Source organism: Dipodomys merriami, unplaced genomic scaffold, assembly GCF_024711535.1.
Source record: "Dipodomys merriami isolate MVZ:Mamm:240054 unplaced genomic scaffold, mDipMer1.0.p SCAF_471, whole genome shotgun sequence".
In the NCBI taxonomy this organism is placed as follows: domain Eukaryota; kingdom Metazoa; phylum Chordata; class Mammalia; order Rodentia; family Heteromyidae; genus Dipodomys; species Dipodomys merriami.
Genome location: NW_027206037.1, coordinates 404,897 through 476,985, shown reverse-complemented (window position 1 = coordinate 476,985; position 72,089 = coordinate 404,897). Strand labels below are relative to the sequence as shown.

The window sequence follows — 72,089 nt, the reverse complement described above, 5'->3', positions numbered from 1 at the left end:
ATAATGTGGAGGTGGGATGACTTTTTCTGTTCTGGTCTATTTGGTTTTCTAAAAGCTTCTTGTATGTGGACAGGCATGTCCTTTTTATATTTTGGAAGTTCTCTGCTAGGATTCTGCTGAATGCATTTCCTAATCCATTGGCCTCTCCAAGCCCTCTTGTAATCCTATTATTCTCATATTAGGCTTTCTGAATGTATCCTGTATTTCCTTCAGTGATCTGTCATGATTCTTAATTTTGTTATGAATAATTGTGTGCTCTTTCTCTATGGATTCCAAATTGTCTTCAGCTACTGATATTCTTTCTTTGTCCTCTTCCATTCTAGGTTGAAGACATTTTACTTTGGTGTTTAACTCCTTTCCTTCTTGCTGGTCTTTCTTAATGGTGCCCAGCTTCTAATTAAGATTTTCTTTCAAGCCTTGAATAGATTACCTTACCTCCTGGAGTTGATTATCTGACTTCTTTTTCCACTCTTTGATCTGAGTTTCTATCTTTTAATTAGATTCTTTCTCCCTCTGCTGGAGTTCCTCTATCTTTTTATTTGTGGGGGCCATGAAGTCATCTACTAACTTCTGGTTGGCCTCTGATAACCCCATGTAGGGTGTCCAATTTTTTATTTAGCAGGTTTACCAGCCATGCATTTAATCTATTTTGATCATCATCTTCTAAGTCATTATGGGACTGCTATGTAGCTTGTTTATGTGGAGATGGTGGTGGGATTTGTTTATTGGCTATTTTTCTTGTGTTTCTGCAGTTAGTTCTACCCATTTGGAGACAAGAACCACACTAGTACAACAGGACACTCTTTTAGGACCAGAGCCAACCTGGTGTCGTGTACATTTGTAGATCTTAGGGTTTCAGAGGTAAGGTTAGGTGTTTTCCTGTTTAGCTCTCTTTTTCCTTGCTTGCAGAGATATTTTAGCTTCCGGGTCGAGATTGCATATAGTTGTAACTTTTCAGACAATATAGGTTTGACTAATAAGTAGTTTGCTCCTTAAAGTTAACAAAATGGGCCCCTTGTATTCAAAGTTGGCAAATGGAACCAATTTTGTAGTCAAATATAGAACCAACTGTAAGTTTGCTCAGATATAAATCATTAGGGATCAATGAGCTGGATCAGATGGAGAAGTGAAGGATTAGGACTGGAGAGATACAAATTTAAGTTCAGGAGAGGACTTGGGTATAATGATAGTAGAGGGGTAAGAACAGCTTTGGGAAGGGTATATTTACTAGGAGTAGAATAAATACTTGTTACTGAGTGTAAAAGGTTTAAATAATTCCAAGAAAGCTTATGTAGCAAGTAGCTTAGAGATCAAGATGAAGATAAGAAAAATAATTTATATATATATATATATAGGGGAGACTTGCTGAGATTAGAAAAAGATCATCCAGATATTATTGGAAAGTTGCTTAATCTAAGTTAACTCCTGTAATTATTTTTTACTCTCATAGAAGGAGGCCTTATTTGTGTATAGAACTAGACAGGGTAGCCTTGATGGAGTAGTAGTATAAGGTAGAGAAAGAGAGGTGAAGGGGGAGTGAGAAGAAAAGAAAGAGGAAAAAACTTACAAATTAGCAAATTGGAAAGTAAAAGAAGAAACCAAATAATAATGAAAAATAGAAACTTTAAGTGGAATAGCAAATCCTAAATCACAATACACATAAGTAACACATAGAAGTACAAATGAACAACAAATGATCAGGCATAACAACTAACAAAGCAAAACCAAAGCAAGAAGAAAATACTAAAGATTGGATTTTTCAGGTTCTTTGGGGAGTTTTAATCTCCCTGTAGTCCTCAGAGCAGATTCCTGATGGAACCTCATATGCCTTGCTGTAGTCCACTTTCCTTGTGGCTTAGTTGGGAGCAGATGTCTTTTTGATTGGGGAAGGTGCCTGCTATCTAGATTTCCATTCTCAGGCCTGGTGGCAGGGAGTTTGGAGGGTTTCAGGCTTGTAGACTGCTATCATAAGCCTGGAGTTGGGTTCCCAGGCTTTGCCAGGTAGCCACAGGAGCCTTAGGAACAGAGCTTATGTCTGTGCTCAGTTTTGATGTGATCCATCCCTTTTGGAAGTGGGCTTGTGTCAGGGGGCTTTGGGATCCCTCAGAAAATTACCACTCACAGAGCGTGGATCCAGTTGTGTTACTCACAAGATCTATAGCTGATGGTGTGCTGCACCACAGAGCCTGTCGTATGGTGGATAAGATGGTTCTCAATCAGAGAGTCTGGGTGTTAGCAGATCCAGGTGGGGGATGGCTTTGCTGATGCTGAAGGTTCTCTCTCCTATTTGGTGGTGTGGGGAGCCCTGGCACAGGGAGGACTGGGTAGAGGTTGGTGTGGCAGGCTGATGTGGACTGCGGGGGGTAGCCATGCTGGACTGCGGCAGATGTAGTGGAAGGTGGCAGACACTGGAGGGCAGTCTTGGTAATTTCTGCTAGGTTTGTTGGCAGAGATGCATGCAGAAGCTTGGTGGTGAAGCAGCTGAGAGCCTGGGGTCTGTGCAGGGTGACAGCAGGGAGGGAGCAGGTCTCAGCAGAAAGCCCAATAGCCAGAGCAATTGGCCATTAGAGCATACAACGTTGGATTGACTACAGCTCTGGTTTCCTGGAGGCCTTGTGCAGGGTTGCAGGGGGCCCACAGGGATCCTGCCAGTGCTGCAGGTTGGGCTGATTTGGGGGTCTTACCCGATGGTGCCAATTTCTGGCAATTGTAATAGTGGCGGTATTACTAAGTTAACTCCTTCCCCATAGCCCTTCTAGGTGGGGGACAGGTTAGAGGAGGCATTCACCAACAGGGAGATCTTCACCAGATTCCCTCCTAACATTCCATGGGTATAGTATTGAGCACTTTCTTCAGCTTTTGGGTGCTCCTCTGCTTAAAGTCTGCACTCCTCTGCTTAAAGTCTGCAGAAAGTCCCAAAACATCATGGCATGTGGTGCAGGTGTGCCACAGTGGTCCCGTTCACTCTTTCTCTTTTGCCTTTTCATATTTGCCTGCTAGGATAGTCCTCTTGTAGTAGAAAAAGCCTTTAGGGGTTTAGAGTTTTATTGGAGTGGATTTCTTGAGGTAAAGTGTGGCTGTGGCACTAGACCTTCTTTAGGTCAGAGACACTTAATGGGGTTACCTGTGAGAGCAACACCATCTTCCTACAACCGGCTGAATTTTTAAATTATATTTCATCTAGTTCTTTGTTGGAGCATTGCAGTTTTTCTGGAATTTAAGGTTTTCTGTATAACTTTGTCTTCAAGTAATCCAAAGCATTAAATATTACATTTAAAAGCTATTCTGTAGCACATAGATTTTGGAATTATAATATTAAGATGAAATTCTTATTGTTTGTACAAAATACCCCTTTTAAGTCCAAATGGGAAATAGGCTCATTTCAGCAGCTTTGGGTCTCCTTCTTCTTTTTGTTTCTCCAGTATCTTTCTTGTTTTGGAACAAGTGTCATGGGTTATCTGTCCATTCCAAAGTAAGACTACTCCATTAATTTAATAGCAAAGGAATCTAACCTCCCTGTCTCTCAAGACAACTTTGAGTATAATGATAATCTGACCATTCACATTATTGAATTTTCAGTCATATTGATAATTTTTTGTAAACCAATCATTAAAAAGTTTCCAAAAAGCAAAATAAAGATGATGTTCTTCTTTCTAAGGTTAAAAACTGGTATTTCAACAAAACACATTCTATTCTTCCCAGATTACATGGTGAAGAATTTCTCTTTCATCATAACCCTTAACACTGAACCCTCCCTTCAAACATGTAGCTTTATTCAATTTTCCTGTTCTAGCTTTCATTTTGGTACTAGCATCAGTAATCTCCTTCTAGTATTTGACAATGAAATTCCATTTATTGATAGAGAGCTCAATTCATATTGACAAAGGCAGATTGGTGAGCATATCATATAGCATAAAATATTGAATATTATTAACGTGATCTTATGTAACTATTCCATAAATTAATATAAGTACCACATCAATGTGCAATTTCATGTAATTTTTAAAATGCAAAACAATTGCATATCTACGTTATAAAATAATGCAGATAACTAGTAGAAGAGAATAAGCTAAATCCATTGCATCATTCCCAAAATTCTTTTAAAAATTTTATTTTCCCATTAATATTCACCTCGGGCCCTTCTTTTTCTAACAACCAGTGACATGTTGATGTCTCTAGATTTTAGTCACCTCTGATTAACCTCTTTCATTTCCACCTCCAGTTTGTCCTTCATGAGGAATAACTTGTCCCAATGTGCCTACAAGAAGACAGTAGTACCCAAGTCGACTGGCTGTCCCCATTCTTCCCTTGCTTTGTTAGGGAAGGGGGTATCAGCAACAAGGTTGCCAGGGACCAGGTGGCTGGAACCATGGTGTTGTGAATTATGAGTAACAGAGTAGAGTAGCAGAGAATAGGATACCAGGGAAAGGGGAATTGTGACTGTAATTGCTGAGTGACAGTGGCACCAACAGCTTTGCAAGGATTGGGATATCCAGACAGTTTAGCAGGGACAAGGAGGAAAAGAGAACGTGAAAGTGTGAAAGTTGTGAAGGATTAGGGTGGCACAATCAGGTTAAAAAGGTTGAGAGTGTGCAAACTGGGTAGCCAGTACTAGGATAAAGCAATTGGCATGGTAGACTGATGTGGTGCAGAGATCAGAGTTTCCCTCTCCAGTTTGGCTGTTAGATCTTTAGGGAATTACCATTAGCAGCTCATTATCAGCATGTTGGGTTCAGGCATGTTCCATCCATAAATGTCTACTCCAAATAGATTGCAATCTTTGACACTGGCTTTCGCATCTTTTCCCTTAGCATCCTGAGAGACCACACTCCACAATGCTGCAGAACAGGCTCCACATTGTGAGCTGAAATCACCTTTTTTGTTTGTTTGTTTTTGTTTTTTGTTGGCCGTGGGCTTGAACTCTGGGCCTGGGCACTGTCCCTCAGCTCTTCAGCTCAAGGCAAGCGCTCTACCACTTGAGCTACAGCGCCACTTCTGGTTTTCTGGTGGTTTATTGGAGATAGAAGTCTCACGGTCTCTCCTGCCCGGGCTGGCTTTGAACCGCGATCTTCAGATCTCAGCCTCCTGAGTAGCTAGGATTACAGGCGCGAGCCACGAGCGCCAGGCTGAAATCACCTTTTACAGATCTCACTGCTCATCTCCAACATCAATTATCATGGTAGCAAGGGATCTGTGTAGTGCTCAGCAGCAGTGCTCTGGGAAGCTACCAGTTCTTACCCTAGCATTCTGGGAGCTCCCTTGAAATTGGCAAGAACGCTTGCTTCTGCTCTTCTAACTTCTGTGGCTCTGGAAATCCAGACTGTTTTACCTCAGATGTGTTACTTTGATCTACAGGTCCAAATGTTGCTTCCAACTTTCTTTGTCTCCTCTAGGTAATCATCACCTTTTACTATCTCTCCTTTTCCTACCATGTTGCTTACTTCATCTCCACATCCTTTCATTTCTGCTTTGTATCAACCTGTGGCTTTCACACCAAACCCTTCCAATTTCTCATCTGCCTATCTAGGTGTGAATCCGGCACAGCAAGCTACATGTAACTTCTGTACCTGTTTATCAACATTGACTCTGGAATCCAAGGTGGTACTAGGCAACTAAGAACATGGGTAGAATCTTAAATACTCCCCAGCCAATCACTGCTCATTGAGAAACATGCAAATGTGCTGTGGTCAGTCTCTCCATCTCCATTACTAGTTCAGTAGAATAAAGTGAAATCAAAATGGAGCCACCAGACAGCTGCTATGGCAGCAACCGAACCAATCATAGATAATTTAGTGAGAGGATATGAATCAAATGTAGTAAGGTAAATGCACATATTTATAGGACAGTACACAGGATTTCCATCAAACAAGTTAGTTTATGTCCAAAATGCCAGACCAATCTTGGGTTCTGTCCTAGATCTTCCTTTTCTGAAGGTACTGAGGACTCCTAGATACAACTCAGACCTAATGACATGGATGAATAGAAATGTAGGTGAGTATTGCTTAGTGTTCTGAAGTTGTGCTAAGGTGTTGTCTTGTCATGGCTAACATCTAATCAATGTCCTTTCTTGATCTCCACCACATCTCTTTATTTGGCATAAGTGGCATGTGGGAAGATCTAACAATGTCATCTAGAGTTTGGGCCTGGGGTTAAAAACTCCATTTTGTGATCATAAATATTCCACCACTTCCTGAAACAAAATGTAAGGATCAGCAAGGAAGTTGGGTTAGCAATTCAAAAACTTATAATTACTTTATAGTGCAATATCTGAAATCTTTCCTTCCCACCCCTCAGAATCTGATTCCCCAACTGTGTAGACACTCATACACTCTGTTCTCCTGGAGCATTTGTGTGGGGGGCATCATCAGCTTCTTATGTGTACTGCTATACAAAGGGAGATTTTTCTCCTAGGATCAAAATGACTTCAGTGATTGGGGTACTCTGCAACACCGTAAGGGCATGGTCATTTGTTCATACCCCTAAGTAGAACTGTCAAGGACTAAGGACTAGTCAGGGCTCACTTTCTGTCAGTGGTATTGCTCTGAGGAATTGCTGTCAATGTTGCCCACAGTGGCTAGGCTAAGGTCTCTCAGAAAAGCTCCAAACTCAACCTGCCTGAGTCTCTGAGTTGATCATCATTGAGCAACTATGCTCCACAGTATGTGAGTCACTCACTTCTATGGATCTAGGCATATGAAGGCTCAAGAAGAGAGTTCCCTGGAAGGAAGGTCCTGGAATGCAAAACATCTACTAGGACAATGGAAACCCATGGTTGGGTGTGCTTAATATGCAATGAAGTAACAAGAAAGAAAGAGACACTGTCAAACCCTAAACAAAGGGTCAGAAGGACTGAGGGGAAGGGAGCCCCATGATCAGGAATATAAATGGAGCTTACAAGCCCTTTCAGGCTCTGACTTTCTAGGTTGAAAGTAAGATAACAGATAGCCTGAGTTCCTAAGAGCTCAATGTTTAGGCTATATTACTTTTTCAGAACTTCTTTTCCCTCCTTCTGTGTTCTGAGAGGAACAGTTAGTACAGTGCTTCTGTCTCCTAGAGGCAATCTTTCTCATCACACAATGCTTAAAGTAGACAATATATGGAAGCTTCTCTTAAATAAAAAATATGAAGTAGAAAACAGTGCTTCTCCTGAATTCCTGGCCCTAAGAAGTTCCCAATTCTGAGCACAGAGTCATCATGGGTGAGTGCTAATTATCTGAATGGTGAACTTTGAACACTCCCCAAGGCAGATACCGTCCAGTACAGTAGTTGCCACCTATGATCCTGGTTATTAAGACTGAAAATTCTAAGATATTGAGTCCCAAAAGAGGAAACTGGGCCAAGGAGAGACAATTTATCATTGCTGGAAAAGGAGGAAGACAAATTGGAGAATATTTCTCTGAGCATGGACATGGTAGTCATTTCAACAGTTTTCAAATTGTGGCTCATCAGTAGAGACAACCAAGTCAAATCTCACTAAAGCAATACTAAAACATATAAAAAAAAACTATTTGGATTTCGTTACTAACATCTTTTTTCTTTTTTTTCTTTTTTTTTCTTTTTTTTCTTTTTTTATTTTTTGGGTCCGGTCGTGGGGCCTGAACTCTGGGCCTGGGCGCTGTCCCTCAGCTCTTCAGCTCAAGGCTAGCGCTCTACCACTTGAGCCACAGCGCCACTTCCGGCTTTTTTCTTTTTGCTTATGTGGTGCTGGGGAATCGAACCCAGGGCCTCATGAATGCAAGGCAATCACTCTACCACTGAGCCACCTTCCCAGCCCACTAACTTCTTTTTTCAAGTGTGTGTGTGTGTGTGTGTGTGTGTGTGTGTGTGTGTGTGTGTGTGTGTGTGGTGTCAGATTTTGTATGGAACCACATTGGTTCTTAAAAAACAACATATTGGCACTATCCTTTAGGTTTCCCAATCAAGACTCGTGGCATTCTAACTCTACCACTTGAAACACACAATACTGCTGGTTATCTGGAGATCAACATGTAATGGATATGTCAATCTAGGTTGGTTACAAAGTATGATTTTCAGATCTCACTCTCTGAAGTATATAAGGTATAAGAGTGAGCTTCAATGCTCAGCCCAGTATTTCCAGTAAGTTACTTAATCTTTCTGAATCTCAGAAAGTGAAAAGAACTACTTTGTAGAACTTAGAATCTGGTGGGAGTTATGACTGGTTGCATGAAGTATAAGTGTTTGGGATGTGTGGACAGAGACTGACACTCTCATAAAACTACTGATGTTTATATTGAAATGAATTCCAGCAATTGGAAACAAGAGGGATTTTTCTGCTCTTATTTATCCATTTATGGGTAGTGAGGGGCCACAGAAACTCAAGGAGGACAGGGGAGCAAATGCAGCAGTGGTTCTCTGTAGATATTATGTTGACAATGAACTATACCACTTGTGGACAGGGACAGGGGGGAAAAACAGAGAGAGAGTGCAAAGGAAGTGATGAGACTGTCCAATAAGAAATGAACTCATTACCTGACTTACAAAATGGTGACCCATGTGTACACTTCCTTAACAATAACAATTTTTAAAATCCAGGTTGATAATTTTCTTCTCCAGTTTTCGCTAGAGGCCCTTAAGACTCAGATCCACCTATGGAGCTTTTAAAGGTTACTTTATATGATAATTAATATACAGCCAGAATCTCTTAAGAAATATTATAAAAAGTATTCCATTCTTAGTAACTTTCTGTTTGAGTGCAGATTATCTATGTTGTTGGCAGAGCTATTTTTTACTTTTTGTTTTCAGTACTTGTCAGGTGTTGAAATCCTTCTTAAAGCTTTGTGACAGAGGTCCAATATGTCTTGGCACCCTGCCACTAGGTATCATGATAATGAACCTTTGAAATTAATGTCCTTGATTATGAGTTTTATTTATTTATTTTTTGTTTTTGTTGGTGAACTCTGGGCCTAGTCACTGTCTCTCAGCATTTCAGCTGTAGGCTAGTGCTCTACTATTTGAGTCACAGCACAACTTCTGGCTTTTTCTGCTTACATGGTGCTGAGGAATCCAACCCAGGGCCTCATGCATGCAAAGTAAGCAGTCTACCACTGAGTCACCTTCTCAGCCCCTGTGAGTGGTACTTTTGTGCATTGATTTATTAAGCAAATCTATTGAGCAAGTACATTCATTTTGCCACTAGATATAATCAAAATTATGAATTATCTGATATTTTAATGAATAAAACTGTTGGAATTGTTTGTCTCCTCATGCCAAAATCACAAAGGAGGGTATTGTGTACTAAAACCACAAAAGAAATTCAAGATCTTGGTGCTAACAAGAGAATTCAAAATGGTTTTTCATTATGAATACTGAGCTCAAAACTCTTCTAATACTTATTTATAAATGCAAATTAATGGGGGAAAATCAAGCAGGAAGTAAAATTATATTGATTGTTAATTTTTAAAGCGGAAAATATGATCATTGATGACAGACTAAAGACAAAGTAATACCACAGACCTGTATGCTCAATAAGAAATAAGAAACTTTTGTTGAAAAATTGAGTTGGAAAGTGAACATCAGGCAAAGGCAAGTAGTCAGAGCCTACCACCAACAAAGAAACACCACAATGTATATCTCAGAATAAGGAAACAACTTCAGAACAGAACTCATCATCTGTATCCGTGATTTCAATAATACGTGTACACTTCCCTACACATACACACACACACACACACACACACACACACACACACACACACACACACAATGTATGCAAACACTCAACCTACTCACAAACATCCACTCATCATGAACCATGTTCTTCCTGTAATATTTGAAATTTTAAAAGTTTTAAGTATTGTAAATAATTAATAACAGATGCATAAGCAATCATTTTCTTAATAGCACTCTGCTATGGAAGTGAGAGTTCATGATTATTAAAACTACCTAAAACATCTCTGAATCTGGAAAGAATTTTTAAAAAGACAATCTAAATTTTGGGACTATATTTCTACCAGCTATTCTGCAAAGGATTAATGAAATGATACTTATAAGATCCAAAAATTAAGTACTAAATTAATACAATGAATACATGAGTAAGTAAAGTGAAAGACACTGATCAGAGAGACCTATGCTGCCTCCAGCTCTCAGCCAGCTGCACACTGTGGCACCCTTGATGCCACCTGGGCCACGTGGTTGTGTTCCCCAGAGCACTGGCCATATTGGAGTTGGAGCTGGGGGTGGGGGTCGGGAGAGGAGGGTAGGACATGGGGGATACTACACTAGGGTTGGAGCTCGGGGTGATGGGGAGGGGAGTATAGGCTGCAGGGGAGGCTGCACTGGAGTTGGGGCTGGGGGTGGTGGGGGGAGGAATGTAGGCCCTGGCAGAGGCTGGTGAGGGGAGGAAGGTCAGCTTCTCTGACAGCAGCCACCGCTATGTTGGCTAGCTTCTGGGGAGTGTCTGTGAGTTGGGATGGTTGGGGCGGATCCCCTGGGGCCTGGCAGCCTCGTGAGGAGAGGAAGGAGTCTCAAGTCCTGTCAAAGTAGACAATGAGAAATGAGAGAACCAGTGGATGAAGAATTTCAACAATAAAGAGGAGGACTTGGAGGCAAACTCTGGGGGTGTGGAGGGTGGTGGCCACAGGACTGAAGCTGCAGTGATGCCTCTCTCGATGCCTCTGGCAGTTTGTGAGGGCCAGCTCCACTGCTTTGGGCTCAGCCTATGACTGGTTTTGCACTGGGCACCAGGAACGGCCAGCCCAGCCTCAGCCTGCCCTCACGGAGCAGCAGCAGGGAGGTCATGCACAGTGGGGTGAAGGAAACATGCCTGGCCAATGCTGTTTCAGCCCAGTCAGGACAAGGGCCACCGGGGATGTTCCAGCTGTAGATCAGGACTGGAACCATGGACAAGACCAGGTGAGTCTTCTGGGAACCAGCATGGTGGCTCTCACATGTGGGCGGGGAACTTCCTTAGCTTGCCCTAGGGGTTTCCACAGAAAAGCTCATTCACCCTGGTGCCTCTCACACCTTCTGGATTCCAGCTGTCCTCCGGTCTCCTGCCTCATCCAAGTACAGTGTCAACTCCATGCCATTGAGAGGTCATTACATAGATGCTCACAGGGCTTCTCAAACCTGGTTCACCATGCATGCAAGGCTTATGGTGTGCCATCCTCCAGGCAAAGTGTACCCCTGTTTCAGCTTGACCAGCTATGCCTACAGGACCATGAACTCCATTCTTACACACAAAGCCAGGGATACACAAGGCTATGCTGCAGTCTAAGTATCCTATTCTTCATCCTGCTCAAGTGTGGGGTGGCTGTGGAGCCAACTGCACTATCACATTTTATTATCTCAGTGGAAGAAGAAAAAAGCTTCATTGTCCGAGATACAGCTGCCCCTGGGTTTCTATGTGTACAAGAGGTGTGTGTGTGTGTGTGTGTGTGTGTGTGTGTGTGTGTGTGTGTGTGTGTGTGTGTGTGTGTGTGCGTGTGACGTGAGAGATTCAGACAGAGCAGAGGTTAGTAATAAAACATTTCTTTCCTTCAGCACTGAGTTTTGGTATCTAGTGGTTTTTCCCCCCTCCACCAATCTTTAGTAAACGTTCTAAAGTTGTCCGTTTGTATACTTTTGTCCCCTGATCTTCCTGATGATCAGGTTCCTATGGTCTGCGTGTGAACTTCAGCATTTGCTGCATGAAGGTGGTGCCTTTTTAAACATCTTTTTTTGTAAATATAATTTTATTTTATTTGTGAACATACTGTACAGAGGAGTTACAATTACATGGGCAGGATAATGCGTACATTTCTTACCAAGCATTGCAGCCTCCTCCTTTGTTTACCCTTCACATCCCTTCCCAGACTCCCCCCTCCACCCCAATCCCAATCCTTCTCCTTCCCCCCCCTCCACACCCCCTCCCCGCACCGACGTTATAAAGCTCGTTTTGGACATGACAACTTGTACTTCTCATTGTTGCAACAGGTCCACCTGTATCCTTAAACAACTGGTTTTTCCCCATCTCCTCCACAAGTTATACTGACATCAAATATAGTGAAAGCAGGGTTATACTGTGGGGTAGGGACATACAAAGCAACAAAGAAACAATCTTATAAATGCGTTAGAAACACATGCATGAAAGAAAAAAACGTTAAAATACACATCAAAGGGTTCATTTTTCTGACATCACATTATCTGAACTTTTCCGCTTGACTCATACATATACTAGATATTACAAATAAGGGAAACCATGGGACCTATGTTTCTTTGGGCCTGGCTTACTTCACTTAATATAATTTTTTCCAAGTTTTTCCATTTCCTAACAAATGGGGCAATGTAATTCTTTCTGATGGTGGCATAGAATTCCATTGTGTACATATACCACATTTTCTTGATCCATTCATCTACTGAGGGTCATCTGGGCTGGTTCCATATCTTAGCTATGGTAAATAATGCTGCAATAAACATAGTTGTGCTGGTAGCTTTAGTGTGGTCTTGTTTGTAAACATTTGGGTAAATGCCCAAAAGTCGGATTGCTGGGTCATAGGGGAGTTCTATGTGAAGTCTTTTGAGGAACCTCCATACTGCTTTCCAAAGTGGTTGAACAAGTTTACATTCCCACCAACAATGATGTAAAGTTCCTTTCTGTCCACATCCCCTCCAGCATCTGTTGTTGTTAGAGTTCTTGATTTTTGCCGTTCTAACTGGAGTGAGGTGATATCTCAATGTTGTTTTGATTTGCATTTCTTTTATGGCTAGGGATGTTGAGCATTTCTTCATGTATCTATTGGCCATACTTCTTTCTTCTTCAGAGAAGTTTCTCTTTAAGTCTTTTGTCCATTTACTTATTGGGCAGTTGTTTCTTTGAGGATTTGTTGTTGGGGGGTTTAATTTTTTGAGTTCCAAGTATATTGTAGATATGAGACCCTTGTCCATTGTATGGCTAGTAAAGGTCTTCTCCCAATCCGTGGGTTTTCTATTGATCTTGCTAGCTATGTCATTTGCCCTGCAGAAGCTCTGCAACTTTATGCAATCCCATTTGTCCAACCTTTCTTTGATTTGTTGTGTTTCCGGGTCTCTATTCAGAAAATTTCGGCCTGAGCCAAGGAGAGCTAGGGTTTCTCCTATTCCATCCTGTAATGTTTTCAGAGTGTCTGCTTTGAGTTCAAGGTCTTTGATCCATTATGAAGCTCTTTGATCTCTTTAAATGCAATTTGTGCTGTGTTAATGTGTTACTTAGCCAAACTGTTTGGACCTAGGCTGTGACTGTTAATTTTGAGATTATCTTAGCACTAATATGAGACACTATCCTTTCAATCTACATTTCTAGTGAAAGAAGTTCAACATGTTTATTAAAATAATTGCCTGGGTGTAAACAAACAAACACAAAAGCAGTGTTATAAATGTACAATCACTAGATTTTAGTAAATTGTGGAACACTGAAATAAATTTTTTAACTAATGTTAATAATTGGAATAGGAAAAAATCACAAATTATAAAACTTAAAAATTGATCAAATACCAAAAAAGACACTGATCAGGAATGAAGTACAAATGTTAATGTTTAATAAATAAATAAAATATTTGAAATTCTTATCTACATAGGAAATACATACCCAAAAGTCACTGACATCCCATCTTACACATTAAAATACTTATAGCCACTCAAACAAATAAACCAAATGCTGGAGAGGTTGTGTGGCATTGTAACCGAGTACAACTTATATGTAGTTCAGAGTGGAAGTTTACACAATACCAAAAACAACCCCACATATTTTAATGACCTTTACAGTAACTTGGATACATATTGAAGGAATATGATTCAACATGAACATCCATGTTAATGGCAGCAGTATTCATAACAACCAAGATCTGCAATCAACCTAGTTGTACCAGTAAATGGAATAAACAAAATGGGCTATTCATAGCTATAAACATATTCTGGAATATAAGAGAAGTTAATGCTTCTACTGTTACATTGCAAAGTATTTTTGGATATACACCTAATACTATTTTCATGGGCTTTTCTGGCATTGTGTTTTTTCTTTTATGAGGAACGTCAATATTGATTGTCAAAGTAGTTACTACAGGTTAAAGATATCCTGTAAGGGGCTGGGAAGGTGGCTCAGTGGTAGAGCGCTTGTCTTGCATGCCTGAGGCCCTGTGTTCGATTCCTCAGCAACACATAAGCAAAAAGTAAAAAGCTGGAAGTGGTACTGTGGCTCAAGTGGTAGAGCGCTAACCTTGAGCTGAAGAGCTGAGGGACAGTGCCCAGGTCCAGATTTCAGGCCCCACAACCGCACCCCCCCAAAAAAAAGATATCCTGTAATAGGTGAATATTAGACCAAAAGTTAAATATATCAGTGGACACATACAGGACCATCATATGTAGTTTATAATTTGAAGCAATTTTAAGAAAGCAACAATTGAGAAAAAAAGATAATGCTAGAAGTTTAATAACAAATTATTTTGAAAAGTTGAATGAAGAAGGTATAAAATAAGACTCATCAAAAACTGTTGAATGATAGAAGATGGATGAAGGTTAGAAAAACATTCATCTGCATGGCCAATTTGAATGAAGTAATTGCATATTTGGTGTACACTGAAGAAACATTCCAATTCATAACATACACTTAAAATGTTTATGAGAAGACAAATCAGGATCTGTCTTTTGTATATGTAATAGCAAAAATTCACAGAAGGATCAGAACTGTTAAAAAGAGAGAATATGGCCAAAATTGTTGATGTGATTGTTTGAATATATCTGTGTTTGTGTGGAAAAGGAGGAAAGAAGATGAAGAAAACATATGGGGTGCTGATCAAGATATATTTTCACATTTATAAACAAGGTAAAATATGAAAGATGTGCAACTAATTAGTGTTAATTTAACAAATCATTTTGCTCAAGTTTTAAAAGTGAAACAATAAAAATAACTTAATAACATCAAATAAAAAGGTCATTGAAGAAAATGTCCCATAGACAGATTTTCCCCATAATTTGTTTTATAACAAATGGATAAAATAAAATGTAATTACATCTGAAGATGTTAACACTTTCAAAGGTCACTTTTAGAATCCAGCAAAGAAAAGTATCAGAGAAGTAGAGAGCAAGAAAAACCTGTGCTATGGATGAAGATATTTAGTAGAACATTGTGATGAAACAATGTGCTCTCTTTTCCTAATCAACATAGTCCAGGTCACTTACCTTTTTACAGAACACTTGTAGTCAGAGAAGAAGAGTTACTAATTAGGTAGTAATTTATTACTTTTATTCATTAATCTTATTATGTGATTACTGAATGATGTAAGTGATCCTATGAGATTTTCTGACCTCATTTTCACGGTGTCTAATTCCTCCCCTTGACCATGATTCTTCTGCTAGTCTCATTTTTCCTTGTTTCTGAACTCAACTCCTGTGATCTTTCGGGTCATGAAAAAGAGCTGGAGAAATGTGAGTATGGCTTGGAGTCTGTGCTAACTTTCACTCCAGCTCAGAGGAACTATTGAAGGACCTCCACCTGAGCTTCAGAATCAGATATTAATTGACCTCTTTGGAAATGGAGAAATTCAGGCAGAATCTGTCATTCCTTGACTTTCTCTGAAGAGATTTTGTACTAGGGCACAATTCAGAGGATGAGCTTTCCCACCAACCACCACAACCTTGATAGAAGGATCAGATTTAGAACTGATAGTGGTCTCAGTTCCCAAAGGGCCAATGGGAATCCAGGAGACCACATGTTCCTCCTGATTAGGGACCTTCTGGTAAGAATAGAAACTGGACAAAGTCTAATGTGGAGATTAACTGAGACTGGGCCTAAGGGCCACACAAAAGAATTTCCCTTTCTTTGACTACAATTGTGTTGTTTAGTGAGACATGACACCTTCCTTCATATCAGAAAATGCACTAGGTGAATTATGTCACTGCCACTATGTGGGAGGTCAGTTCCTTGGAGGAGAAGGGGTTAAATGTTGTGAGTACCAGTTTTTTCTCTAGGCCGTTATCTCTCCCATGCCTTCCCCTGCCAGAAATATGTTGCTTCTTTCCTGCATTCAACTACTTGTGTACCATAGGGTATTCTTTTTCTAGTCTCTTACATTCGAAGTAGCATAGGCCCAGACTCTGCTCCTTCCAAGAGGTGACAACAAGATCATATTTGTACTGAAGGTCAATCATATTGAAAAAAATAACTGAAATTAATAGCACCCTTTCATACTTGCATCTTTAATAACAGACAACATCCTTGTTGCTCATTCTGTAAATTCAATTCTTTAGTGGCAAGCACCATTCTAGGAGGTCTTTCCTGGCCACTGAAAATTGAACTCACTAGAAGCTGAAAAGTTTCATTTTGTGGGGTGGTGGATAATGGTGGCTCACATCTATAATCCTAGCTAGTCATGAGGCTGAGATCTGAGAATTGTGGTTCTAAGCTAGCCTGGGAAGAAAGTCTATGAGATTTGTCTCTAGTTAATCAACAAAAAAACAGAAGTTGTACTCTGTCCCAAAGTGGTAGAGGGCTGAGGGACAGTACTCAGGCCTTTAGTTCATTCCTCGTGACCAACAAAAGGAAGTTTCATTTTTCTACCATGGTTTCTTCTTCTAACACACTATGTGCTTTATCTGTAAGTCTTAGGGTTCCTGTGTCTCACTCAAGTAGATTTTTTCTTTCAAAAATAAGAAAGTCTACAAAGTCTACCTATTGTACATTCACTAAGTTTGTAATAAACATTTGTTAACTGTTGGTGTGCAGACATTAGACTCTTACTTTAAAGAAACTATGTTGGCCTTCATTCCACTTGAACAATTGTGTGGAAAATAGATATATCTTTGGATTCCTTTGGTTCTTTCTAGAATCTGTATTCTCCAGATTGTTTTTCCATTGATGCAGAAAAGTTCCAAATTGTGGCAACTATTATTTATTGTATTGCTAGTTTTAAGCATGGAAAAACCGATCAAAGATATTTCAAATTTAATTTTGTGAAAAATGTTCATTCATTATCTAAATTCAAAAAACATAAATTACTAAAGGAACTGTTTCTTTGGTAATAAAAAAAAAAGAAGATCATTCGGGTCAGAAATAGTCTCTTCCATGTAGGAGTCTTGGAGGGTCTGCCTATATAGTGATCTGACTTTGAGAAGTAGTTTGCCATAATGGGTCTTTTCAACACTTCTTGTTTGACACTAGAAGCCTGGTGAAACAAACACATTTGTGTATGATTCTCTTTCAGGAAGTCCATGGCTGACATTGATTGTGTTAGATAATAATTGTCCTCCTATCATTTCCTTCTAAGTAATTTTAGTTATATTTGTGATTTTGGGACTTGTATCAGGTTATATGTAACAATATCCTGTGGAGCAATTTAAAGAAGGAAACTTCAGTATCTCTGTTATAATGTAGTGGTATCATAAAAGTTCCTTATATTTTACAATATAAGAAAAGTAACAATGATTATCTTATCAACTCTAGCTAAATTATGTAACATTAGGCATTATGATAATAGTGTCTGAAAGTCCACAGATCACTTTATTTTCAAAAAAATCAAAGTAATCAAAATATTGATATTTTTGAAAAGTATATTATGAGGCACGGATATTTCCAAAGACAATGTTACCCACAAGACATTTTGTTTCTTATTTTGTCATGTAGCTAATTTAACTTTTCTTTTTATCCAAATTATAACTTACGATTTACTACTTGTGCTACAAAAAATGAAGCACAAATTTATTTTTTGTCTTTTTTACTCATTTGTATTTATCATTGTGCAAAGTGGTTTCAATTCAATGAGTTTGTTTATAAGTACAATGCATCTTGATTACTGTTCCATGAATCTACCCATCTTTCCCCAAACTACCCATCTTCCAAGTTACATGGTTCCATTTTTACATTGATATCATTAATATAATGATTATATTTGCCATTCCTTCCTCTTTTCATTAATCTAGCCCCTCTTTTCTTAAACTTCTTCTCCAGCCGAACATCATTTCCCTTTCTGCTACTTATTTGCTTGAACTCTTCATTGTTTGTTAGCTATTCAGAGAATCATCATCACTGAAATACTTTCATGAGCATACTGAGTATTGGATTTTTAATTTCATTTTGATTTCAACTTGTACACAGGAGTTGACATTCATTATGAGTACATGAGTACAATCTCACCTATTTCATAATTTTCCCCAGCACACTCACTCCCACCTTTTCCTCAAGTTTCTTCATTTGGTAGGATATGCATTAAATTAGAGCACTGCATTTCACTCCAATTTATTGCTTCATTTATCTATTTCTTCTCACCTTGACTCCATCCATACCTCTGAGTACTTGATTCGTAGTATTTATTTTGTTGGAATGTGAGTTAGCTATTCTAAGGAATTACATTCTTTGAATTATTCTCTGAACTATCCATATTTCAGTTCATACCTAGGTGTATAGTTGGATTCCACCACAAAGTGTGCATATTGTTATGATCTATATTATGTCTAACTTCCTATATAACAGAAAACATATGTCATTTGTTTCTCTGGGTTTGGCTTTCTTCCCTTACTTCATTTAGCATGATTTTCCCAAATTTATTTCCTTTCTTTGCAAATGATTCATTATAATTCTTTTGAATGGATAAATAAAATTCTGTTGTGCATGTACCTGTGTATGTATGTATGTATATATATGCATATATGACAATGTATATGCATACATGTATGTTTATATGCATATAGCTATCATATTTTCCTGATCTACATGTCCACTGAGAGGCATAGTCCATGTCTAAATGTGATTTCTTGTACTATTATGCTTTTGCTTTCAATGTTTTGGAAAATGACTAAATATCATTTGCCTAATCTTATGCATACAGTCTATTCTATAACAAAAATCATTCTATTAATATCCTAATCTGTTGGTTTACGTTTCTTTTCATGTTGGCTCCTATAAATCACAGGGGTTCATAATTGCATATGAATCTGTTTTTAAGAGCAACACTAAATATTTGCTTGTATATAGTTGACACTTGCTAATAATTTATTATAAAATTACATACATATGCATATACAATTTATATATATTTACACACATATATGCCTATATATGCATGCATATAGAATATATATGTGCATATATATATATATATATATATATGTATATATACACACACACAAACATATATGTGCTAGTACTAGGAATTAAATTCAGGGCCTAGTTTCTTTTGGTTTTCCTTTTTGCTCAAGGTTGACCTACTTCCATTTGAGCCACAGCTCCTTGTTTAGCTTTTTGTTTCTTAGTTGTAGATAAGAGTATCATGGTCCATTTTACCTTGTCTGTCGTGAATCTACTATCCTCAGATTTCAGCCTTCTAAATAGTTAGGTTTAAAGGCATGCAGCATTAATACTAGCCCTATTATATTTGAATTAAAAATATATTTAAAGAATGATAACTTGTAGTATTTTCAAATAAATCTTTTCAGTTAAATAAAACATACTGCTTAATTTTTTTCTTATTCCAACTCACCTACCAAGAAAGGAAAGGAAAAATGTGAAACTGAAGAACCTCTGAATGTAACCATTCTCAAGCCTGCTAGCCACAGTTTCTTTGCTGGAAAATAGAAGAGGATGCTACCATATACAGGCAAAGTGGAAAAACATGCTCTTCACTGAAGATTCTGAAAGGCTGATGACAATGAGGACAAGCAACTTTATCCATGAAATGTCACGAAGGATACGCTGTGTTCGGTGACTCTAGTGGATAAGTTTAGCCAACGTTAGAGGATGGTCATAGCGATGAGAATAATCAAAGGTGTATATGGGATTACAGAGGTGTGTTTTCTTGAAGATGAATGCTCTTGATTTTGTTGCTAAGCTTGTCAACCCTCTTGAAGTCTCTTGTCTTGCTGCTGGCCCTTTTTAACTGTTTACTCATTTGCTTCAACTGGGCCTTCTTTTCACTTAAAAGGATTATTAACTCCATGTGGTCCTGGTAAGTTATGAAAATAGGAAGCTCCATTATTACTCCATCTTTCTTTTCTACTTTTTATTTGTTCCACTATGAGAATATGAACTCACGGCCTGGACACTGTGTTTTAGCTTTTTCTGTTAAGGCAGGTATTCTATAACTTGAGGTAAAGTTACATTTCCATGGTTTTGGAGAACTAAAGGGAGATTTTTGTCTGGACTGGATTTGAACTTCAATCTTCAGTTTGCAGACTTCTGAATAGTTAAGATTATAGGATTGAGCCGTTAGTGCCTGGCCCCCAACGCATTTATTTCTTAGCCACAAACATGGCATGCGTCTTATAGAGTTTTGTAATTGAGAAATTCTCATCATATATGAGAGTTAATGCAATTTCATAGGGAAACGTTGGAAAGTCAAGAAGTGCTCACTAAACAAATTCAAAATGTGGTTTGTTCTTACTTTCTTGATACAACAGCCCCACTGATTTCTCTCATGGATATCTTCTAATCTACTTCTAATTTACTTCTAATTCACAAGTGGATATAACTCAATTTCATTTAACTACATGAATTCTTGTTACATGTGTTACTGAACTACATTACATCTGAGGCCTAGTGACTACATGAAATCATCAATTTAATCATGAATGACCTCTGCTCTTTTGCAATAACTAGACTCCTTCAGGGTTCTGAGACACCAAGATACTTTAGGAGACACAAGCCCCTTCTCCTATCAGACTTGCCAATGCAGAAGAAGCAACTGTTCCTTTCAATCCTTATAAGAAAACTTGCCTGTAACATGAGATTCTCAGCAGTGAGAAGGGTGTTCAAACTACACCTGCCTGGACACTGCTTGCTCACCTTCTGAAACTTCTCAAACCTTTCTTCAATAATGCTGTCTGCTGTATGTAGAATTGTTGTTCGTCTACACCAGCCATCCAGACATCTCCTTATTCTCTTCATTGAATTGGATCCACGAATTGAGTCTGTCTACAATCTCCTCTTTGCTTATAATCACCTACAGAGAAAAATGCATTTGGCTGTTGAAGACAGCAAACAAAATGGTGCCCTTCCCTCCTATTAATGGAGTGTGAATTTCATTCATTTTAGTCAGCATCTTTGAGGACTTATATCTGTGTTTTTCCTCTCAGAAACCTAGGGTTCAACATCATCAGACATTCTCATACATTTGCTGAAGTAACAACTCTATGTGACCAACAACACTTTTACCCATTGCAAATCTATTACCATCAGGTCACAACAAACCTTATAAACAAGAAAGGCTGAATATATTAAGCACCCCATAAATTCTTCTGCTTTATATCTTTTCAATATTTATTTTCGAATGATGATAACCTAATTTAATTCTGATGATATTTTTCCTCTTAAAATTAATCAAATTCTTACATGATTAAAGCCAAATGTCCTGCTTATTTAATTTAAAAAACTATAATTCACATCGTGTAAAACCAAATGTATATAAAACAACGTATCAGGAAGATTCAAGCCATATATATATATATATATATATGATGGAAGATTCATACATAGTAAAATAAAAGAAACCTTAAACCAATGCCCATCATTCATTTGATCCTGCACCTCTAGTGGAAGAGGGTGATTTTACCTATAAATCATGGGAATGTCATCTCAATCCAGTCTATTCTACAGAGGCTAACCCCAAAATACCCAATGCTTCATTACTTACAAACAACTCTAGCAAGTAGACTTTATTCACATAGGATTCTCCTCCCTACAATGATAAATGGATTATGCTAATAAATTTGAAAGTAAATAGTTCAAAACAGCCTGGCTGAGAGTACAAAAGGATTTTGAGGTCTTAGAAATCTTGAAATACTTCCAGTTAAAAAGGGGCCACAGAAGGTCCATTGCTAAAGTTTTAACATGAAGTTCATAAATACGAAAGCAAAGGGATTTTCTTCTTACACACAAAAACCTCAACAAGAATTTTCGAGTGAAGCAAAATTACCAAATGTAGCACCATCTACCCAGCCAAATGTGTTGAAATGGTTTGAAAGTCTATCCCTAGAAACCCAAGTTTTGTTTCTATATCTCTGACATGTATTTATTTCAACTTTAAAACTTTAGTCTTTCATGGCTCAGAATTCCTAGTTAATCTCACAATGGCCCTACATACTGCTCTACATTAACTTTTGGAGAACTTTCCTAGAACACCAAACACATTCTTTGTGTATAAAATTTGAATAGAAAACTTAAATTGACTTTTAAAAATGAAACGAGTAAATGCTCATTCTGATATAAAATATAGGTCAACACTTCAATTTAGAGGACAATGAAGTTAATATTTAGTTGAAATTTATTTACTAATTATATATATATATATATATATATATATATATATATATATATATATAAGTTGATAAATACGTGACATCCGTGACATCTCCTTTTAAAAAACTAAAAAATGTATTGTTTCTGAAGTAGTCATCACATACAATTTCTCTTCAACTGGCATTATTTTGGGGCTAATTTTCTAAATTAAAGAGTGTAAGAAATGTTTTTAAAAATATAATTAGTGCAGATTTCTAAGCAAACGTTTCATCTGGCTATGGATACATAATTTTTTGGTTTGTCTATTTATCTTTGTGGTGGCTATCAAACTAAGAATTTTAGGAAAACTAGGCAAACTGTCACTAGCCATACCTAGGATTATTTTATGTTCTATTTATTTTAATTTTTGTGCTGATCTTGGGTTTGCATGCATTGCCTGAACATTGTCCCTAAAATTTTTCTGCTCAAGGTTATGACTTTAAAACTTGGGCCACAGTTCTACATCCAACCTTTTGGTTGTTAATTAGAGATAAGACTCATAGACATTCTGTCATTAGGCCCAACTTCACACCAAGCTTCTCAGTGTCCATAATATCAAGGACTATAACCATGAGCCACTGTTAGCTACATTATGTGTTTTTTAAAGCATCTGTCAATAATAATAGAAAACTATCACCATTACTAAAGGCTTAAACCTGTAAATCTAGCAATTTCAGAGGCTGAGATTGATAAGATCATGTTTTAAAACTAGACTTGTCAGACAATTCAGAGTTTCTTTGTTTAACCTGCAGGACACCGGGTTTAAATCAGGCCTAGGCACTTTATATGAGTTGCTTTTCATTAAGGCTAGTGCTCTACCTCTTGAGCCACAGTGACACTTCCAGCTTTTCCTAAGTAGATATTAGAGGGAAGTGGTAAGGAGACCTCACAGTTTGGCTCTTAACTGTCATCAAAAAACTAAGCCTTCAAAGTAGCAAATCAGAGATTCTTACCTTCAACTAAGCAGCAATGAAAATACTGAAGGTGTGATTCAAGTGTTATAGTGTCAGCCTTGCTTGGAAAAAGTTAAGGAAATTCAAGCCTCAGTATTGGCACATATGTACACAAAAGCATGCACATACATACATATAAAGGATCCTATACTCAATTCCCTGGGATTAAAAAAATAAAATATTAAATTAAATTAGGACAAAAATAAGAAATTCAAATTGCTAAAAAAAAAAAAAAAAAAAAAAAAAAACCTACCATAGCCGGGTGGTGGTGGCTCACACATAAAATCCTAACTACTCAGGAGGCTGAAATCTGAGGATCACGATTCAAAGCTAGCCCAGGAAGGAAAAGTCCATGAGACTCTTATCTCCAAGGAACCACACAGAAAACTGGAATTGACACTGTAGCTAAAGTGGTAGAGCATTAGCCTTGAGCTGAAGAGCTTAGGGATAGCACCGAGGCCCAGAAGTCAATCCCCACGACAAATAAAAACAAACAAACAAACAAAAAACTGCCACAACTGAATTGTGACTTAGGTGCTAGATTTCTTTTTTTGTTGTTGTTTTAAATGTAATTTTATTTTATTTGTGAACATACTGTACAGAGGAGTTACAATTACATGGGCAGGATAATGCGTACATTTCTTACCAAGCATTGCAGCCTCCTCCTGTGTTTACCCTTCACATCCCTTCCCAGCCTCCCCCCTCCCCCCCAATCCCAATCCTTTTCCTTCCCCCCTTCCCCCCCCCAGACCGACGTTGTAAAGCTCGTTTTGGACATGACAACTTGTACTTCTCATTGTTGCAACAGGTCCACCTGTATCCTTAAACAACTGATTTTTTCCCCATCGCTAGATCTCTTTCTTCCCATAAATGAGGTATGAGTTCAATCCCGAGTTGTTCATACCAAAGCAATCCAATAAAAGCATACTAAGAACTAACTAACAAAAAATATGTCATTCGTTGTAAAGAAAATTAAAACTTATGAAAATAATTGAAAGAGAGCTAAAAGGAGAACCATGGCTCAATAGTGAACAGCAACTTAAGCCACACCACCATTTCCAGTTTTTAGCTATTTATTGGCAAAATGAATATCACAGACATTGCTGCTTGGGATCCCTTTGAATCTGGATCCTCAGATTTCAGCCTCCTATGTAGCTGGGATTACAGGTGTAAGACACCAGCAGTCTGAGATATGCATTTATTTTGTCATGTTTTGTGGCAAATTATCACAAATTAATTTGTTTGGCCACTGAATACCAACTATTGTAGGATATAAGATTGGGCTGGTAACTTGGGTGTGGTTTGTCTATAGTAGCTGCTCAGTTTCTAGCAGGGGCCACTAGCCTATAGTCTCTCACAGAATGTGGGGATCTCTTACAAGCTTATGAGATGCTTAGTAGGGTTTAGGTTCTGTGGTGGTGAGACTGTGGTTTCTGCTTTCTGGTCTCCTATCATACAGCCACTGTTGTCAGCTCCTAGGCATCCCCATACTTTCTTGAGAAACATATTCTCCTTACTGTTTGATTCATTCTGTTTGCATCACTGACTTCTAGAAAGGCCTTAATTTGCACTCACACCTTGGAAATAACTCATACCAACTCTTGTGGGAACTAATTACATTTGTAGAATCTGTTTAATTTTGTTATCTACCAGAGCATATAGTGGGGTTAGATCATGCCCGACTGGAAGATAAAAGACTTCCCAAGGGTCTGAGTTGTTGTGTATCACCTGACACACATTAAAAGCTATTTATTGGGGCTGGGAAGGTGGCTCAGAGGTGGAGCGCTTGCCTTGCATGCATGAGGCCCTGGGTTCGATTCCTCAGCACCAAATACGCAGAAAAAAAAAGCCGGAAGTGGCATTGTGGCTCAATTGGTACAGTGCTAGCCTTGAGCTGAAGAGATGAGGGACAGCGCCCAGGCCAGAGTTCAGGCCCATGACCGGACCCCCCCCCCAAAAAAAAGCTATTTATTATCTGGGCACTGGTGGCTCATTCCTGTAATCCTAGCTATCTGGAGGATGAAATCTGAGGTTCCCAGTTCAAAGGCAGCCTGGGAATGAAAGGTTTAACTCCAATAAACCACTCAGAAAGCTGGAAGTGGTACTGTAGCTCAACTGGTATAGCACTCACTTTGAGCTGAAGAGCTGAAGGATTGCGCAGAAACCAGAGTTGAATCCTCAGAATTAAAAAAAGAAAAACATTGGAAAAAGCTATTTATTATTCTAAGTGTCCTCAATTTCAGACACTGGTAATGTTGAGTTATTGTTTGACATTAACCAATGAAGTGTGAAATTTAAGAAAATGAAAGATAGTTCCTTGGGTGGAGTGGAAAATATTTTGGCAGTTATAGGTAATGAAACACAGTTAGGAGTTAAATTGAGGATAGATTCAAGAGCAATGGCCGTGGCTTCAGATATGGGACAGAGCTAAACATGTTAGACATATGTTAAAAAGAGGACATGGGGCTTGGAATGTGGTTTAGTGGTAGAGTGCTTTCCTAGCATGCATGTAGCCCTGGGTTCAATTACTTAGTACCACATAAACAGAAAAAGCCAGAAGTTGCCCTGTGGCTCAGGTCAAAGGGTGCAAGGCTTGTGCAAAAAAGAAGCTCAGTGACAGTGCCCAGGCCCTCAGTTCATGCTCCAGGACTGCCAAAAAATAAAAAGACAGAACATGTCAATAATGAATGAGGGAGGGATCCAGAAACCAAATTCCTCACTGAATATTTTCTCTATTTCAATATCATTCCAGAGAGAAAAATGAGGCATAAAGATGGTCCAGAAAGAACATATCTTATGAAGTAATACAAGATTCTTTAAAAAAAAAATATGGAACGCTTCACATATTTGCATGTCATCCTTGTGCAGGGACCATGCTAATCTCTGTATCATTCCAATTTTAGTATATGTGCTGCCAAAGTGAGCACTACAAAAAAATTTTTTTTACTGCAACTGGCCTGTAGAGACAATCCATTAGACATAATTGTGACTTGCAATAGCATAAGAGCTCATTGTAATAGCACAAATGCTTTCTGGATATTAAAAGCCTAGGTGCTATTCCTATGTTTTTCCTCAAGAATATTACTCTATTACTTAAACCACAGCTCCATTTCTGACTTTTCTGGTGATGAAATGGAGATAAGAGTGTCATGGACTTTTCCTGGCTCACCTGGCATAACATTGGGATAACATTGGGTTAATACCTGGGATAACATTAATAATGTCAAAAATCTCAGCATTCTGAAGAGCTAGAATTATAGTTATGAGCCTTTAGTACACAGAGAAATATTTCTTTTTCAGTGGAATGAATTAAGAATACAGATTCTTAAGGAAGATTCACCCTCAGTACTAAGTAAATCATCAAGAACAGTTCACGTGGATACACACACACACACACACACACACACACACACACACACACACACACACACAAGCACACAACCAGACACACAAACCCACATAAACATCTCAGGGATCTGTATCTCTTTCCCCTAAAGAGTAGTATGGTCTAATGGGCAAACTGTGGTGTCACAGTCATGTAATCCCAGATATTGAGAGGTAGAGGTATAGGAGCATGGGGTACTAAGGGTGACTTGGGTGAAGTTAGCACAAGATCCTATATGAAAAGCAAACTGAGAAAGAAAGAAAAAGAGTTGGGTGCATGTAGGCACAAGTGGCAAGTTATGTGCCTAGTAAGTTTAAGGCCCTCAGTTTAATCCTCAGTTCCATGAAAAAGACAAAAGGAATAAAATCTCAGTCCATTTTGTCATTGTTTAAAATCAATTAACCTGTATACTTCATGAGGAATATAAGGTCTATTTCAAGCCTAATAGTAGTAGCTGGAAAGTCTATATAGCATGGTAGCACATGGGACAAGGCCCCGTAGGTGCATCATATCACAGAGGATCTCAGCATTATGGCATGTGCTAGAATGACAGGGATTAAGGGGCATAGGTTGCTTTTAACAACTGATAACAGTGATAACGTTAGTCCCTTGAGAGTTGATGAGATAACATTTATCCATTTATGACTGAAACATCTTTTAAGGTTTCTACCTCCTGACACTGCTACATTGAATAGTTAAACTTCAGTATGAGCTTTGATGGTGACAGACCATTAACAGGCTTCTGACCGAGGCAGGTGAGACCATTGGAAGCCAAGGATGTTAATACAACTAGGCACCTTGGACAACTGCTTCGATCTCATTGATTCTGATATTTACTGTATTTGGGGCCATCTCACAGCCAAGATCCATCAAGTCCATGTCTGTTCCATGTGCCAGTGTCAGTTATGCTGAGTGTTACATAAACCACTAGACAATAGGGAGAAATAGGATGGAGATAGACACAAAAATGTAAGTTTGGCATTCTTCTTGGCCCTTATATAACATTAAAAGATTCATGTAGGTAAGTCATGAGAAAGCTCTATGTCGTTATAAAATACATACAGCCATATAATAACTACTCTACCACCCTGAAAGATACCTTGTAGAACAGCCTGTTTACACATAATACAGACACTCCTATGAACACAAAAGATGGAAAAAACAAACAAGTTTCGGTTTACAAAAGTAATTGTCAACCTCAGAGTCAAAGCAGACACCCTGAAAACAGTAATGGAAAGAATAGGAGAAACACTAGGTCTCCTTGGCACAAGTCAAAATTTCCTTAATAGAGACCCAGAAACACAACAAATCAAAGTTACACAAATGGGATTTCATGAAAGTGCAGAGCTTGTGCATGGCAAAGGACATACCTAGCAAAATCCATAGAAAGCCCACCGATTAGGAGAAGATTAGCCATACAACAGACAAGGATCTCATATCTAAAATGTGCTTGGAACTCACAAAAATAAAACCTCCAACAAGAAATCCACAAAGAAACAACTGCGCAATAAATAAGTGGGCTAAAGTTTTAAAGAGAAACTTCTCTGAAGAGGAAAGGAGATGGCAAATAGACACATGAAGAAATGCTCAACATTTCTAGCCATAAAAGAAAAGCAAATCACCAAAATTACTCAAGCTGATTTAAAATTTGGCAAAGGAGCAGGGTATAAAAATAACCCTCAAAAATCAATGGCTTTTCTGTATGCCAACAATGAGAAAAGCGTGGTTGAAATCAGGAAAGCAACTCCATTCATAACAGCCCACCCAAAAAATACCTAGGAATTAATTTAACCAAAGAAGGGAAGGACCTCTATAATGTAAACTTTAAAAACATGAAAAGGGAAATCAAAACAGAACTTACAAAGTGGTAAAACCTCCCATGCTCCTGGATTGGAAAGATCAACATCTTGAAAATGGCAATATTTTCCAAGGGTTTCTACCAATTTAATGCAATACCTATCAATATTCCAACCCCTTTCTTCAAAGAATTAAAGAGGCTATCCAAAAATTCATATAGAACAATAAAAAACCCAGAATAGAAAAAAAATCCTTAACATAAAGAACAGTGATGAAGGAATATCAATACCAAATTTCAAACTCTACTACAAAGCCATCGTAATTAAAACAGCTTGGTACTGGCACAAGAACGGACATCAGGAACAATGGAATAGAATTGAAGAGGCAGAAATGAACCTACAGATATATAGCTACCTAATCTTCGATAATGGAGCTAAAAAAATAGAATGGAAGAAAGCCTCTTAAGTAAATTGTGCTGGCAAAATTGGTTAATCACTTGTAGAAAACTAAAGCTAGATCCTTATATATCAATCTGCACCAGAATCAGCTCCAAATGGATCAAAGACTTCTGAGTCAAAGCAGACACTCTGATGGAATAGGATGGAATAGGAGAAACCCTAGGTCTCCTTGGCACAGGCCGAATTTTTTTTTAATGGAGACCCAGAAACACAACAAATCAAAGAAAGGTTGGACAAATGGGATTGCATGAAATTGCAGAGCTTCTACATGGCAAAGGACATAGTTAACAAGATCAATAGAAAGCCTATGGATTGGGAAAAGATCTTCACTAGCCATTAAACAGAAAAGAGTCTCATATCTAAAATATACCTGCAACTCAAAAAATTATATCTCCCAACAACAAATCCTCAAAGAAACCGCTTCTCACTAAATAAGTGGGCTAAAGACTCAAAAAGAAACTTCTCTGAAGAGAAAAGAAGGATGGCCAATAGACACATGAAGAAATGCTCAACCTCCCTAGCCATAAAAGAAATGCAAATAAAAAGAGCAGAAGTACCATCTCACCACAGTTAGAATGGCTATAATCTAGAACTCTAATAACAACAGATTCTGGAGGGGATGTGGATAGAAGAAAACCTTACTGTATTGTTGTGGGAGTGTAAACGTGTTCAACCACTTTGGAAAGTTTATGGAGGTTCCTCAAAAGACTCCACATAGAGCTCCCCTATGACCCAGAACTAGAACTTTTGGGCATTTACCCAAATGTTCACAAACAAGATCATACTAATGCTACCAGCACGACTATGTTTATTGCAGCATTATTTACCATAACTAAGATATGGAACCCACACAGATACCCCTCAGTTGATGAATGGATCAAGAAAATGTGGTATATATACACAATTCCATGCCTCCATAGAATTTCTTTGTCCAATTTGTTAGGAAATGGAAAGACTTGGAACAAATTATATTAAGTGAAATAAGCCATACCCAAAGAAACATAGATCCCATGGTTTCCCTTATTTGCAATAACTAGTATATGTCTGAGAAAAACAGACATTTTTAGACAAGTTGATGTTAGGCGAAATGAACCCCAAGATAATTTTTTCTTTCTTGTGATTGTTTCCAACATATTTATAAATTGATTTCTTTGTTGCTTTCTTTGTACCTCCCCCATGGTATAACTCCTGTTTTCACTGCATTTGATTCTGGTACCCTGCATCTTGTATATACATTTTTCTAATTTGGAGAAGGTAAGGGAAAACATAAAATGCTTAAATAGGGATACGGGTTGACCCATTGTAAAAATGCAATGTACAAGACCCTACGTTGAAAACAAACATTAGAACTTCGGAGGTGGGGAGAATACTCGTGGAGGTGGGAGAGAAGGAATGGTAGGGGAAAAACAAAGGAGGAGGCAACAATGCTTGATAGGAAATATACTTGATAGGAAATTACCTTACTCATTTAATTGTAGCCCCTCTGCACAGTATTTTTTTATAATAAAAGACATACAAAAATTAATTCAATGTATGATTATGGGCCAGTACTAGGATTTGAATTTATGGGCCTTCCACTTACTTTCACACTTCAAACTGGGATCTCTATCTGTCTTTATTTATTTATTTTTTAAAATCAGGAATGCTTCACAAATATGCGAGTCATTCTTGCACAAGGGCCATGCTAATCTCTGTATTGTTCCAATTTTTGTATATGTGCTGCCAAAGTGAGCAATCTTTAATTTTTTGTTGATCTTTTTTTCAAGGATAAATCTAATAACACTGTCCCCTAATTTTGTATAAAATAAGTTTTGGACATATATTTAATATGTAATATATTTGTGTGATATACACGTATATACATACTATTTATCTGCAGGAGTTGGGCACACTGAAACAATTGAAGGCACTGATTTAATTTCACTGCTGTCATTCTATTTTAAGACTTTTTTAAAATCAAAACATTTATGACCATGATTTCATCGAATGTCCTGTCCAATATTGATTTGTGTGTATCAGGCAGGCTGTACCTCATCTCACACAAGAGTGCAAGAATAATAGGGTTTAACTCATTACAAGTGGCTCATCAGGACATAGGAAATATCCCTCAATTTGGTTGAGCTGATCTCCATTGTTTGTTGTATACTATGCCTCTGCTTTGGCTATGCAGTTTACCATTTCAAGATGATATTTTGTTCTTTTGGAGACAGATGAATGGAGAAATGTATGTGGCCTCCAAGACAATTACCTGTATAAGGTTAAAATTCATACTTTCAAATGGGATATTTGCCATCCCTGTAGAATACAAATGAGGACTCCCACGCACCAGCTATCTACTTTGCAGCCATTGTAATATTCATGGAAGCAATATTTTATAGGGACAAAATTAAGGTACCAAATATGTCCTTCAGCAACTACCCTACGGAAATCCTTATGCTCATGCCAAAGTCATTGAACTTCACATTGCCTTTGTCATCCAACACGATGTTATTGGGTTTAATGTTTCAGTTATTTTCAGTTTCATTAAAGTAGTGCACAGTCCTCACAATCTGTTTGAATAAACTCCTGACTTCATTCTTGAAAAGGCAGTGTGATTTTCACATTTGTCTAAGGAGGTCTCTGGATGGCCAGTTCCACTACCAAATATTTGTGCTCATCCATTTCCCTCACCTGGTATGACCTGATCATGTTTGGGTGACGGAAAATCTTAATAATGTCCATCTCATTTAAAAATTTTTTGTGGGTCCTGGGGCTTGAACTCTAGGGCCTAGGCATTGTCACTGAACTCTTCAGGTTATGTCTACTGCTCTACCACTTGAGCCACAGCACCACTTCCAGCTCTTTCTGTTTATGTGGTGTTGAGGAATCGAACCCAGGGCCTCATTTATGTAAGGCAAACATATACCGCTGAGCAACCTTCCCGGCCTGTCCATCTCATGTTTGATTTAACAATTGTTGAACTCTCATCTTCAGGATTATTTTCACTACAACCTTATTGACTACGCGGTGGTGCTAGGCCAACTTTCCATATCCATAGCTTCCATAGTCAATGATTTCCTCCTTCATGCTATATTGTTCAGGGAAAATCTCCTGCCATAGCTAATGATCACCTTCAAACTATCTTGTTCATTGAAAATCTCCTTCTCTGAAGAGCTTGAGGATAATACACTATGTTCTTCCATCTTTCTGCTAAGATGGCAAGGAGTAAATCTACCTAAACTTAGCTAAGAAAATAAAAACCCCAGAGCAATAACCTAAAGGAAACTGTCAATGTAGCACTCAGTCCTGCAGGTCACCAGGAACTCTCAGCAATGTAATGGACTGCAGAGACCACTCACAATATTTGCAATGGACCAATCACAGCTTGGAATGAACCCACTGGATCTTCTGGTCTTGAGCCTGGAGGACTGTTGCCAAGGTTTCCACAGGGATGTGAGGTGCACAGAATGATGCCACTGGTGCTGCCTTGGCAGTGTTGCAGGAACATAAAGTGTATCAGAAAGTGCATTCTGTCCTTGTTGGCTTCAAGATCCTACGGTTGCTCCCAAGGATTTTGTCCTTGAGTAGTATCCATGTCCTTATGTCTGCTCCTGCCAGAACAGTGGCCATGTGCAGGAGCATATATCAACCAGTGGCTTCCATTCACTATATGTGCAAGTCTTGGAACTTGCTCCAACAATCTAAAAACAAAGTGGAATCCTATGTATTCCTAGATGCAGGGGACACATAACGAAGAGTTCAATTGGAAACTTTCACTAAAGTGGATCCAGATTTTTTTTATCTTGACAATAAAGAGAAAATTCAAAGAAGTTGTTAAAGTATAAGAGGTGTCCCTCTTTGTTGAATTAGAACCTTCTTGCACAACTGCTTAAAATAATATGAAAGTCCTTATTTGTTATGGACGTGATTTAGTGTTTTGGTACCATATAATAAATAATTTCTGATCTTTAAAAAGTTGTAATATCAGTATGCACTTTGGTGTGTTTTCAATGGAATCCAAGATGAGCCCCATAGCTCTTGAGTAGATCTAAAACAATATCACATTCAACAATAGCATGTGGTTGAAAGAAGGCAGGTAGTACCAGCCTACTGTAAAGTGACTATTGCCAGGATGAATCTTCTGTAGAAATACTGTTTTTTTTTTCCTTTTCAGTATTTACTAATAAAATACATCCATGTATTATTATAAATTATGTTCTCTATTCAGCTCAGTGAATTTTGACAACTATTTAATTATGTAATACTAAGAGTCCCCTAATAAAGTCAAAAAATGGGCACTTTTGTCATTTACATTAAAATGCAAAGAAAATAAGTCCAAGTAAGTTTTATACTTAGGTGGATAATGGAAAACAGCTGTTTTCTCACTCAGAAATTGAATCCAATAGGGTATTTCATGGCATCCATAATCTGAAAAGCTGCTCTAACTTTTGCCTTTTAAAGACCTCATCAGTTAACTCAAGATATTCAATGTCTTCTTCTTTAAATGTAGAATGACTGATGTCAAAAGGATAGTGGTATCGCTTCAGAATCATCTGATACTGTATCAAAATGCCCTATGCCATACATCTCCATGAAGTGGGTTATTAACATCTATAGGAGTGAGAAAAAATAGAGCATCAACATTTCTCATGATAGTTTCCTCTGAGATAATTTACATCAGAATCCTTGAAATCCATAAGGCAATGTGTTGATAAGTTCAAAGTGAAGAACAAGGCCTGGAGTAGGGAACTTAGATGGTAGAACCCCTAACTAAACAATTGGAGGTCCTCCGCTTGAACTCTCCTACTGCCAAATCCATGAGTCTTCCTGTAGAGAAAGAGGTATAGCTGTTTATTTCAATTCCATTGTGATGCTATAACAAAACTCCTTAAGACAAGGTCCCAATAGCTTAGAGAAACTTATGGGTACTCAACAGAAATTCTGAAGGACATTATCTAGAACCAAGAAAATTCAATATGCTGAGAGGTCAGCTTCACCAGGCCTTTAATGTGTTCCCTTGTTGCTGCATTCTCACATGGTCGAAAGGCTAGAAACTTATTTAAAAGAAAATAACAGAGCTGAGAGACTTCTTCCCACCATCCAGATGAAGTTTAATTTGTATCAGATTATTATTTCTTCTGTCATGTCCCTCCTCCTCGTTTTTTGTTGTGCTTTTTTTTTTTTAGCTGACTAGCCTTGAACACTTGAACCACGAAAGAACGGATGTTTAGATTCCAAGTATGTACCCCCAAAATCATCTGTTGCTACTTCTTCTTTGGAAGTAAACCACTTACTTGCCCCAACCCCTGTGCTTTATTTTCCTTCATGTATCATTTTTTAAAGTTTTTGGTCTATTTTGTATTTTGCAGGTGATTTAACAAGGACCCTTCACAAATAGTAGGTGAATACTCGACCACTAAGTTTCAAATTCCCTGCATAGATTTTTTATTTTTTATTTATTTTTAATTTTATTATTTTTTAAACAAATTTTTTATTATAAAAAAAACTGTATGGAGTGGTTCCAGTTACATGAGCAAGGTAATGAGTACATTTCTTATCAAGCATTGTTGCCTCCTCCTTTGTTTTTCCCCTACAATTCCTTTCCTCCAAACTCCACAACTACACTCTAACCACCTAAATTTTGTTTGTTTGAGATGTACAGGATTATTTATTTCTTCATTATTAGACTTCGTGTGTACCCAACTTACTGAAAGCATGTAAAAGTGTAAAACGGTAAATATGTTTGAATTTTTATGTAGACTACCATGCAATCTTGCTCACAAATCACAATATTTTCCTTCCATTGCAATCTTATGCAATCTTCTGTGATCTTGTTGTTGTTGTTGTTGTTGTTGTTGTTGTTGTTGTTGTTGTTGTTGTTGTTCTTCTTCTTCTTCTTCTTCTTCTTCTTCTTCTTCTTCTTCTTCTTCTTCTTCTTCTTCTTCTTCTTCTTTTTCTTCTTCTTCTTCTTCTTCTTCTTCTTCTCCTTCTCCTTCTCCTCCTCCTCCTCTTCCTCCTCCTCCTCCTCCTCCTCCTCCTCCTCCTCCTCCTCCTCATTCTCCTTCTTCTTCTTCTCAGTTAAAACATCAAATGTGTTGTCAAATGCCATCATTGATAAATTTCTCTCTTGTTTGCATCAGAAATGCCTCAGCTATTTTTAAAGAATATTATAAGTGCTTGATAGATATTCTACTTAAGCTAAAGCTATTTTCCTTGTTTCAGAATTTTCACTAATATTAAAAATATTAAATGCTTCTGTGTCAGCATCTATTGGGATTATATGGGATTTGTTCTTTACTTAGTTTAATAAATTGCATTAGATTTCCTAAATTGTAGCTATGTATGTAGGCTTGCACTTTGGTGGTAGAATAACTTGATTTCTATGTGTGAATCCTGTGTTAAATCTTCAGAAAAAACACACACAGGAAAAATGGAAAAGGAATAAATGTAATCTATCCATTTCTGATACATATTCTCTTTTTTTAGGAACTTTTGCCTTTCTCTTCATAAGTAAAATTACTATACATGCATTCTGATTTTGTCATTGCGCTTATGAAGTTAGTTAAGAAGTATTTCTTCTTTTTAAAAAATTTCTGGAGCAGTCAAATAAGAGATGCATTAGGTGAGATGGTATATATTGATTATTCCAGCTAATCATAGTCTATCCCCACAAAAAAAAGAAAGAAGAAAGCAGGAAAGAAAGAAAGCAAGCCAGCCAGCCAGCAAGCAAGCAAGCAAGCAAGCAAGCAAGCAAGAAAGAAAGAAAGAAAGAAAGAAAGAAAGAAAGAAAGAAAGAAAGAAAGAAAGAAAGAAAGAAAGAAAGAAAGAAAGAAAGAAAGACTCCCAGCCATCCAAACTAAAAAACACCATGTAAGTAAAAAGGCTTGGGGCATTACTCAAGTAGTAAAGGACTTGTATACAATGGGCAATTTTCCAGGTTTGACACCTAAAAACAGGGGAAAAATGCATTTTCTTGGACAAAATTGCACGTGAAATATTTGATTAGAGTTTTTTTTCTTTCTTTTATTTCAGAGACATAGTTTTGCTAAAACCTATATAAAAATTTCCAATCCTCCCAATTTAACTCCTAAGAGTTGAGATTAAAAGTATAGGTTTTCACACCTAGCCTCGTTGACATTTTTTACAATAAATTGTATTGGCATAAATTCAGTATACAGAAAAGTCTAAATGTAAACAGTTTGTCTGTCCCCTCATTGTCCTACTGTTAATGAAATATACCAATATTGTATGTTTGTAAAATAAAAACACAACATTGGTGTAATGCTATTTATTAAATTGCAACCTTTACTTCATTTTGCCAATTTTTGTACTACTTTCAATTGTTTTTCTAGTATCTACTACTGTTGCTTTTTCCTCTGCCTTTCTCCTTTCTTCATGTTACCTACTCAGCTGTTTCATTGATGAGGAATATCAAAAGTAGGTTAAAATTCACCATTTGCCAGGGACCAGTATCTCGTGATCAAAGGTATTCAGAAAGCTGAGATCTGAGGATCACAGTTCAAAGCAAGCCTGATCAAGAAAGTGGTAAACTCATGAAAAAAACAGCATTTAAAAAATAACCAAACAACTGGAATGTGACTTAGTGGTAGTGTGCTTGCATGAAGGTCTGAGTTTGATTCCTCAGTGCCACATAAACAGAAATATTTGGAAGTAGCACTGTGGCTTAAGTGCTAGAGTGCTCGCTAGCCTTGAGCAAAAGATCCTCAGGGTCAGTATCTAAGCCTTGAGCTTAAGCCCCAGGACTGGCAAAACATACAAAAAAGTAGCTCCCCTCATTGTTTTGTATGTAGTGTTCCAACTCCATGGTGCACATTATCCCTTACAGCAAAATCAATACAACAAACCAAAATTTACAATGCTCAGTATCCCATGTGGTCATCAGTCATCATATTGTACACCAGATGTGCAGAGTTAAGGAAGAAATATAAAGAAATAAAGTCACTAGGACAACCTCTCTTGAGACTATACAAGAAAAATTTATGTTCTAGCGTATCACTCTAGAAGTATCACTGAACTCTAGAAAGAAGTGTTCCAAGAATATAAGCCTTGTTCACCTTGGCTCCCACTGAGCATGAATATAAAGTTCATCATCAATAATGGTTGGACTCAAAGAGAGAATTCACAAATGGGATTGTGCCAAACTAAGAAGTTTCTGCATGACAAAGCACATCATTAGCAAGCTAAAGAGAGCCTACAGAAGGAGAGATCTTTGCCAGGTCTATGTCAGAATATACAAAGAGCTCAATAAATTATACTAACAAAGAATTAACAACTCAATTACAGATGGGCAAACAAGCTAAGTAGAGACGTCTCAGAAGAAATAAAATTGGCCAGTAGTCATAAAAATGTTCAATATCTCTGGCCATAAAGGAAATGCAAACCAAAACACTTGAGATGGGCTAGGAAGGTGGTTCAGTGATAGAGTGCTTGCCGTGCAAACATGAGGCCCTGGGTTTGATTCCTCAGCACCACATAAGCAGAAAAAGCTGGAAGTGGTGGTGTGGTTCAAGTGGTAGTGAGCTCTATCCTTGAGCTGAGGAGCTGAGTTTCAGTGCCCTGGCCCAGAGTTCAGGTCCCACAACCGAACAAAAACAATAACAACAACACTAAAAACAGAATCACTTGACTTGCTTCTCTTTTTACATCGCATTTAAGCTTGATTATAAAATATTGTTGGTGGGAATGTAATCTTGTTTAACTACACTGAAAAACACCCACAAAACAACTTTACCTACCTTGTGGTTCAGTACTACCATTCTTGGGCATTTATCTAAAAGACTAAAAATCCCGATAAAGTAAGGCCACCTAAACATCTATGTTCATTGTCAAGGTATTTATATTGCACAAATAGCTTCAATAGATGAATGAATCAAGAAAATTATATATATATATATATATATATATATATATATATATATATATATATATACAGAGTAACATTACTCATGAATTAGAATATTCCATCATTTATAAAGAAATTGATGAACTGGAAAATTTTTTGTGAAGTCAGGATGCATGTTTTCTTTCAAATGGGGAAGCTTGGTCTATATGAAAAAATACAGAGTATTGTATGCACGTATACCTAAATATATTTCATGAAGTACAGTATATGTTGGAAAGAATTTAAATGCTGTAATTCTTTAGAAAATCCAACAGTACAATAAAATGTAAATGAGGAAACTGGCACTTGAATGGGGGGTAGGAGGTGAATGAAGTCACAATTTTCAATGCATATCCAATGAAACTAGGAAAATTGAGGGGAAGGAGCTGTTTCAGAGATGGGGAGATGATGAAAAAAGTATCACAGATTAGGATTCATTGTACTTACAATTAAAAATGTAATTAAAAATAATTATGCTTGATCCTACCTCCTATGATTTCCATATTCACACTTCTGAGTAGACATCCCCTTTCCAAACCATCATGAAACACCTCATCTTACTTAGAAAGGGTATAACTTTGCTGTGTCTGTGAACCAAGGAATTGTAGGCAGATTAAATTAATGCTGTCCACATATGTCAAGCCATCAATATAAGGCCAGAAACCATGAAAATATTACAAGAACTGGCAGGGGAAACACTATGACTTCTACAACACAGGTCGAAATTTTCTAACTAAAGATCCATGATCACAAGAAATCCAAGAAAGACTGGATAAACGGGATTGCATGAAACTTAAGTTTCTGCCTGACAAAGAACATACCAAGCCAAATACAAAACCCATGGAATGGGAGAAGAATTCCATGAGCTATTCATCAAACGAGATCCTAATAGGAAAAAAATATGTAGATAGCACAAAAATTGCCCCCAATAAACCATGAAATAACATCCCAATTAATAAATGAGGTAATGACCTAAAGACAAACTTCTCAGAATAAGTAATTAAGGCCAATCAACACAAGAAGAAATGTTCAATATCTCTGAACATAAAGGAAATGTAAACAAAAACAACACCCTAATTCTACGTCACTGCAGTAAGGAAGGACAATAAAAACATTTTAATGTGATTAGTAACAAATGCTGTCATGGATGTGGCAAAAGGAGCTCTATCACTGCTGGTGAGGATGTAACTTGTTCAATCAGTCTGGAGACTGAGAAGTGCATATTAAGGTTTGGAGTCAACTTGTGCAGAAAGTCCATGTGTTTTTTTTATCTCCAATTGGCAACCAAAAAGTCACAAGTAGAGCTGTGGTGCAAATGAGTAAAATGGTATCTTTCATTACAAAATCTCAGGGATATTACCCACATTTGCGTTCAAGCTCCAGTACTGGCAGTGTGTGTGTGTGTGTGTGTGTGTGTGTGTGTGTGTGTGTGTGTGTGTGTGTGTGTGTGTGTGTCTGTGTGTCTGTGTGTCTGTGTGTGTCTGTGTATCTGTGTGTGTGTGTGTGTGTGTCTGTGTCTGTGTGTGTCTATGTCTGTGTATCTGTGTGTGTCTGTGTGTGTGGTGCATGTGGGGGGAGGGAGCTAGTGATTTCCTGATGGCATCAAATGGTTTGGTGTATTTAAAGTATTAAAAAAAACAAGGTTTAAATGTGCTTTGATTTTTTTTGTGTTTCTGTATGTATGTGTCTATCCAGTATAGGTGTGGGTGTGGGTGTGTGCATCTGTATGTGCATTTATGGTTTTTCTTGCTTGTTCTCAACTTGTGTTAACAAAATGGCCAGACTTGAAAGGTGGACACTATGGTTTAATGTTATGACAATTTTCCAAGGTTTTGTTCAACAAATGATTATTTGAATAGTTTATTGAAAGATAGAGAGGGAGGAGAAAGAGAGGGAGAGAAAGACTGGAGTTCTAAATCTAAGACTGAAACAGCCATATTCCAGAACAAGTCTGCAGAACTAGTTCCAGTGTAGTGTCTTCAGTCAGCTAGCTGTAACAAAGCCTCTATTTGGCCATAGGTGTGGATTGTAGGCAAAAAGACAATTCAGTAAAAACAAATTCAAACAGTCTGAGACACTTGCACAAGGTCTGGACATCACTTCCTCATGGGCTGCTGTTGTGCAGGCCCAATATTTGATCTGAAGAGAAACTTGGAATTACAAAAGTTAAAACCCAGTTTAGTAACCACTAAAAGGCCTGTGTAACTCCTTGGTCCTTAGACCTGATACTGTGACTTAGTGGCAAAGGCAAAGGGCAGATTTCTAGCTATTTCAGACTTCTCCCTTAGTGAACAATAAGTTACCACCTTCAGTCCTGGTTCCACCACAGACTTGGCTCAGGTCTGTGAACCTGAGTGTAGACTTTTGAATCTACATGGTGTGAATGGAAATTTGGTCTCCTACTAAGATAGAAGTTTGAGGGACTTGGATAGCTGTGGGCAAGTCTCTTTTTAATTGCCTGTTGTTTGACCACATTTAGTTTAGATGCAGGGATACATTACTAATTAGTCGCAGTGGTCACCCCAAGGTAGAGCAAGAGAGATAGAGTAGAGGGACAGTGATCAAGCTCACGCCATCTGCCATTTTATGCTGCTTTAATTGACATGTTCTTCATGTATTTTAGTAATTCAAGAATAAAAATTAACATTACATATAGATTTTTAATTGCATCTTTGTTCCTAACAAAAATTAAAAGTAAAAATGAATTTAAATAAAAAGGCAATATGGTAAGAGCAGGGGAAAGAAATGGAGCAATGATCATGGGCAGCTCCTGAAGTCTAATCTGGAGGTTGTATTTATCAACATCAGGGAATAAAATGAAACTATGTAACAAGACAGGCCTGCCTGCTTTTTCTCAGCAACAAAGCAGCCCTGTCTGCTTTCCTTAGCAACACAACAGCCCTGCCTGTCTTTCCTCATTTATGCCAGAGTCAAAGGGGTCAATAGACCATGACTAAAGGCGGAAATTAGAGCTGTCATTGAAAGATAAAAAAGAACAAGCCCTGGATATGTCTGGAAACCTATAAAGCATCTGAAACCTTAAACACTTAGGCCTTTCAGAGACCAGTCTTTCACAGAAACTAAATATTCAGAGAGAAAGCCAAGATGTGTTCTGAGAACTGTAGATTCCCTTACTCAGAGAACACACAGACCTCCCAATGACAGAATCATCCCTGCCAACAATAGAACTTTCTAGTGAGGCTCAGAGAATAGAGGACACATTAAATTTTTCTCACTGCCAGAAACCAGCCCACACCCTGAGGGCACCAGGACAATATGGGTTGAAGGGCTCAGCCCTGTTGCAAACAATGGATGAAGCTCAGAGGCCCACACCTATCTCGTGATGTACTCACACCTCCTAAGTGTCCAACAGCTTCCAGATAGTGTCGGCAGCCGTTCAAAAAGATAAAAAACAAGTCGTTTATATAAGGATATAGGTGGACCTATTGCAACAATGTGAAGTACAAGTTGTCATGTCGAAAACAAACTTTACAACTTGGGGGGAGGATTGGTGGAGGGGGAGGGAGGATGGGAAGGGATGGGAAGGGTAAACAAAGGAGGAGGCTACAATGCTTGAAAAGAAATGTACTCACTATCTTGCCCATGTAATTGTAACCCCTCTGTACACTATTTTCACAATAAAAAAAATTAAAATTAAAAAAAGATCAATTTGTGGTGCCCAGCTCTAAAGCCCAAACTCCGCACCCAGTGTTAGCCCTATTGAGTGACTTACAAGCCAAGTGGGGCTCTCTCATAAATTTCCTAAAACCATCGCACTCCATGATAGCATCCAGTCACATGTCTTTTGGTGACAAAGCCTCGGGGTCATTCAAGACAAAAGCAGCCATGACCTCAACTCCACCTGCCATATCAGTTCAACAAGACTTACTCTTTTGCTTGCTCAAAAGTTGGTTTAATTTTGGGATAATCTCACCAACACTGTCTCCTAATGACACTGCCCCCAAAGGGTGACTCCCTCACCCAACCAAACAGTCATACAAGCTGGAGGTGTTGTCTTTGGACAGGACAGACTAGCCTTACATGAGCCCATTTCCAGGGCCCCCTATTCTCCCAGATGTCTTGGAAGGGGCATCTGCTCCCTCCACCAGCAGGCCTACCGCTCCTCCCAGACTCGCACTGAACACAGCAGAATCTAGCCAGATGGACACTTCATGTCCATGTTGTGAGGGCTGCTGTCTCCAAGTTCTATGGTTGAGGAGATGCTAGGCAGGTTCTTTTGCTGGCAGGTGGGCCAGGGGACTCTGCAAAGCCATGCAGCAAAGATTCACCTACCAGCCTGCCCAGTGTGCAGCTGGCCAAGCCTAGTGTCTGCTTGGAGCTGCAATATTATGGAAACTTCAGATTCCCCTTGCCAGGCCAGCAATGAATTGCCCAAAAAGAGCACCAAGTACTCCTGATCCATCTACTGCAGTCTTCAGCAGTTTCCTCCCACCAGCATGGAACTCTGTGGTGCAATCAGATTTAGAGGGATATTTCTGGATAGCAAGCAAGTCTAGTTTTTTTTTTTGGAGCCAGCAGACTACTAATATAAGCTCATCATCTGCCCCCTGCCAACCTGGACAGCCCTGCCCCACCCAGCTCCATTGCCCACCCTGTGTTTAGGGCCCCCCCTGAGCTCAGATTCTGCTCTTGAATCTGCCCATGTATTCAGAAAAGACCCCAGAGAAACCTTTGGCATTTGTTGTGCCCCTGAAGTCAGGCCACAGTGAGGCTTCTGCAGCCCCCAGCCTTGCTCCAAGCATAGCCACCAACCAGGGAATACCCCCGGTTCCAACGCAGACCTCTGATGTGTAAGAAAAAGAGGCTGTGCTTGTGCTAGCACAGTCACCAGTCAGCAGTCCTGGCACAGGGGCATCTGCTAAGGCCACCCCAAGTAGCTGTGGGGCTCTGACATCAAGACAGAGGCAGGAAGGTGCACCCATGCAGGTTGCCTTTGAGAAGCTTCTCTTACAGGAGCAGGCCTGGCGGCCTTTGAAGCAGAATATGACACTGCAGAAGAACACAGCACACTAGAAGAACCCGACAAGCAATGTCCCTGTGATTAGAGACCTGACTAAGGCAGGAAATGAGAGAGAGAAAGAGAGACAGAGAGAGACAGAGAGAGAGAGAGAGAAGCAATGTGTGCTTTATACTTATTTCAATATCCTTGCCGAGTAATGCATATTTTTATCAAGAAATAAAGAGGAGAACTTCAAACTCTAACTCTGATGAAGTAGCTAGGATCAATCTAAACTTCCTACCATAAACAATCACAAAAGTGGGAGCTATGTGAAACTATATATGTATATAAATATATATAATATAAACATGTAGGCATATATATATTCACATATACAATGTGAATATATAATGTATAATGCATATATGTATACAGAGATTTGAAGGAATAAAAACCAATACCTTCCCAATTTTGATTGAAAGCATGAACCCTCCTATGCAGCAATCTATCAGATCAAAAAAGTCAATTAACATAATTACACAGGTCCAAATTGATACATTCTAATTAAACAAAAACAGAAAACATCCCAAAGTACAAAGACACAACTCATCACACACAAGTAATCTTCAATTATATTAAGACAAATTTCTCATCAGAAACTAGATTCACTATTAGACAGTAAGGACAAAAAATTTAAAGTGTTAAAAGGACATATGTAAAACCCACCTTTCTAACAAATATACTTCCTCCAAATGTAAGAGATGTGCTAAGTACCTACCCATGGCTCAGGCCTATAATCCTAACTACTCAGGAAGGTGAATTGTGAGGGTGGTGGCTCAAAGCCACCCTGGAACATGTCCCCTCAGGAGGAAGTTGTAGGACAGAGTTGTCCTTGAGAAGGACGGAGGCCTTTGTGCAGTGCTTTTGCTGGAACAAGTCATAGAATAAAGTGGGCATCAAGAATGGAGGCTATTAGCTAGTGTCTCCAGAAAAGCAATTTATAAGATTCATGAGTCTTCTAGAAAATCAGAGGATTTTGACCACTGTACTACTGGTTTTAGAAATGCCACGAGAATGACCAGAGCAATATGAAGCCACATGGATTCCTTAGCAACAGTCTTTGAGGCCTAAGAGCTAGTGTTTCAATGCTGGCAGGCTGTAATTGGTCCACTTTTTCACTGACCTCACTGGCCCAGATTCTGATTGGTCCATTTCTTCTATGACGCCTAGTTGTGATTGCTCCATTGTGTGAGGTCATGCAGGATATACAGTAAGCCACTGTGCTCCAACCTATGTCAGTTAACAGAGCTTGGAGCTCTTGCTTGATGACCCCCTGGACTGAATCAAAGCTAAATGATTTTTTGGGTTGTGGGGACGGGCTGTTATTTGGATTTTGGTATTTCTTTTTACTCTTTCTGGGTTTTCCTTTACTTTATTTAATTTATTTAGGTAGACTTGCTACCTGCCATTGTAGCAGAAGGATGGAAGTACAGAAAGAATCATCCTTGAGCTCCTTGAAGGAGGAAATAATCAAACAATACCAGAAGAAAGAGCTCTTTGACACAGGTACCTATGGAAAAGTGAAGCTGGCCCATTCCCACCTCACAGACAAGGACGTGGCATTTAAAATACTCTTGAAGTGAGAGTCCTCATCATTGGATAAAGAATGAGGTGGACATTTTGAAAAATGTATGGCACAAACACATCATCAGGTTGTACCAGGTAATGGAGAAGGAAGAGTATGTGTATCTCATCATGGAACTGGCCACTAGGGGTACCTCCTGGGGTGGATCTGAAAATTCTGCCGCCTATATGAGGATGAAGCCAGGAGTCTTGTCACACATGTTGTAAGAGCTGTTCACTACTTACACCAAAACAAATCATACACGAGTACCAGACAATATCAAGGTCAGTGGATTTGGTCTGAGCATCTGGCTCACCATAGGGCAGTTGCTAATGAATGTATGTGGTGCTATCCTATTCCATCCTCCTGAAATGTTCTTGGAAGTAATGATGGCCTGGTGCAGGTGTCTCATGCCTGTAATCCTAGCTATTCAGGAGACTGAGATCTGAGGATCATGGTTCAAAGCCAGCCCAGGCTGGCTCTGCCCTCTGAGCAGACTCAAAGTGATACCAAAGACTAATTTGAGTAGGAGATGGCAGTGGATAGAGGTGGCTAGCAAAATAGCTACTATTCTTCTCAGAACAAGCTGCTGAATGTGGGCCCAGATGAATAGGTTTATAAAATATGAGGTGTGCATAAATTATGACATCCACAAAAGGCTGCAATTAATATATGTCTGTCATGGATGGACACAAAATAGTCTATTTATGTGAAATATATTGACTCAATCATTCCATAAGGAAAAAATGAATGATTAAAATTTTCTGGGGCCTTGGGTTAGGCGCTGGTGACTCACACATGTAATCCTAGCTACTCAGGAGGCTTAGATCTGAGGATCACAGTTGAAAGCCAGCCCGGGCAGGAAATTCTGTGAGACTATTATCTCCAATAAAACACTAGAAAACCGGAAGTGGTGCTGTAGCTCAAGCAGTAGAGAACTCACCTTGAGCTGAAGAGCACAGAGACAGTGCCCAACCCAGAGGTCAAACTCCATGACCGACCAAAAACAAAACAAAAAATAATTTTCTGGTGCAGGTCATTGTGTGGATTCCATCAGTATTGAAAAGAAAGTTCACAAGAAAAAGGTAATGGTTACAAAGTAGTGTGGAAATAATTAATCACTGAATTTTGTACCTACCTAGCAGGAGACCCTGTGTTCAACCCCCTGCACATACAAAAAATGCCAAATCATCCTTCTATTATCTACCTTAAGTGGTAGGTGCTCCTCTACTGTTATGATTGTATTGCTCAGAGGTTCTCTGATGGATGTTTACTCATGCTTTTACACATAATCCATTATATGAATATTGATGTTGAGTTTTAAAGTGTAATGTGTGTATTAAAATAAGGGCAATGCCTGTATTTCTAACTCAAGAGGCTAAAGCAGGAAGATCCCTATTCAGTCAAGGCTTCATAGAAAGGTACTTCCTAAATCCCCATGCTAGTGCTGAAACTGGAGGTACAATTTTTTGTAAGCAATTACAAGTGAGAGATAAGTTTCTGATCATATTAGATTTTGGTCATGACAGTTTGGAATTAATATTTACATGAATTTTAAATTTTCCCTTTTCCCCTTACTCCCTGTATGTCATTTTGAAACTTTGTAGTATGTTCCTCTTTGCTGCCCTTAAAAAAATAGGTTTCCTTTGTATCATATTAAACATGATTTTTTCTGTATTACAATTTATTATTAATTTTTGAAATTTTTTATGTTTTTTTTCTCTATCTAGATACTGGCCACTGTCTCAGAGATTTTGCTCAGTTCTGACAATTGAGCCACAGCTCAACTTCCAGCTGCTTTCTTTTTGAAGAGTCTCATGCAAACCCAGCACAACTAAAGAGGCTGAAATCTGAGGATCTTGGTTTGAAGCCAGTATGAACAGCAAAGTCTGAGGTTCTTTTTATTATTATTATTTTGCCATTGGTTGTGAGCCTGAAAACTAGGCTTTGGCACTATCCATCAGCATTCCAGCTTAAGGTTAGTGCTCTATCAATTGAGCGGCAGCAACATTTTCGGCTTTTCCTGCTTATGTGGTTCTGATGAGTCAAACCCAGGTCCTCATGCATGCAAGGCTAGCTCTGTACCACTGAGCCAACTTCCCAGATGAAGTCTGAGATTCTTATCTCCAATTAATCACCAAAAAGCTGGGGATTGTCGTACTCTAGACTTGAGTAAAACAGGGCAAGTTCAACCCCTAGTACTGGTAATTACATACACAAGTCTCATGGACTTTCTTGCTAGTGCTGGCTTTGAACTGCGGCCTGCGTAGCTAGAATCTACAGGCATGAGCAACCAGATTCTGACATTTTAATATTTTTACTCAGCTCTTTCTTGCCTTCAACCTCAATGCTTTTTAATTGTGGTCAGTAGACCTGATCTCTGGGCTTCTTTGCTGTTTCATACCTATTTTCAAGGAGGGTGGAGTTGAACCCTCAGTCTGAGTGCTGTCTTTGAGCTCTTCAGCTTAAGGTGAATGCTCTACCATTTCAGCCTCAGCAAAACTTCAGGTTTTCTGGTGTTTAACTGGAGATAAGTTCTCATTAACTTTCCTTCCCAGGTTGGTTTTGAACCATGATTTTCATATCTCAAACTCTGAATATCTAGGATTACAGGCTAGAGTCTCAGCGCCCTATGTTTACTAGCTTTTTGGCTCAAGGATTGTTTTACAACTCAACCATAGCTCCACTTCTAGCTTTTTGCTGGCTTATTGAACATAAGATTTTAATATACTTTTCTGGGTAGTCTGGCTTCAAACCATGATCCTCAGATTTCAGCTTCCTGAAGTGCTACGATTATACACATGAACCACACACCTATTGTTCATTTAAAAACGTTAATGTGTTATTTTTTCCAATTTTTCTTTTTAAAATTTTTCTTGTTTGTTATTTTTGTTTATGTGCTAGTCCTGGGGCTACAAATCAGGCTGGATACAATACCAGAGCTTTTTCTGCAAGACTAATGGCTTACCACATGAGCCAAAATATAACTTGTGGCTATACATGTTTTGTCTTGGTGCTTGAAATAAGGCCCTGAGTGCTGTCCTAGAAATTGATTGCCCAGTTTGCCACTTGAGTCACAGTTGAACTCCAGGCTTTTTTTTTAATTCTTGGTAGCTAATTGGAGATGAGTCTTATGCAAACCCCAGCATGAATCAGTTTTTTGAAATCTGAGGATCATGGTTCAAAGCCATCTAGGGCAGGAAAGTCCATGAGACTCTTAGCTCCAATTAATCAATGAAAAGCTGGGAGTGGTGGAGCTCTATCCTTGAACAAAACAGCACAAGCTCAAGGCATAAGACAGCACACAGATGCACACACAGAGAAAGGCTCGTGGACTTTGTTGCATGGGCTAGTTTTGAACCATTATCCTCAGATTTCATCTTCTATTCATCTTCTCTTCTTTGAAATTTTATTGGTCCTGTGGCTTGACCTCTTACTCTGGGACCTGTATCTTACCGTTTACACTCAAGGCTGGTGCTTTTACAACCTCAGCCATAGCTCAAGGTTTTGTGCTGTGTGGCTGAAGATGAGTCTCAAGCATATTCCTGCCCAGACTGATTTGACACTGCAATACTTAGAAGTCAGCCTCTTGTATAGTAAGTATTATACACAGGGCCAGCAACATTTGTGTCATTTTAAAACTTTCATATGTGCTTGCTTCCACCTTCTTTTCTTATTGTCTTCATTGTTGCTTGTCCTATGAGTAGAAATTGCAGCTCAGATGCTGTCTCGGTGCATATATGGGACTAACCATAACATTTGGCTTTTGGGGGGAAGTTAATTGGAGACAAGAGACTCATGTAGAGCTAAGCCAGATTCGGGAAGCTGAAAATTGAGGAAAGTCCTTAACACCATTTTCTCCAATTAACCGCTAAAAATCTGAAAGTAAGTATGCCATTAAAGAAAATAGTTAAAGTTCAAACACCAGGATTGGCACAGAGAGAGAGAGAGAGACAGAGGGAGAAAAAGAGAGATAGTTACAGAGAGAGAGAGAGAGAGAGATCTTATGTACTCATAGAACTGAGCTGAGCTTTAAACAATATCCTCAAATTTCAGCCTGAGTAGCTAGAATCACAGATATGAGCCACCAACGATTGGTTCATTGAAACCTCTGGTACTACCTCTTTTTTCTCTTCTTCTAGCCTTCTTTTCATTTATTTAATTATTTTTGTGTTTGTTGGTCCTGGAGCTTGAACTCATGATAGGCCTGGCCTGATACACGACGCTCAAATCTGTCCATCATAGTTTGAAAGCAGCCTGAGCAAGGAAGTCCATGAAACTCATTTCCATTCAATCAACAAAACCTACCTCCAGTGTTGCCACCGCACACAAAACAGTCTCCTGGAATTTCTTGACTGTGTTTGCCTTTACACTGGATCTTATATTTCAGCCTCCTGCATTTCTAGAATTACACGAGCCAACAGTCCAAGGTTCTCTAATTCCAATCACTTAATTCTCTTATTGTAATCCTGAGGCTGGATCTCTGAGACAGGGCACTATTTCATAGGTTTTTCCTCAAGGCTGTTGCTTTCCAACTACAAGCACAACCTCATGTCTGGATTTTTTTGCTGATTAGTTGGATACTTAGGCACTTCCCTGCCCAGGTTGGCTACGAACAACAACCTTTAGATTTCAGCCTTCTGAATCACTAGGACTATACACATCAAGCAAAAATTCATGGATAATTTTTAAACTTTAATTGGATTTTCTCACACCTTTTTTCTTTGTTTCCCTAGCCTTGAGGCTTGAAATCAGGGCTTGGGCACTGTTCCTAAGCTTCTTTTACTGAAGGTGAGGACTCTATTTATTGAGCCATAGTGCCACTTTCAGGCTTTTCTATTTATGAGGTACTGAGGAAACAGACCCAGGAATTCAAACATGCTGGGCAAGCATTCTAGCACTAATCCATATTTCCTGCTATTCTTACACCTTTTTATTTGTATTTTTATTTCCTTGAATATGCTGGTCCTGGGTCTACAAATTAGACCAGGTGCTATCCCCGAGGTGTTTACTCAAGACTAGCAGTGAAAACATGAGCCACTGCACAACTGTGGCTATTTTTTTATGTTATTTGGTTTTAAGTAGCTACTTAGAGTTGAGTATATGAATTCTCCTATCTGGGCTGGCTTTCAACTGTGATCCTCAGATTTGAGCCTCCTGAGTAGCTATTATCACAGGTGTGTGCCACCTATGCCTAGCTCATTTTAAACTCTGAAATTGGCTCTTTCTTCTCCCACCCTCCTCCACATTTATTTATTTTATTCTTTGTATGTATGTTAGTCCTGAAGTTAATAACAAGGTCTGGGTGCTTTATCAGAAATTATTTTCTTATTTCTGCCATTGAAGCCACAGCTCAATCTCCAGGTTTTATTTTTCTTCCTTTTGGAGGTAACAGTCTCATGTAAAGCCCAGCAAGACTCAGGAGGCTGAAAACTGATTATCATAGTATGAAGTCAACCCGAGCAGGAAAGTTCCTGAGATTCTTTTCATCAACTACCAAGATTCTGAGAGTGGTAGAGCTCCTACACAAATTCAAGCCCTAGGTTGGCATACACAGGAAAAAAAACCCATGGCCTTTCCTGTTTGGACTGGCCTTTAAATACTATCTTCAAACTTCAGCCTCCTGAGAGCTAAAATTATAAACATGAACCACCAGTGCCAGGCTTATTTTTTTAATCTTAAATGGTCATTTCTTCTCTTCTGTCAGTTTTGTTTTTGGTCGACTTTGGCCTGAATTCTGGACCAGGAAACTACTTCCAGAATTTCACCAAATTTCAATACTTTACAACTACTATCACACCTTCATTTCCAGCTTTTGCTAGGTAGTTGAAGATAAGAATTTCAATCACTTTCCTAACCAGTCTGGCTTTGAGTTATGATCCTCATATTTCAACTTCCTCAGTATACACAAATAAACCAACAACCCATGGCTCATTTTGAAATAATAATTTTCTCTCTCTCATCTTTCATAATTTGTGCTCTTTTTTCTTTGTTTTTGTATGTTTTTGTGCTGGGACCTCAGCACCAGGGCCTGTGTGCTGTACCAGAGCTTTCTGTTTAAGACTAGGAATGTACCACATGAACCAGAGCACAGCTAGTGTCATATTTTTGGTGACAAATGAGACATAAGGGTCTCATGGATTCTGCTACCTCAGCTGGCCTTCAATGGTGATCCTCAGATTTCATCCTCCTGAGTAGCTGATAGAATATTGGTGAGCTACCAATGCTTGATTTATTTAAACCTCTGTCATTGGATCTTCTGCAGTTCTAGCCTCTTTTTCTTTAATTCTTCTGTGATTGTCCTGAGGCTTGACCTCATGGCCTGGTTACTGTCCCAGAAACTGATTGCCCAATTCTGCTACTTGAGCCATAACTTAATTCCCAGGCTTTTTTTTCTTTTTGACAATTAATTGGAGATAAGACTCTGAGGAAAGCCTAGCATGAATCAAGCCAGGCTGAGAAGGAAAGCTCATGAGACCGTGACCTCCAATTAACCACTGAAAATCTTGGAGTGGTAGAGCTCTGTCCTTTAGCAAACTAGCACAAGTTCAAGGAGGCTCACACACAAGCTGCAAGATGGCACACAGATGCACACATACACAGAACGTCTCATGGATTTTCTTGCATGCATTAACTTTGAATTGTGGATCCTCAGATTTCAGTCTCTCTTCTTCCACTCTCCTTTGCATTGATTGTTTGTTGTTTGTAATATTTAGTTGCCCTGCAGCTTGACCTCTGCCTCTGGGGACTGTTTCTTAGATTTTAACTGAAGGCTATTCCTTTACCACATCAGCTCTGGCTCAGGGCTTTGTGCTAGATATCTGGGATAAGCATCTCAAGCACGTTCCTACCCAGGCTGACTTGTTACCACAATCCTCAGATGTCAAACTCTTGTGTAGTTAGGATTATACACAGGACCAACAACCCTTGTGTCATTTTAAAACTTTAATATGTGCTTGTCACTAACTTCTTTGTTTACTTTTTATTATTTGCATGTGCTGCTGATCCTGGGTCTAAAATTGGGGCTCATATTCTGTCCTAGAAGTTTTTATTCAAGCATATCCTCTATTACATGAGAAACAATATAACTTTTTGGCACTTTTTGGGTGGGTGTTATTTAATTACAGACAAGAGACATGGACTCTCCTGCCTGGGCTGGCCATGAACCATCATCCTCAGATTTCAGGCTCTTGAATAGCTAGTAAAACATGTATAAGCCACCGATGCTTGATTCATTTAAGCCTTTGTCAGTTGCTCTTCCTTGGTTAGTTCTACTCATTTCTTCTATGCATGTCCTGGGGCTTGAAATCAGGGTCTGGGTGCAGTCCCAGAAAATATTTTCCCAGTTCTGCAATTTGAGCCATAGCTCAACTTCCAGCTCAATCAGGTGGCTGAAATCTGAGGAGCATGTTTCAAACCAGCCTGGGCAGGAAAGTCCATGACACTCTTATCTTCAAGTCAACACCCAAAACTGGGAATGCGAGGGCACTAAGCAAAAGATACTACAGAAACATACACACACACAGAAACACACACACACACACACACACACACACACACACAAACAGAAACACACACACACACAAAAAAAACTTTCACACATACACACACAAAGTCCCCTGGACTTTGCTTTTTGGGTTGGCTTGAAACTTGATCTCAAGATTTCTGCACCCATGGATCAACTACAGCCATGATAAATAAGCACCAGGCTTATATTTAAATTTACAATTGGCCTTTCTTCTCTTCTCCTACAATTTTTTAGCACTAAGAATTGAACTCTGGGTCAGCACTTTTTTAAATTAGCTTTTGCACCGAACACAGTAGTTTGCATATACAATCATATCTGCACATCCAGCTTTTGGTTGGGTAGTTGGGGTGAACATTTTCATGTACTTTCCTGCCCAGTCTACCTTTGAACCTAGAATGGATAGGAATACACATGGGAACCAAAAACCATGGCTCATTTTTAAATCTTAGTTTTCTCTTTTTCCCATCATTTTTAAATTAGTGGGGTTTTCTTGGTTTGTTTCTTTTGAAATGCATGTCTAGGACTTCAACTTAGAACTTGGGTGCTGCCCAAACTTTCTATTTGAGACTAGCACTCAACCGAATGAGCCAAAGTACAAATTGTAGCTTATTTTTGCTGGCAAATTAGACAATTAAGTCTCATGGACTCTCCTGCCTGTGCAAGTCATAAACGGTGAATCTTAGATTTAATTCTCCTGAGTACATTGTACAACATGTGTGAGGAACCAATGTTTGATTCATTTCAAACTCTGTCACTGACTCTTCTTTGTACTTCAATCCTCTTTTTATTTCTTCTGTTTGTTCTCCAGCTTGAACTAAGGGTCTAGGTGCTGTTCCAGAAATTTTTTCCCAGTTGAACAACAGCTAAACTCCAGGAATTTTTTGTGTTTTGGTGTTTAATTAGAAATGAATATAATGTAGAGCCAGACCAGATTTATGAAGCTGAAATCTGAGAATCAAAGTTGGTGCCAGCCTGGGCAGGAAAGTACATGATATCTACAATTATAACCACTAAAAAGCTGAGATTAGTAGAGCTTTGAGCAAAACAGTACAAGTTCAAGCAACAGGACTCACACACAGACATACTTACACACACACAAGTCTTAGGGACTTTCCTACTTGGTCTGGCCTTTAAATATTATCCAGATTTTACTTTCCTAAGTAACCAGAATTACAGTTATGAGCCACCAGTGCGGGGCTGATAGGCTCATTGCAGCCCGTAGGTATCGGTTCTTCTTATCTTCAAGCCTTCTTTGCATGTATTCATTTCATTTTTTGTGAGTGTGCTGGTGCTGGAGCCAGAACTCATGCAAGGCATGGCCTGTTTCAGGAGGCTAAAATCTGACCATCATGGTTCAAAGCCAGGCTGAGCAGGAAATCTAAGATCCTTACCTCCAATTACTGCCAAAATTGTGGGAGTATTACAGTTCTAGCACCAGGATGGCCAACAAACAACTGTCTTCTGGACTTTCCTGCTTGAGTTGGCCTTTACACTGGATACCCATATTTCTGCTTCCTGAAGTTCTAGAATTACAGGCATAAGTCACCAGCCCCAGGTTCTCTTCTTATTAACATTTTTGTGAACCTGAGGCTGGATCTCTGGGCCAGGACCCTGTTTCATAGCTTTCTCACTCAAGGCTGGTGATTTACAATTCCAATTACAGCTTCACTTCTGTTTTCATGTTTGTTTTGCTGGTGACTTGGTGATAAGAGACCATAACACTCTAAGTATCTTAGTATTTAGGATTACACTCAAAAACCAAAAACTCATGACTCATTTTGAAAATTGAATTGGATTTTCTTACACATTTCTTTATTTTCTACTTTTTATTTCCGTATGTATGCTGGGCTTCTAGCTATAAATCAGAGCCTAGGTATTGTTCCAGATCCTTTTTTTTTTTTTTGCTGGTCAAGGGGCCTGAACTCTGGGCCTGGGCGCTTTCCCTCACCTCTTCAGCTTGAAGCTAGATCCCTACCACGTGTGCTATAGTGCTGCTTCTGGCGTTTCCTGCTTATGTGTTGATGAGGAATGGAACCCAGGCCTCATGCATGCATGGCAAGCACTCCCCCCTTGAATCACCTTCCCAGTCCCATCCCACTACACTTTTAATACTAGCCCTCTAATAACTGAGCCACAGCACAATTTGGAGCTTTAAAAAAAACTGTAGTTGACTAATTAGAGTTGAGTCCATGCACTCCCATTCCTTGGCTGGCCTTGAACATTGATTCTCAGATGTGAGACCCTTGAGTAAGTACAATAACAAGTGTAAGCTACCTCAGTATTGCTCATTTTCAACTCTGAAATTGGCTCTCCTTTTTCTTCTTCCTCTTTTGTTTTCATTTATTTATTTTATTCTTGTGTGTGCTAGTTCTGGAGCTTGATCACAAGGTGTGGGTCCTGTCCCAGAAATCATTGTCTCATTTCTGCCATTGGAGCTACAGGACAACCTCCAGGAGTTTTTTTTTTTCTTCTTTTTGGTGGTTCACTGGAGATAAGAGTCTCATGCAAATCACAGAATGAATCAGGAAGCTGAAATCTGAGGATCACAGTTTGAATTCAGCCTGCACAGGAAATTCCATGAAACTCTTTACCACCAATTAGCTGATAGCGATCCCACTAATGAGCTGAGAGTAATAGAACACTAGCCTTGAGTAAAGTAGAACAAATTCAACTCCCATGACCGTCACACACAGAAAAAATGTCCCATGTACTTTCCTGCTTGGGCTTGCCTTTAAATGTTATTTTCTGATGAGTTCCGTGAAGATGGCAAAGGAGAAGCTGGAGGCTAAACAAGCTTTTGTATACAAAGCAGTTTTAATGTTCCAGTGAACAGTCTTAAGCCAGAGAATCAAAGAAGTTTGCCATCACAGTATAGAGAGTTAGGCCAGAGACAGAAAACTGAGGCAAGGAGACAAATCTGAGTACTTGCCGGTAGGCGTGGCTGTGGCGGTGGCGGCGGCCTTAGCCACGATACCTACAACACAGATAGTCCAGGACGAAGGTGCCAGATGTGGCGGGCGAGCAGATTCTACTCAACACCAACAAGAACTGACAAGGGGCACACATCTTCATCCTGCAGTTCACAGACCAGAGACGACCCAGGAACCAAGACTCCAGCGTGAGTAGAAGCCTGACATCCTCATTCCTTCTCAGGGAGAAGAGGAGGGAAGGCTACCCCTCCCTCCCTCTACCGGAAATCTCCATCTTTGATACTGACAAAGCCTGGCTGAGCAGCTAACTCCAAATCAGGACTTGGAAAAAAAACAAAAACAAAAACAAAAACAAGAGTCATTTAGCAGGTCACAGGAACCTAACCTGACCGTCCAGGCTCAGATCCCCCCAGGGAAAAGTCAACCAGCTTGGGCCGCCAGCCCCAGCAGTGGCTTTCTTCACTGGGTAAACAGAGCCAGAGGCTGCCCCTCCCTACAGCAGCCTTGACAATCAATTGAAATTCAGTAAACATAAACCCTGAGAATGGCTCCAGGCTGGGCTATGTGAGTTTCTTAGAAGCTACCTCTTCAGGGAAGACACTGCTGAAAGGCTTCAACTGTACCCAGAACCTAGACTCCTCACAGCATATCCAAACTGGAGGAAACAGCCATGTCCCTTTTTTATGATACTGAAAGCAGATCTCCCTCTCATTGAAGTAGCCTGGAAGGAGGATCACAAATTCCTTGATAAAGCAGAGCATTTTTCTGCCTGATCAAACTGACTTAAGAAACCATCCAAGCTACAGGAATATCAAACACCTCAAGCAGACTAGAGACTCCAACAAGAGACTGGTTACGGACACAAGGGAGATACTGGATTGTCCCATCCTCCGAAAAAAATTAAAGAACTCTTTTTTGTACCTTTTATTAAAAAATTATTTTTCTAAAAGTTTTTTTTTTATTTTAATTTTTAACTATAATTTTTTTGTTTTCTCTTAACTCTTTTTCTTCTACTTGTAATTTCAATTTTAGGGGTATATGTGTGTGTACTGTTTTTTCTTTAAAAATTTTTTTTTTGTTTAGCTCTACTGATCATTTGATCCTTTTTTGCTTTCCTTCTCATTCTTTTCACTTTTTTCTTTCATTATTCTTTGCAAGACTTAATTGCTGTTTTCCTCATCTTCAGATGTACCCGTAGTCGATTATTAGATCTTAGCCCCATTTTGTACACACTTAGTCCAGAAATTTATTGCTCAATTGAAAACTGCCTAGACATAAATTTCTTAATAGCAGTACTACTTTTTTATACCTATATAATATTTTAAGCATTTTTATTTTTAAGTTTGCCACAGCTCCTTTCTATCCCTTCCCTGCTCTTATTCTATCCACATTCATCTCTGAATATTGTTTTCAAATTTGCATACTTCTTAAGCATTGCACTTCTTAATTTTTAATATTTGTTGTTCTATTTTTTCTTGTCTCTTCTCTTTCTCTTCTTCTTTTTTTTCCTCTCCCTCTGCTAGCATTCTATCCAACCTTTTTCCTGCTTAGAGATTATGACTCAGTTAACTCACCCTCTGTCTTTCCACATCCCTCTATTCCTATTTTTATCCATATCTCTCCCTAAACCTAATAATTTCTGTTTGCCAAGTTCTTCTCTGTGGTTCATAGCCCATTAATACATACTTGTCTGATGTTGAACTAGATTGTATCTGCAGACTATTGACTGTGCAATTACACACTTTGGTTGATGTTTGCCTTAAAATAGTGTGCTAGGACAAAACTGGTTTACTTTCATCCCAAATGGGCAGAGCTCCCTGGAAAAACACAAGAAAAATGACAAGTCCAGTTATCTCAACTCCCACTCATGATAATTAGGGGACAGAAAAGATAATGAATAATCCAAAGGAGAGTTCCCAAAAAGCCCTAAAAATACTACTTGTAGACATTGTAAATGAAAAGACTGAAAACCTGCAAAGGTATGTGTCATAGGGAGAGAGAGGCAGCAAAACAAAGGTTAATACAGGAATATCATGGCATGAGGAAGCTACTCAAAGATTGATACAGGAATTGCGTGAGAAGCTTAGAACACTCAAATAAAAATAAAGGAATGGTATGAGCAGGCTGAGAACACGCAACAAGAACTACAGGAACTGTGTTAACGTGAAATAGCTAATCAAAGAGTAATGGAGGAATTGAGAGCGGAGGATGAGTATACAGAAAGATCACCTAAGGCATTCATGGAATCCATAAACAGAGAGCTGAAAGAAGTCAGGGAGACCAGAAAGGGAATGTTCAATGGAACCCAAGAGAAATAATGGGAGTACAAGTAAACCATAACCAATCAAATAAGTGATTTGAGAATAAACAATAAACACCAAATTAAGGAAGGAAAGAAGTTCATACAAGATCTAAAACAAAGCTCCAACAAAAAATTTGAATCCATGAAAGCCGACCAACTACAAGGAAAAGAAATAAAAAAAGTAGAAAGTCTTAATAGGCTAGACTATGCAGAATATCGAATCTCTGGAATTGAAGGCCACCTAGATATTACAGAGAAAGGACATACAAGCATCTAAGACAAATACAAGAAATATGATAGATCTATTCAACACTTGGAAGATACCATCAGATGGCCTAAAACGAGGATAATGGGTGTAGAGGAGCACCTAGAGACAGAAGTTAATGGTCTAGGAAATTTGTTTAACAGGATCGTAGGAGAGAACTTCCTAAACATGCAAAAAGATAGGCCTCTTCAGATACAAGAAGCTTTTAAAACTCCAAATAGACCAGAATAGGACATCCCACCATCACATTATAATCCACACAGGATCAATTCAGACCAAGGAAAAGATCCTTAAAGCTGTCAAGGAGAAAAGAACAATCGCCTATAAAGGGAAACCAATTTGATTCACCTCATATTTCTCAGTGGGCACAATCAAAGCAAGAAGGGCTTGAAATTCTGCACCCAGCTACACTCTCCTTCATAATCGAAGGTCAAATAAAAACCTTCCATATCAAAGAAAAATTGAAACAATATATCTCCACCAAACCAGACCTGCAAAAGATCCTTAAAGATGTCCTACACATAGAAAACCAACAAGACCACAATAAAGGCCAAGAAACCTCACCCAAACTGAGAATCCAAGAACCATAGGAAGAACCCAGTTTTTCCAGCCCCTAAGAAGATGGATAACATGGCAGGAACTCCCAAATACTTGTCTCTCAACATTAACAATCTTAACTCTCCAATTATGCGACATAGACTGTCTAGTTGGACTAAAAAGCATGATCCTTCAATCAGGTGCCTTCAGGAGTCACATCTTTCCCATAAACACAAACATGTTTTCAGTTTGAAATGCTGGAACAAAATCTACCAAGCAAACGGCCCCCATAAACAGGCGGGAGTTGCAATCCTAATATCAGATAAAATAGACTTCAAATTAAAATTTGTGAGAAGAGATAAAGAAGGTCACTACATACTGATTAAGGGATCTCTCCTTCAGCAGGATATTACAATTCCAAATATCTATTCACCAAACAATAGAGAACCCAAATTTATCCAAGAAACACTACTTTCCCTCAAATCTCACATAGATCCAAAGGCAATAATTGTTGGGTACTTTAACACACTACTTTCCCCATTAGACAGATCAACTCGACCAAAACTCCACAGAAAAACCACAGATCTAAACAACTGCATAGATCAACTATATTTAACAGACATCTACCGAATATTTCACCCAGCAGCATCAGAATACACGTTTTTTCTCAGCAACACACGGAACATTTTCCAAAATAGACCACATTTTAGGCCACAAAGCAAACTTGTCCAAATTCAGAAACATTGAAGTTTTACTTTGCATTCTCTCAGACAGAAAGGGAAGCAAATTAATACTCAACACCAAAAGCCATCAAAGAAAATCCTGTAACACATGGAGGCTGAACAACACACTCTTGAATCACCAGTGGGTCATGGAAGAGATTAGAAAGGAAATTCAAATGTTCATGATATTCAACAAAAATGAACAAAAAAAATTACCAGCTCCTCTGGGACACAGCAAAAGCAGTACTCATGGGCAAGTATATAGCTCTGAGCACCTACATCAACAAATTGGAGAGATCTGAAACCAACAATTTAATGAGACATCTGAGCCTCCTTTATAAAGAGCAGCAAGATAAACCCCAATCCAGTAGATGGAAAAAATAATTAAAATTAAATCAGAATTAAATGAATTAGAATCCAAAAAAAACTTAGAAGGTATCAACAAAACAGAGTTGGTTCTTCGAAAAAATTTTTAAAAATGACAGATCCTTAGCAAAACTTACCAGAAAAAGAAGAGAACACACCCAAACAAATAAACTCAGAGATGGGAATGAAAACATCACCACAGAAACATCCAAGATTCAGAACATCATAAGGGAATTCTTCTCAAAACTTTATGCTAATAAGTTTGAGAACTTGACAGAAATGGACCTTTTCCTAGCAAATATTTGCATGCCGGGACTAAAACAACATAAGTTTAATCATCTTAACAGAACCATATCAAGCATTGAAATAGAAATAGCAATAAGACACCTCCCATCTAAGAAAAACCTAGGACCAGTTGCCTTTACAACGGAATTCTACAAGGCCTTCAAAGCAGAGCTCACACCAATACTCCTCCAACTGTTCAATGAAAGTGAAAGAGAAATTTCACTACTGAACTTATTCTATGAAGCCATCATGACCCTCATCCCCAAACCAGGCAGGGACTCATCAAAGAAAGAGTACTATAGACCTATTTCTTTGGTGAACATTGATGTAAAACTTCTCAGCAAAATTCTGGCCAATAGACTTCAACAATTCATCCAAAAAATCATACACCACGATCAAACCGTATTCATTTCAGGGATGCAAAGCTGTTTCAATAGATGAAAATCAGTTAATATTATTCATCACATCAACAGGAGCAAGGATAAGAACTACATGGTTATCTCAATAGATGCAGAACAAGCATTTGACAAGATCCAACATCCCTTTATGAAGAAGGTTTTGGAAAAATTAGGAATCCATGGAACATTCCTCAATAAAATAAAGGCTGACAAATCTACAGCCAGGATTATACTTAATTGTGAAAAACTACAGCCATTTCCTCTTTACTCAGGAATCAGACAAGGATGGCCACTCTCTCCACTGCTCTTCAATCTGGTTTTAGAATGCTTAGGTACAACAATAAGACAAGATGCAAACTTAAAGGGGATCCAAATTGGGAAAGAAGAAGTAAAACTCTCTCTCTTTGAAGATGACATTATCTTGTATTTAAAGAATCACATAGACGACAGTCCCAAATTTCTCCAGCTGATTCAAAGCTTTGCAAAGTAGCAGGGTATAAAATTAACCCCCCCAAGTCAATGGCTTTTCTGTATGCCAACAATGAGAAAAGTGTGGCTGAAATTCGGAAAGCAACCCCATTTGTAATAGCCCCACAAAAAATAAAATACCTAGGAATTAACCAAAGAATTGCAGGACCTCTATGATGAAAACTTTAAAAACTTAAAATAGGAAATCAAAACAGAACTTAGAAAGTGGCAAAAACCCCTATGCTCCTGGTTTAGAAAGATCATCATCTTAAAAATGGCAATACATCCCAAGGCTATCTACAAATTCAATGTGATACCTGAAAGGTTAGAATATGTGAGGCAGTGACCATTTGTTGCTTGTTTTAGAGTAGAGCAACACGTAGTACTAAACCACCTGGTTGTGTGCCCTTATAAGACCTGCAAATCCTAGGCTTGGGGCTCTCCTCCTGGGCTTCCCTGTGTTAGAGCGTAGGGTGAGGCCTGAGATGCAGCCCATCATTTAAATGAAACAGCTGTAGAGTCTGACTCTTGGTGGTCTTCTTGGTGGGTGTCCTGCGAACCTGGCATAACATTAGTGGGGGCTCATCCAGGATCCCCGCAAAGACCCCAGAGACTTCAGACTCCAAAGGTAAAACTGTGCTTTCTTTGTTAATTTGTCTTGTCCTGTCATTTGTCTGTTTTGCTTTCATTTTCTCTTGTGAGGATGGCTGCTCCGATTCCTAAAGGGTTGTCGAAGGGGACGGACTTGCTCTACAAACCTGGAGGAACTGGGAGATGTCCCAGATGCTCTTTTGGGGCCGGGGTAACCCTGCTGTGTGGAGCTGGGGTCTTTGGAACCCCACCGTGTGGGGCGGGAGGATCCCCGCCATGTGGGTGGGGAGGGTCATTGGAACCCCGCCGTGTGAAGCTTTTTTTCATAACTGTCAGGCCTGTGTGTGTTTTATTTGTACTGTTTATTGTTTGTTTTTTTTCTGTGAGGCTGATGGGACTGGAAAACATGGGCATCACTCCATCTGGCCTCCTACACTTACAGAAAGAAACTAAGATAGAGGAAACAAAATTGTACCTCCCAGTGTTTCAGGGAGATAACATGGAAGAAATGTTTCCTCTCCCATACTCCCAGGTTCCTTTTGCAGAATCTGAGAATGATCAAGAGGAGGAGGGAACTATAGAACCCTCGGCACCTGCCTTTAAAATTTCTGAGGGGCTAGTTACGCGAAGATGCCATGGTATCAACCCCCCTTTTAATGCAGCTGTTTTTGCCTTAAAAGGTGTAAGTCCTGTGGATGCGGAGGGTCAACAGCAACTCCAATATTGGCCATTTTCTACTAGTGATCTATACAATTGGCTCACCCAAAATGCCCCCTTTTCTTAGAAACCCCAGGATTTAATTCATTTCCTTGAAATTATTCTCTTTACTCATCAGCCCACTTGGGATGCTTGCAGTCAGCTTTTACAGGTCCTTTTTACCACCGAAGAGAGAGATGGTATCCGAGAGGCAGCCCGGAAACATATCCCTGTCCCGACAGGAGCGCCCACCGTGGATCCTGCCCTGATCGCTGCCTATTTTCCTGAGATCCAACCAACATGGGACTACAATATGGATGAAGGTAAGGAGTGACTCCTCATCTACCACCAGGCTCTGTTGGCAGGTCTCAAGGCAGCGGCTCGCAAACCTATTACTATGGCCAAGGTTTATGATGTAAGACAGGGAGGAAGTGAAAGTCCGGCAGAATATATTGAGAGGCTTATGGAAGCTTTTAGTCAATATACACCATATGATCTTGAGAAGGAGGAGTCGCTCAGATGATTATGTTTGCCTATACAAATCAAGCTGCACCAAACATAAAGTGAAAGTTGCAAGCTCTAGACAGATTTGGTGAAAAGTCTATTAGGGATCTAGTAGCCATGGCAGAAAAGGTTTACAATAAGAGAGAGACTGGAGCAAAGACAGAAAAGGAAAGAGAGAGAACATGAAATTGAGCGTGAAAAGAGAGACTGGGCAAAGGAAAAGAGGCCAGATTTGTTGGACTCAACACTATCGCATGCTGAGCATACCTGGTTCACAGATGGCAGCAGTTTCATTCGAGATGGAAAAAGGTATGCAGGCGCAGCAGTCACCACGGACACTGAGGTAGTGTGGGCAGAAGCTCTCCTCCAGAGAACATCTGCACAAAGAGCAGAACTAGTGGCACTAACAAAAGCCCTACAAATGGGAAAAGGTAAGAGACTACACATTTACAAGGACAGTCGATATGCTTTTGCCACTGTGTATGCCCATGGAGCCATTTACCAAGACAGGGGGCTGCTGACAGCTGAGGGAAACAATGTTAAAAACAAACAAGAAATTTTAAACCTCATCCGGGCCATATGGGAACCAGCAAATATTGCCATTATGCACTGTCCTGGCCATCAAAAGGGAACTGATTCTATAACCAAAGGAAATAACTTGGCCTATCAGGCAGCTAAGGAGGCAGCCCTCCATCCAGAGTGGAAGTACTGACTTTAGTAGACCCAGGGCCATGAACTTTGACTCCTGAGCCTCAGTACTCCCAAGAAGACTTGGAGTAGATAAAGAAAACTCCCATGGCCTCTAAACCCCTGGACAGAGAAGGAAAAAAAAGACTGGTGGAAAAATGGTGAGGGGAAACTTATCTTGCCACAAAGATTGGGCAAAGGGATTCTTAAGAGAATCCATCGGGTCTCTCACATGGGAACCCGAAGATTGCAGGACTTGCTCTGACACTCAGAAGTAAAATTAGGCAAGGAAATCAACTCACTGAGGAAATTGTTAAAAATTGTAAAGCCTTTCAGCTTAGCAATACCCCCAATCAACAGGTTACAAAAGGAGCTCACCTCTGTGGAGATAGGCCAGGTGTGTATTGGGAAGTAGACTTCACAGAAATTAAAACTGGAAAATTTGGATATAAATATTTGCTAGTTTTTGTAGACACCTTTTCAGGATGGGTTGAAGCCTACCCAACAAGGCATGAGACCATGAACTTCGTGGCTAAGAAGATCCTGGGCTGGGAGAAATCGTACCCTGGTATGGCTTCCCATCCACCATCGGGTGGGACAATGGACCCGCCTTCTTTTCAAAAGTAAGTCAGGGAATAGCCGTGACACTGGGAAAAGATCAGGGCAGGTAGAAAGAATGAATCAGACTCTAAAAGAGACCTTAACTAAATTGGCCTTGGAGACTGGCACAGACTGGGTATTGCTCCTTTCTTTTGCCTTGTTTAGAATAATAAATTCACCCTATTGGCTTGGCTTTACTCCTTTTGAAATAATGTATGGACACACTCCACCCATTATCCCTAGCCTTCAGACTGAACTGCTTGCTGATTTTGATGATACTGAAATTCTGTGTAAGTTTGACTATTTACAGCTGGTGCATAAGAGTATGTGGCCCCAACTTAGAGCATTATATGATTCTGCTTCTATTCCTACCTCCCATTTGTTTAAACCAGGGTCAGGGTGTTTGTTCGAATGCACAATTTGAGATCCCTGGAACCACTGTGGAAGGGACCTTACATGGTGCTATTTAGCTACACCTACTGCCCTTAAGGTGGACGGCATTGCTGCTTGAATCCACTGCCCCCATGCCAGACCAGCTGACCCCTTTGCCCTGAACGACCGTGGGGAAACATGGGAAGTCTCCAAGCATCCTACACACCTCAACTAAAGAAACATGGAATGATTGTTATTGGTATACTCGTTCAAGATCAAGAGCTGTTGGAGTTTAGTTTTGGGCTAGAGCCATAAGATTGGGGCTCAGGACCAGAAGTCAAGGAGGGGGGAATGAAAGTTTAGAGTATTTGAGGCAGTGACCATTTGTTGCTTGTTTCAGAGCAGAGCAACACGTGGTGCTAAACCACCTGGTTGTGTGCCCTTATAAGACCTGAAAATCATTATCTTGGGGCTTTCCTCCTGGGCTCCACTGTGTCGGAGTGTAGAATGAGGCCTGAGCTGCAGCCCATTTAAATAAAACAGCCATAGAGTTTGACTCTCGGTGGTCTTCTTGGTGGGGATCCTGCGACCTTGACATAACAATACCTATCAATATCCCAACCTCATTCTTCAAGGAAATAGAAGAGGTAAACCAAAAATTCATTTGGAACCATAAAAGACCCCAAATAGCAAAAACGATCCTCAAAAGAAAGAAAAATGATGGAAGAATACAATACCAAATTTCAAACTCTACTACAAAGCCATTGTAATCAAAACAGCTTGGTACTGGCACAAGAATAAATCTCAGGAACAATGGAATAGAATTGAAAACCTAGAAATGAACGTACAGACCTATAGCCATCTAATCTTTGATAAGGAAGCTAAAAAAAAAACAGAATGGAAGAAAGACACCCTCTTCAGTAAATTGTACTGGCAAAATTGGTTAATCACGTGTAGAAAACTAAATCTAGATCCTCATATATCACCGTGAACCAGAATCAACTCCAAATGGATCAAGAAAATGTGGTATATATACACAATGGAATTCTATGCCTCCATCAGAAAGAATGACATTGCCCCATTTGTAAGGACATGGAAAGACTTAGAAAAAATTAAATTAAGTGAAGTAAGCCAGGCCCAATGAAACATAGGTCCCATGATTTCCTTTATTTGCAATTACTAGTATATGTCTGAGACAAGCAGAAAAGGTCAGATAAGTTGATGTTAGGAATTGAACCCTAAGATATGTATTCAAATATATTTTTTCTTTCATGTGATTGTTTCTAACACATTTATAAGATTATTTCTTTGTTCCCTTCTATGTCCCTCCCCCACGGTATAACCTCTACTTTCACTGTATTTGATGTTGTTATAATTTGTGGAGGGGAAGGGAAAAAACTAATCATTTAAACAAGGATATATGTGGACCCATTGCAACAATGATACGTACAAGTTGTTATGTTGAAAACGAACTTTACAACTTTGGTGCGGGGGAGGAGGATTTGGTGGGGGGACAGGGAGGAGGATGGGATGGGAAGGGGAAACAAAGGAGGAGGCTATAATGCTTGATAAGAAATGTACTCATTATCTTGCCCATCTAATTGTAACCCTTCTGAATAGTATTTTCACAACAAAAAAAGAAAAAAATGTTATTTTCTGGCTTTAGCCTCCTATGTAGCTAATACAACCTGTGTAAGCCACCAGTGATTGATTAATTCAAAACTCTGTCACTGACTATTCCTTCCCTTCTTCTACATTTCTTTATTTCTTTTGTGCTGGTCCTGAGGCTTGAACTCAGGCTATGGTGTTCGTCTTTTTGTGTCTTTTATATAACTAGATTCAGTTTTGTTGTTCTAAAGTTTTATTTGTTTATGTTGCTATTTCTATTTTATATGAGTAAATTTATATATTACCTGTAGTCCTACAAAGTTTTTTTTTGTTGTTGTTGTTGGTCGTGGGGCTTGAACTCTGGGCCTGGGGGCAGAGCCTCAGCTATTCAGCTCAAGAAAAGCACTCTATCACTTGAGCCATAGCACCACTTCTAGGTTTCTGGAGGTTATTTGGAGATAAGTCTCACAGTTCCCTGCCCACGCTCACTTTGAACTGTAATCCTTAGATCTCAGCCTCCTGAGTAGCTAGGAATACAGACATGAGCCACCAGCACCTGGCCAAAGTTGTATTTTTTTGTTTTGCTTGCTTGACTGATTAGAATCTAAAATTGTTCATCTGTTGTAAAATTTGCAATAGTTTTATTGCCAAGAATAGTGAAATATTTAGAATTACGTATTTTGAGAAAATATAACCGATTAGGTTTTATTGCTTTAAAGTAAAGAATATCTCTTTTTTTGTAAACCCTGAAGTCTGAGTTCAGAACATGTAGTTATTGACAGGAACCCTCCTGTGTGAACCACATCTTTGTTCTCATTTTATAACCAATCATCTTTTATATAATTTGAAGTTCATAAGGCATCCTTTGTTAAGAATAAGTAAAATAAGCCTAAACTCCTGCCTTTTGAGTAACAAAAGAAATCCTATTATCAAGAATGTATAGACACAAAAAAATGAAACATCCTAAGAACAAAAAATCTTATCAATAAATAGGCAAGTGAATTGAATAAAGAGTTCCCCAAACAGATATAGGTGTCTAAGGAATACTTGAAAATATTCAACTTGCTTAGTAATCAAGGAAATGTAAATAAAATCTATGTTGAACTTCCATCTCTGCCTAATCAGAATGCTTCTTAAAAAAGAAAACAGGTATATTTTAGATATGAGACCCTTGTCTGTTGTATGGCTAGTGAATCTGTAGGCTTTCTCCTGATCTTGCTAGCAATGTCCTTTGACATTCAGAAGCTCTACAATTTCATGCAATCCAATGTGTATAACATTTCTTTGATTTGCTTTCTTTCTGGGTCTCCATTAAGAAAATTTCAGCCTGTGCCAAGGAGACCTAGGGTTACTCCTATTCCATCCTGTAATGTTTTCAGAGGGTCTGCTTTGTCTCCGAGGTCATTGATCCATTTGAACTTCATTCCGGTGCCAAGTGATAGATAAGGATCTAGCTTTAGTTTTCTAAACGTGATTAATCAATTTTGCCAGCACAATTTTGCCAGCACTGAAGAGGCTGTCTTTCTTCCATTCTATTTTTTAGCTCCCTTATGGAAGATTAGATGGCTATTTGTCCGTAGGTTCATTTCTGGGTTTTCAATTTTATTCCATTGGTTCAGAGGACTGTTCTTGTGCCAGTACCAAGCTGTTTTGATTACTATGGCTTTGTAGTGAAGTTCAAATTTAGTATTGATATTCCCCCAGCACTGTTCTTTCTGTTAAGGATCATTTTTGCTATTCAGGATCTTTTATTGTTCCATATGAATTTTTGTATTGCCTCTGCTATTTCCTTGAAGGATGAGGTTGGAATATAAAACGAACAAGAGTTTCATATCTAAAATATACCTGGATCTTAAAAATTAAATCTTCCAACAACAAATCCTCAAAGAAACAACTGCCCAATAAATAAGTGGGATAAAGACTTAAAGAGAAACTTCTCTGAAGAGGAAAGAAGGATGGCCAATAGACACATGAAGAAATGCTCAACCTCCCAAGCCATAAAAGAAATGCAAATCAAAACAACATTAAGATACCACCTAACCCCAGTTAGAATGGCTAAAATCAGGAACACTAATAACAACAGATGCTGGAGGGGAGGTGAACAGAAGGGAACCTTACTACATTGTTGGTGGTAATGTAAACTTGTTCAACCAATTTGGAAATTAGTGTGAAAGTTCCTGAAAAGACTCCACATAGACCTCCCCTATGTCCCAGCAATCCCACTTTTGGGCATTTACCCAAATAATCACAAACAAGACCACACTAAAGCTACTAGCACAAATATGTTTATTTCAGCATCATTTACTATAACTAAGATCTGGAGCCAACCCAGATGCCCCTTAGTAGATAAATGGATAAAGAAAATGTGGTATTTATACACAATGGAATTCTATGCCTCCATCAGAAAGAATGACATTGTCCCCTTCTTTAGGAAATGGAAAGACTTGGAAAAAATATATTAAGTGAAGTAAACCAGGCCCAAAGAACATATGTCCCATGGTTTCCTTATTTACAATAACTAGTATATGTATGAGACAAACAGAAAAGGTCAGATAAGTTGATGTTAAGTGAAATGACCCCAAAATAAGGATTCAAATGTTTTTTTTTCTTTCTTTCTATTGTTTCTAACATATTTATAAGTTGATTTCTTTGTTGCTTTTTATGTCTTTCCCCCAGGGTATAACCCCTGCTTTCACTGAATTTGATGTCGTTATAATTTGTGAAGCGGAAGGGAAAAACAAATTGTTTAAATTGGGATACGGGTGGACCCATTGCAACAATGAGATATACAAGTCATGTGGAAAAATGAACTTTACAACTTTGGCGAGGGGGGCATGGGGTGGGGTGGTGTGAGATGGGAAGGGATGGGAAGTGGAAACAAAGGATGAGGCAACAATGTTTGATAAAAAATGTACTCATTACCTTTCCCATATAATTGTAACCCCTCTGTACAGTATTTTCACAATAAAACCAAAAAATAAAGCAGAAATACTCACAAGGAGGGGGGCGGAAAGATACCCTAAACAATATTGGCAATTAAGTGAAACAGTGTAGTCCCAAAAAAATCAGTGTGGAAGTTCCACACAAGAAATCCTACATATACTCCTGAAGAAATGTAAATTATCCCTACAGTAGAGCTATCTGCACACACATTTTTTGCAGCAGATTCAAAATAATCACATTCCAGAATTGGGCACCACAGGCAGAATAGTGTGTAAAACTATTATAGCCAATTAACAATAATAAAATCTGGGAGTATACCTGTGCACCAAGTGGCAGAGTACCAGACTTGATAAAAAAAAGCCAATCAAGTGATTAAGGCCCTAGGTTCAAGTCTCAGAACTGGCAAACACACACACACACACACACACACACACACACACACACACACACACACACACACACACACACACATACAAACACACACACACACAAACACACACACAAACACACACAATCAAAGCTTACTATATTTTTTAGCCAAGTTTCTTATTCGCCTTATATCCATGTACCTATGACAGAGCTAAATATAATGGGAAAGCGATACTTATAATGATAAATTCTACTGAAGAACCCCAGTTCTTTTTCTTGTTTTGTTTTATTTATGTGGTCACTGCGTTTGAACTCACAGCCTGAGTGCTGTCCCTGAGCTTTTTAGCTCAAGGTTCGTGCTCTACAACTTAGCTAAACTGCCACTTCCAGTTTTGTGGTAGTTCATTGGAGATAAAGAATCTCAAGGAATCAGACATCCACACACTGATTTCTAACTGCAATTCTCAGATTTCAACTTCCTGAATTGGTAGAATTAGAGGCCCAATCCACCAATGCTGGGCTAGAATCTGATTATTTTCACCACTGCTCATTGGAAAAGTTCAATTCTTTTTACTCCAGAACACTTTCCAAGCACAATTCTCTCTGGATGGCAATCGAGCAAACAGAGAGGCGCCAGTAGTTCACACCTTTAAATCCTAGCTATTGAAAAGTCTGAGACCTGAGGGTAGTGGTTCAAAGCCAATCAGGACAGGAAAATCTGGGAGACTTTTAGTCCCAATTAACACAAAAAATCCATATGTTCAGCTGTGATGCAAGCAGTAGAGCTCTACCTTGATCAAATAACTCAGGGATAGACCTCGGGCCCTGAGTTCAAGACCAAGGACCTAGCAAACCCTGGGTCCCTCCAGATCAGGCAGGTAGACAAGCATGGCATGGGATCCACATCATCTTCATCTCCATCTTGTTGGTCAGACTCCTGTGAGTCTCTCGTCCAAGGTGCTGGCTGTAGGATCTGGTCCCTGAGAGGCTTCCATTGAACTTTTCTATAATTCATGGTCCACTTTACATAATGAAGACTGCTGCCAAATAGGTGTGTGTGTGTGTGTGTGTGTGTGTGTGTGTGTGTGTGTGTGTGTGTGAACCGCACATTATAATTAACACTATGTCATAATATTCTTATGAGAATTGTGTGCTTAATCCAGGTGATAAAAACTAACTCGTACCAAAATATCCAAAAAGGGCCAGCTGATATTAGTACCAGTCATGGGTTAGTATTAACACTAGCATTACTATAAATCAGAGCACATAGAAGGACCCATCTGATCTACCAGTTGAAAATTCAAGAATCATTTCCTCCTCTGCTGCATCTCAGGCAGTCAAAGACAAATCTTTTCAACAGACTTGGGGAAGAAGGAGTTAACTCCATCTGTAAGGCCCAAAAGAATCCCCATGCTGATATATGAGTATTATCACACACACACACACACACACACACACACACACACACACACACACACACACACACACACACACTCACACACATACACAAACACACACTCACTTGTAGGTCCAGCAGTATTCTCAAGCATCTCCCCTGATCTGTGTACTCTATACAGCAAAGGCTAGAATTTGGTGGAAAAAGGAGCAGAGCACCTTGTACACACTTCACCAGCTGTTAGACTGGTCTTCCACTGCCCAGTATTAGATGGATGTAATCTTTGATGCTCTGCTCTGAGCTGCAGGAAATGTGTCTTGCCTTGGGAGGACAGTGAAGGGATTAGTGAATCTACACAGGTAATATGAGGATTCCTGCATCAGGAAAATACCCCTTTTAAGTGCTAGTTTATTAGAAAGCTTTGAGCACACTTGGCCAGTACTAACATATATTCATGTATTCTCCTTATTTTATTTAAATAAAAATCAATATTTATGAACTCTCATTTCTCCTTGGCTCTTCTGGTATATTCCTGTCATGTCTAATGCTTCACTTTAAAGCTTCATTACACCTTCTCTCTGGTGAACTTTGGTGAGAGTTACCAAGTAATTTTCTTATTTAATGCAACCAAGACGAAGCTGATGAAGAAAACAGTGTTACCTTCAGGTTAGCTTAAATATCTGCTCTGATAAAGGAAGATGAGGGTCTTACAACCATCATGAAAAAGGTACTACCTCTGGAGATAGGGAATTGCATTTCCTCTGCCTTCCTAGCATCCAGAGTAACCTCTGGTCTCCCAGTAAAGGAATTCCTTTCTAAGAAAAAAAAAACATTCCAACAAATTGCAGAAGGCCAGCAATCCACATTATTTCTGCTTAAGAACACTTCTCCTACCATATACTGATGATTCACACCCATATCCCTAGCCATTCAAGGGTCTGAGAGCAGAGGATCTCGGTTTAAAGATTGCTGGGGCAAGAACAGTCCATGAAACTTTTATCTCATTCACCACAAAAAGCCAGTAGGAGAGTGGTGGGCCAAGCGGTACAGGACTACCCTTGAACAAGAGCTCAAGGACAGTGCCCAGTCCTGGAGTTCAAGCCTAATGAACACACAAACACACACACACACACACACACACACACATACACAAACACACACACACACACAAGAAAAGCTCGAAGTGGAGATGAGGCTCAATAGTATAAGTTTAGTCTCTTTTTTTGGATTTTTTTATTTTAAAAATCCTTGTTAGAGGGGTTGGTTACAGTTACATGAGCAAGGTACTGATTACATTTCCTATTGAGCATTGTTGCCTCCTCCTTTGTTTTCCTCCTACCATCCCTTCCCTCCCACCTCTACAACTACCCTCCCCACCCCCCCACCCCCACCAAGGTTGTAAAGTTCATTTTCAACTTAGTGTTTTGAACATCTTATTGTTACACTGGGTCAACCCACACCCGCAAAAACACAAAGTTTAGTTTTACGTGAAATTTTTTACTAAGGGAAAATGTCAATGCCCAGAGTTCAAGCCAGAATATCAATACACATTTTCTTTAAAAAAAAGACTACTTTTGATAAGCTTACCAGACATAACTGGTTCTCTTCTTTTTATGATACTGAGGTTTGAACTCAGGACCTCATGTTTTCTAGATACACACTCTAATATTGAGCCACAGCTGTAATTCTTGCACTGTTTGTTAGACAGGGTCGCATTTCCTGCTCAGGTATTCAACTGGATTTCAGTCATCCTACTTTCCTCTGCAACTATTGCTGGGATGAGAGGTGTACACTACTATGCACAGCTTCTGTTCAGATAAGGTCTCACAGAATTCTGCCTGGGTTGACCTGAAAACATAATTTTTGCAGTCTCAGACTCCCAAAAAGCTAAGCTTATAAGTGCAGATCACTATGCTCAACTTATTGAAGCCCTAGATTCAATCACTAATACAAAAATTGAAAATAAAAATAAATTCAAATGGAAAGGCAGTATGGTAAGAGCAGGGAAAAGGGATGGAGCAATGATCCAGGGAAGCTCCTGACGTTCAATCTGATGGCTTTATTTACCAACATTGGAAAAGAAAATGAAACGATGTAACAAGAGAACCCTACATGCTTTTCCTTAGCAACCAGACAGTCCTGCCTGTCTTTTCTCATTTATGCCAGAGCCAAATGGCTCAGTAGACCACGAGTAAGGAAGGAAGTTATAGATGTGTAAGATGAAAAA

The 72,089-nt window shown here is 39.0% G+C and overlaps 2 non-coding genes across 2 annotated transcripts; both read right to left on the bottom strand.

The window, feature by feature from the left end:
- Positions 1-26,013: 26,013 nt before the first annotated feature.
- On the bottom strand, positions 26,014-26,117 carry LOC138808729 (U6 spliceosomal RNA). The gene has a single exon (XR_011366598.1). It is a non-coding gene; the product is annotated as a U6 spliceosomal RNA (small nuclear RNA).
- A 4,344-nt stretch (positions 26,118-30,461) lies between these two features.
- Positions 30,462-30,565, bottom strand: LOC138808730 (U6 spliceosomal RNA). Its single transcript, XR_011366599.1, has one exon. It is a non-coding gene; the product is annotated as a U6 spliceosomal RNA (small nuclear RNA).
- Between the last annotated feature and the right edge of the window lie 41,524 nt (positions 30,566-72,089).